Source organism: Bombus huntii, unplaced genomic scaffold (assembly GCF_024542735.1).
Source record: "Bombus huntii isolate Logan2020A unplaced genomic scaffold, iyBomHunt1.1 ctg00000057.1, whole genome shotgun sequence".
NCBI classification, from domain to species: domain Eukaryota; kingdom Metazoa; phylum Arthropoda; class Insecta; order Hymenoptera; family Apidae; genus Bombus; species Bombus huntii.
Window position 1 is genome coordinate 1,020,402 of NW_026099318.1, and position 72,089 is coordinate 1,092,490.

The window sequence follows — 72,089 nt, forward strand, 5'->3', positions numbered from 1 at the left end:
CATCTTTGGCTTAGTTTCCCTATTGCACACGCAACATCAGGACGACTTACAGTAGCTACATACATTATGTGCCCCACAGCTTGTTCATATAATTTAATAAATGTTCGAGAGGCTCATCACGTTCAATATCAAAACCAGCCTCGCATTCTCTAGCTAGCGGTGTCGACACTCCCACCACCCCAACCTCACGAGTAATGTCAAACAGATCCAGCATTTGACCTATCTGTACAGATTGATCGAATACTACAGTGGTGCTGTTTGGCTTACTCAGGTGGATGGACAGAAATTGAGTGTCTACGCCTAGCATTCTAACATCTAATTTGTCCTTAATCCTAGTTTTGAATATCTCAATCCACTCATTCGTCCCAAACACGAGGATGTCGTCCACATACACAGCTACAATAAATTTTTTAGACGCATATATATATATATATAAATATATTTCAATCAATCAATTTGGAGAGTTACATATAAGTATAAACATATATGCCGAACATGTAATAACCTAGTAAATATTAGAGACAGTGCTTCCAATACTATGCAATAAATACAATATTATCAATTTATGAAATAAAAGTATACATGAAGTCAAAAACTAATAGTTTAACGAATACATAAAACATACAATATTGTATTATTAAAGAAATGAAGGTTACATTGTCAGAAATATATATATGTCGGAGATGAAAGGAAAGCCGAAGCCTTTCCTTGGAAATTTTGGGAACATCCTCTAGTACCTTAGCCTAGATTTTATTATAGTTGTAATTGCTTAAGATTTGTAATAAGCGAGATTGGGTTCGAGGTGACAATCGGTCGCTGAACGTAGCCACGGTCACGGGATGGATGTTTTATCTAACGGAGGTCTGGAGTGGTTGTATGTGTTTTCCGAGAAATGTGGTTGTGGCGGCATGCGGCCTCGAGAGCGGGCCGAGCCACGTGTGATGTTGCCTCGGAGGTGCCGATGCAATGGGACATACATTGTATTAGTAATCAAAACTCCAGGCAGAAACTGCCTAGCAACGGCGTTTGGAACTTTCTCGATGCTTCCAACGAGTGTGCCTAGCAACGGCGTTTGGAACCTTCTCGATGCTTCCAAACGGATATAGAAAACAAAATGCAATCGTACAGGGAGAAAAATCTCCACGAGGCTGGCATTCTTGCGACTGCCTTGGAGAGTGATACATCGAGCATTTACGACGATCGCATTTGCGTCTAAGTTAGTTTCGCTTAGTAAGGAGTTATCCCGGTGACCGTGGATTCGTTTGAACTCAAACATTGCTAATAGTATTATTTAATTTAATTATTCGTAGATCGTATTATTCATTAGGCTTAGTGTTTGTTAGACTTATTATTAGTCGTACTTATTATTTGTTAAGCTTAGTGATAGACCTGTATATACGTGTAAATAAAATCTCGGCTTTGTGAAACGATGGCTAGTCCACATGAAGAGTCGTCGCGCGCCCAAAATTCGAATCGTGATCCGACATACATATATGCGTACGTATTGGTAAGTAGTATAAATGAGATTTGTTTTATTGTTATAAATATATAAGTATATATCATCAATAGGAATAAATATCACAAATGTACCTTGTCTTGGAGTATATATATATATATATTCATGTTGTTCCATCCGTCGTTCAGAAAATGGTTGATGAGTTCGCCATCAGTTCTGTACACACATATAAAAATAGTTAATGTATATATGTGGTATCGTGAGTGAGAGGCCTGGGAGTTGGCGGGTGATCCGCGTGGAATGTCGCGAGAGCCGAGGCGTTTGTTTTTGATCGCGTAGTTTTGGAAAGAGGAGACCTACGTGATCTTGGCCACGAGCGGTTGCCAAGGGACGGGAGAAAAGGAATCAACAAACAGAGTTTGCGAGTGGCGTTGCCGAGAGAGTGTTGATTGCATTTTGTGAAAGTCGAGTCGTTATCTAATTATTTAGTTGTGCTGTTTTCTGTACGTTTGGTGTGAATAGTTCAGGTTGAACAACAATCGTCTGTTTCTGTCCGATTAACATCTGTATCATCCATTCCTTGTAAATATATTATATCACGATATTACATATATATATTATTTATTTTTTTTTATATATATAATTTTCGTTTGGATCTGTTCCTTTGTACGAATACTGTATCCCTGTATATAATATAATATATATAATATGTTATAATTATGTTAGTTGTTATTTATTATATATATTTTCCTTAACTCTCTCCCCCTTTTCCTTGTTTTTTTTTTTTTTTTTTTTTTATTAGTACCTAACATTGCTATTATGATGCTGTATTGTATTGCATTGGCTGTTATTTGTATGTGCGCGCGACGAATTTTTCAACATGGTCGCTCGCGTGTCTCTTTGGTATGGCGTTGGTTTAATGTCAACAGTAACGTGTTGTTGAAATAACTAATTAATTGTTAATCACTATAATTTTATTTAGTAGTGTTTTGTAATATTGTTTTGTGTTTCATGATATTGTGTGTGTCAATACCGTGTGCTACTTTAATGTGATAGCATGGATTGTATTGTTACCGAATTTCAATAGTCATTGTTTTGATTATACGTGACTTGCATTTATGTAAGTCTCGTTTAATTTAGTTAATGTTTTGTGTATTGTGTTACCAGTTATTTCGTGTAGCATAACTTTATTCCTTCGCACCGAGGTCAGTTATGGTCTTGTCGTTAATATTTAGTTAGTCTATCTTGATTAATATATATATTTAACAAATATTTAAGAAACAATGGCGAGTGTAGTGGAATCGTTGGACGAAGAAATGGTTTTGACATTGTCGGAAAAGCTTAAAGCATGGGATGCGAACTTTCGCGATATGAGTGCAAAACTCGCCGAATTACAAAGCGGCTTATTCGAACTTAAAACAAAACAAGAACCTAAAACACCCGTATCGCCGCCGACAACGCAACAAGAGACGGTCCAGCCGAGTGGACATACCCAGCCAATTAAGCTAAAAGATGCGATCGAATCGGTGCCAGTGTTTGACGGATATCGACCATCGGTATTCCACTTTTTAAGAGCTTGTGAGCGCGCGCGAAATATGATTTCCAGATATCAAGAACCTCAATTGGTAAAATTGTTAGTAAATAAGCTCCGTGGACACGCGCTCCTCGCCATCGAAGACACAGAATTAATGAGTCTAAACGATTTCGGAAACAAATTAAAGGATCTATTCGGCCCAAAGAAATCTCTTAACGAATATAAAGGGGAATTAGGAACGATATTTCAACGACCCGGGGAAGACATATTAGATTATATGGATCGCGTTAGAAATCTTAGATTGGCAATAATGGACGGAGAAAGAGGCGACTACGGCATCATATCCCCCGATATCCAAGATACTATAGATTGGGAAACGAAAGAAGCTTTCGTTAAAGGACTTCCGAACGAGGTATATGTGCGAGTAAAAATAGCAGGGTACCATACTTTAGAAGATGCGTATCGTCAAGCCGTCAAAGCAACACACGAATTGAAACAAATAACCGATAGAACGCGACCCCAACGACCGACACCCTCGAACTATTACAGACGCGACAACGCACATCCTTCGAACACTAACAACAATATCAGGAACAACCGCCAAGATCGAAGATCGCTACCTCCATCGCAGAATTTTTTGAATTCTACAAGACAAAATATCACGTGTAACTATTGCAAAAAACCCGGGCATCTAGTGAAAGACTGTTACAAATTTAAAGCCCGAGTAGATGCCGGATTAATCGTACCCTATGCTTCGAGACCATCGGGAAACCAAACACGTCCTTCGGGAGAATGGGGCGAGCCACGAAGGAACGATACGCCGAATCGCCCAAGAGTACAGGCGGCAACCAGGCGACCGGCGCCGACGGCAACAAACAGAACAAGGACAGCCACCCCCGCGAGATCGACTCCACCACCCATAACGAGAGACAGAGCGAACGCAATGCCGACCATAAGATCGAACGAACAACCACTAAATATTGTGGGGGAGTCATCCCACAACCAAACGAGGTCACAGACAGAGAATCCAGAATCTCAAGGCAAAAGGAAAAGAGTGAAGCACAAGCAACCGGCGAAGGAAAATCATCAGGAGTTGAATTCAGATTCGGAAGGCGACCTCTCCGAATTATTTCAATAAAATTTAACGATTCCCCAACGAACCCAACTGCACGAATAGTTTCCCCAGATCTAAAGACTAAGACGAGTTTATTATTAGACTCTGGATCGGAAATCAACATTATCAAGAAACCTGCTTTACTCGATTCAGCCATCATCGACGAAAAGGAATCAATCGAAGTGCGAGGAATTACGGCAACGAGCCTGGTCTCCCTAGGGCAGACGGTAATACAGGTTGCGGGCCATCCGGTTGGTTTTCATCACAGTCGATGATTCATTGCTAATCGATCAAGACGGAATCCTAGGATCCGAATTTTTTGCAGGTTGTAAGGCTCGTTTAGATTATGAGGGAAAACATATCAGATGGGGAAATATTTATATTCCCTTCGATAGTAAAGAAAAAATAATTATACCGAAGCGAAGTTCAATAACGTGTTCAGTTAATATCGCTAATCCAGAGATAAAAGAGGGATTTATTCCAAGAATCGAGCCGAACAAGGGAATCTATTTTGGTAATGCAGTTGTGAGGAATCATAAAGGAAAAGGTTACATAAGAGTAATAAATACTACTTCGAGAGATTACGTATTTACAACACCAACGATGGTAATTAAAGAATTTGAAAATCCCCCCCGCCCCCCACCCCGCTTCCTAGGACAGCGTGCAATACAGTTCTAAGATCGGAGGAAAGTAGATACGATAAAATAAATGAGTTACTACGACTCGAACATTTGAACGAAGAAGAAAAGGAAAATGCTAAAAAATTGATTCGTAATAATCAAGATAGGTTTCATATTCCAGGAGATACATTGGAAGCAACCGAAGTTCTGGAACATAGGATAATTACAACGGATAATATACCCATCAATACTAAACAGTATCGATATCCACCAATACATCGAGAAGAAATAAATCGACAGGTCCAAGAACTACTAGATACGGACGTAGTGGAACCATCAATATCTCCATATAACTCCCCGTTATGGATTGTGCTCAAAAACCCGATTCGCAAGGAAATAAGCGCTGGAGATTAGTCATCGATTATAGAAAATTGAACGATAAAACGATTGGCGATGCCTTCCCACTACCCAACATTACAGAAATATTGGATCAATTAGGAAGTGCAAAATATTTTTCCACGTTTGACTTGGCATCGGGCTTTCACCAGATCCGTATGTCACAGGAAGATGCCCACAAAACTGCATTTTCGACACCATACGGGCATTTTCAATTCAAAAGAATGCCCTTTGGATTAAAAGATGCCCCAGCAACATTTCAACGTTTGATGAATTCAATATTATCTGGTCTGCAAGGAATAGAACTATTCGTCTATCTGGATGACATAGTGATTTATTCCACGTCTCTCCAAGAACGCGAAATTAAATTTAATAAATTAATGGAAAGACTGAGGAAAGCTAAATTACGATTACAACCTGATAAGTGCGAATTTTTACGACACGAGGTGAATTATTTAGGACATATAATTAGTGAGGATGGCGTGAAACCCGACCCAAAGAAAGTCGAAGCCGTATCAAAATTTCCACGACCAAAGAGGGCGAAAAATATCAAACGATTTCTGGGACTAGCAGGATATTACAGAAGATTTATACCCGATTTCCCCAAGGTCGCGAAACCATTGATACAACTATTAAAGAAAGATACTCCCTTTAAATGGACAGAAAATCAAGAAAACGCATTCAATAATTTAAAGACAGCGTTAGTGACGAAACCCATCCTGCAATATCCAGACTTTTCTAAACCCTTTAACCTTACTACAGACGCATCAGGATATGCAATAAGCGGTGTACTGAGTCAAGGGCCAATCGGAAAGGATTTGCCGATTGCGTATGCCTCAAGGCTATTAAATCCCGCCGAACGAAACTACTCTACCATAGAAAAGGAGTGTCTGGCAATTGTTTACAGCGCAATGCACTTCCGACCGTATCTTTACGGAAGAAAGTTTACCATCGTAACCGATCATAAACCTTTAGCGTGGATGCATTCTATCAAAGATCCTACTTCAAGAATTTGGAAATGGAAATTAAAGTTATCGGACTTCGAATTTGATATTGTATACAAAGAAGGCAGGGCGAACGCAAACGCAGACGCATTATCTAGGAACCCTCCGGAAGTTTGTTTACCAATCAGAAAGAGAGAGGAAGTCTCACCGATTCGCTATCCTGTCTCAAAAAGATTCGAAATAGATACGTCAACCGAAGATTCTCCCATATTCGAAGCTAAACCACACGTCTTGCCTCAATCCAGTGATTCTAAAAATCAAGGAAAGGGTTTTACCCGAAAACATTTTACAATAGAAGAAACCCCCATAAAATATTTAGACCAAGCATTAGCAGAAATCGATGTAAGTACAGATAGAGCAATAACCAATCGAGAAAAAGAAGGCACGGATACAACAAGCGAAAAAGAGACCTCCACTGTAATTCCAGAACTAATTCAACAACGAGAAAAGGACACGAGACCTACGATAATTGCGGAACTAAGAATTTCAGAAACCCGAGACTCAATTGCGAGAGTAAATGACCATAAAGTAGTATTTATAGATATACATGGCAATCCGATAGATAAAGGAGCCTTAGAAATGAAGGAAACGGGAAAGTTACCTCGTTATGAAGATTTAATGTTAGAAAAAGCAAGATTGAATTACGATTCTGGAAAATACATTGTATTCCTACCGATAAAGGAAAATAGAAATATTCCAATAACACCAGAAAATTTATTAAACTCGTTAAGATCTCTATTAGACGCAGTAAATGAGAAACAATACCCTGGCGATATACAATCAGAAAATTAAAGGAAATATTTATGGAAAAAACCTTAACCATCACCATTTGCACTGGGGAAGTAATTACCCCATCTGTGGAAGCGCGGAACAACATAATACGAGAAAAACATGAATCAAGCGTAGCAGGACACAAAGGAATAACAAAAACTTATCAAAGAATACGACAACATTACTATTGGGAAAATATGAAAAAGGAAATTCAAGATTACGTAAGAACATGTAAGGAATGTCAATTGAAGAAACTCACAAGAATAAAAGCAAAGCAACCAATGGTACTTACAGACACACCAGGTAAAGCGTTCGATAAGGTTAGTATGGATATTATAGGTCCATTACCAAAAACCCAAAAGGGAAACGAATATATATTAACTATCCAAGACTTATTAACAAAATACTCAATTGGGATTCCACTAGGAGGAATCTCTTCAGCCTCTCGGCCTATCTTAGCGGACGTTTTTGTAAAGCGATTTATTTGTCGTTTCGGGTCACCGAGAGCTATTCTCACTGATCAAGGAACGAACTTTACATCCTCACTAATGAAGAAAGTAGCAAAGAGATTCCGCATCAAACAATATACCACGACGGCATATCATCCACAAAGTAACGGTTCAATCGAAAGATCTCACCACGTGCTGATAGAATATCTCAAATTATACATTGAAAATTCCAAAAATTGGGACGAATGGGTAGAATTAGCTATGTTTTCCTATAATACCTCTGTACACGAAGGAACGAAATTCTCCCCGCACGAATTAGTTTTTGGACATCTAGCCAGAGAACCTATTGGTGAAGTAATAATCGAAGAGAACATGGAACCAACTTACGCAGAATATCTCGAAGATCTGTTCGATAAAATTAACACCGTACAACGAATGGCGAGAGAAAATTTGATAAAATCCAAACTAAGATCAAAAGAATATTACGACCGACGAATCAACCCCCAAGATTTTAAAATAGGAGATTCGATATATTTACTAAAAGAACCCAGTAAAGGAAAATTCTCCGATCAATATACTGGACCATACAAAGTGCTAGAAATCTTGCAGAACCAAAACGTCAAGATCGAAGTAAAAGGGATTCCGCGAACGGTGCATTTAAACAAGTTAAAACTAGCGCATAATCGAAATAAGCAATGAATAAAGCGATTTCAGTGGGCAACGTAGTGCGGTAGTATATGTTATAGTGCTGTTCGTCGAATAATACAGATATCGAACACCTAAAAGGAAAAAGGAAAATTATTATACGTGTTTCAATTATTGCTTAAATATAAAACGTGTTAACTTAATGAACAATTAACTAGTGAAAGTGAAAGTTACCTTGTGAACAAGTGATCAACATACAAGAAAGTGTACGTGCAAGTATAGGTTATGGATCGTTGTTCGTGGAACACAATGTATGACAGCTACCTAAAATAAGTGAATAAATTAGTTTCAATTGTCTCAGTGCAAAATACAAGGTTACTAAATGTTATAACTATATTATGGATAAATCAAAAGGAGGTGTAACACTGTCCGTCGAATAATACAGATAGCGAAAACCTAAAAAGAAAAAGGGAAAATTATTATGTGTACTCCAATTATTGTTTGAATATACAACGTGTCGATTCAATAAATAATTAAAAGAGGGGAAGTGAAAGTTACCTTGTAAACAAGTAATCATCAAACAAGAAGGTCTACATGCAAAATATGATATGGCTCCCTGCTTGCGGGACACCATGTACCAGCTGAAAATAAACGAACGAATTGACTTCAATTGCCTTAATGCAAAGAGCAGCATCGCTAAATGTTATAACGGTGCCTTGGAGGCGTGGCAGTGTTCGTCGAATGACACAGATAGCGGAAACTTGGAAAAAGAAAAGAAGTTTATTACGAGTGTTCCAATTACTGTTTGAATGTAAAACGTGTTAGTTCAACGAACAACGAAAACAGTGAAAGTGCAACTTACCTCGTGAACAATCAATCACCATACAAGGAAGTGTACATGCATGGATTTCGCAGATTAACAAGAAGAAATAAAATAGCTGATAAATATAGAAAGTGGTTAGAAAATAATTAAGATAGATTAATTGAGAGTTAGTAATAAATATAACCGGAGTAAAAGGATATTTTATTGTGTATTAATCTACGTAGTATTGTTATATTATTATATCTAACATGTAGAAGTGGATTTTGTACGCATATATGTATATAGTTACAATCCAAGTAGTATTCATAATATTTATTTTCACTGATAACAAGTACGTAAAACCTAAAATAAAACAAAGGTTTTAACAATAAAAAAAAAAACTAAAAAAAAGGGGGAAGAAGAAAAAAAAAGAAGAAAAAAAAAGGAAAGAAAAAAATATAATATATATAAATATAAAATTTTCTTTTTCTATAAAAGGTTATTCCTATTTCTGATAAACTCGAGAAACGAAAACATTATACCATGATACACTGACACAAAGATACACCACACAGAAGAAACTAATAGAGAACGCTTTAAGCTTGGCAAACTTACCGCCCGACGAATTTCCATACACCATAACCAAAACCCAGGACACATGGCTTTGATTGTTATTTAATAAGGTTTTGGGTTTATAAAATAACGATTCACTTAGATTCGTTTTCTCCAATATATTTCAGTCTTATAACACGTCTTACCACACAGGAATCTCCAAGTCAATAGAACAACGTGGTCGACTTCTAAGACAAAAGAGCGTCGTTAGAAGTCGTACCAACTTAGCTTGTAGTAAGCAGCGATCATACCAACTTAACATTTCTCAACACTCCCCTTTGATCGCTAGTTTCAACAAGCCCCATAGCTTTGGTAAATTGCTGGGTCTTAATCCTATTTAGGTCTTTGGTGAGAATGTCAGCCACATTCTCAGGACTAGGTACATAAGTATAATCTAGTATCCCCCTCGATACGCAGTTCTTAACGTAAAAGTAGCGCACTTGGACGTGCTTAGAACTCTCAGCAACTATTTCGTCCTTTGACCATGAAATAGCTCCGATATTATCGCAGAATATCTTGCAGGGGCGATGGCAATATGACAGTTGACCCAACTCCTTTAACAGTAAAGAAATCCACACTGTTTCCCTTGCTGCTTCCTGCATTGCCACAAATTCCGCTTCGCACGTCGATTGAGCTATAATCGGTTGTTTTTTGGATAGCCAGGATATCGCACCACCAGCGAGTATGAACACATACCCGCTCCTGGATTTCCTGTCTACCGTACAACCCGCAAAATCCGAGTCGCAAAACACCTTCAGAGGTTGCCCGGTCCTTTGGTATACTAACTTCAAGTCTTTGGTCTTTAGTAAATATCTGAATACCCGCTTCGCTGCTTTCCAATCGGATACAGTCGGATTCGCGCATCTTTGGCTTAGTTTCCCTATTGCACACGCAACATCAGGACGACTTACAGTAGCTACATACATTATGTGCCCCACAGCTTGTTCATATAATTTACTGTCGAGAGGCTCATCACGTTCAATATCAAAACCAGCCTCGCATTCTCTAGCTAGCGGTGTCGACACTCCCACCACCCCAACCTCACGAGTAATGTCAAACAGATCCAGCATTTGACCTATCTGTACAGATTGATCGAATACTACAGTGGTGCTGTTTGGCTTACTCAGGTGGATGGACAGAAATTGAGTGTCTACGCCTAGCATTCTAACATCTAATTTGTCCTTAATCCTAGTTTTGAATATCTCAATCCACTCATTCGTCCCAAACACGAGGATGTCGTCCACATACACAGCTACAATAAATTTTTTAGACGCATATATATATATATAAATATATTTCAATCAATCAATTTGGAGAGTTACATATAAGTATAAACATATATGCCGAACATGTAATAACCTAGTAAATATTAGAGACAGTGCTTCCAATACTATGCAATAAATACAATATTATCAATTTATGAAATAAAAGTATACATGAAGTCAAAAACTAATAGTTTAACGAATACATAAAACATACAATATTGTATTATTAAAGAAATGAAGGTTACATTGTCAGAAATATATATATGTCGGAGATGAAAGGAAAGCCGAAGCCTTTCCTTGGAAATTTTGGGAACATCCTCTAGTACCTTAGCCTAGATTTTATTATAGTTGTAATTGCTTAAGATTTGTAATAAGCGAGATTGGGTTCGAGGTGACAATCGGTCGCTGAACGTAGCCACGGTCACGGGATGGATGTTTTATCTAACGGAGGTCTGGAGTGGTTGTATGTGTTTTCCGAGAAATGTGGTTGTGGCGGCATGCGGCCTCGAGAGCGGGCCGAGCCACGTGTGATGTTGCCTCGGAGGTGCCGATGCAATGGGACATACATTGTATTAGTAATCAAAACTCCAGGCAGAAACTGCCTAGCAACGGCGTTTGGAACTTTCTCGATGCTTCCAACGAGTGTGCCTAGCAACGGCGTTTGGAACCTTCTCGATGCTTCCAAACGGATATAGAAAACAAAATGCAATCGTACAGGGAGAAAAATCTCCACGAGGCTGGCATTCTTGCGACTGCCTTGGAGAGTGATACATCGAGCATTTACGACGATCGCATTTGCGTCTAAGTTAGTTTCGCTTAGTAAGGAGTTATCCCGGTGACCGTGGATTCGTTTGAACTCAAACATTGCTAATAGTATTATTTAATTTAATTATTCGTAGATCGTATTATTCATTAGGCTTAGTGTTTGTTAGACTTATTATTAGTCGTACTTATTATTTGTTAAGCTTAGTGATAGACCTGTATATACGTGTAAATAAAATCTCGGCTTTGTGAAACGATGGCTAGTCCACATGAAGAGTCGTCGCGCGCCCAAAATTCGAATCGTGATCCGACATACATATATGCGTACGTATTGGTAAGTAGTATAAATGAGATTTGTTTTATTGTTATAAATATATAAGTATATATCATCAATAGGAATAAATATCACAAATGTACCTTGTCTTGGAGTATATATATATATATATTCATGTTGTTCCATCCGTCGTTCAGAAAATGGTTGATGAGTTCGCCATCAGTTCTGTACACACATATAAAAATAGTTAATGTATATATGTGGTATCGTGAGTGAGAGGCCTGGGAGTTGGCGGGTGATCCGCGTGGAATGTCGCGAGAGCCGAGGCGTTTGTTTTTGATCGCGTAGTTTTGGAAAGAGGAGACCTACGTGATCTTGGCCACGAGCGGTTGCCAAGGGACGGGAGAAAAGGAATCAACAAACAGAGTTTGCGAGTGGCGTTGCCGAGAGAGTGTTGATTGCATTTTGTGAAAGTCGAGTCGTTATCTAATTATTTAGTTGTGCTGTTTTCTGTACGTTTGGTGTGAATAGTTCAGGTTGAACAACAATCGTCTGTTTCTGTCCGATTAACATCTGTATCATCCATTCCTTGTAAATATATTATATCACGATATTACATATATATATTATTTATTTTTTTTTATATATATAATTTTCGTTTGGATCTGTTCCTTTGTACGAATACTGTATCCCTGTATATAATATAATATATATAATATGTTATAATTATGTTAGTTGTTATTTATTATATATATTTTCCTTAACTCTCTCCCCCTTTTCCTTGTTTTTCTTTTTTTTTTTTTTTTATTAGTACCTAACATTGCTATTATGATGCTGTATTGTATTGCATTGGCTGTTATTTGTATGTGCGCGCGACGAATTTTTCAACATGGTCGCTCGCGTGTCTCTTTGGTATGGCGTTGGTTTAATGTCAACAGTAACGTGTTGTTGAAATAACTAATTAATTGTTAATCACTATAATTTTATTTAGTAGTGTTTTGTAATATTGTTTTGTGTTTCATGATATTGTGTGTGTCAATACCGTGTGCTACTTTAATGTGATAGCATGGATTGTATTGTTACCGAATTTCAATAGTCATTGTTTTGATTATACGTGACTTGCATTTATGTAAGTCTCGTTTAATTTAGTTAATGTTTTGTGTATTGTGTTACCAGTTATTTCGTGTAGCATAACTTTATTCCTTCGCACCGAGGTCAGTTATGGTCTTGTCGTTAATATTTAGTTAGTCTATCTTGATTAATATATATATTTAACAAATATTTAAGAAACAATGGCGAGTGTAGTGGAATCGTTGGACGAAGAAATGGTTTTGACATTGTCGGAAAAGCTTAAAGCATGGGATGCGAACTTTCGCGATATGAGTGCAAAACTCGCCGAATTACAAAGCGGCTTATTCGAACTTAAAACAAAACAAGAACCTAAAACACCCGTATCGCCGCCGACAACGCAACAAGAGACGGTCCAGCCGAGTGGACATACCCAGCCAATTAAGCTAAAAGATGCGATCGAATCGGTGCCAGTGTTTGACGGATATCGACCATCGGTATTCCACTTTTTAAGAGCTTGTGAGCGCGCGCGAAATATGATTTCCAGATATCAAGAACCTCAATTGGTAAAATTGTTAGTAAATAAGCTCCGTGGACACGCGCTCCTCGCCATCGAAGACACAGAATTAATGAGTCTAAACGATTTCGGAAACAAATTAAAGGATCTATTCGGCCCAAAGAAATCTCTTAACGAATATAAAGGGGAATTAGGAACGATATTTCAACGACCCGGGGAAGACATATTAGATTATATGGATCGCGTTAGAAATCTTAGATTGGCAATAATGGACGGAGAAAGAGGCGACTACGGCATCATATCCCCCGATATCCAAGATACTATAGATTGGGAAACGAAAGAAGCTTTCGTTAAAGGACTTCCGAACGAGGTATATGTGCGAGTAAAAATAGCAGGGTACCATACTTTAGAAGATGCGTATCGTCAAGCCGTCAAAGCAACACACGAATTGAAACAAATAACCGATAGAACGCGACCCCAACGACCGACACCCTCGAACTATTACAGACGCGACAACGCACATCCTTCGAACACTAACAACAATATCAGGAACAACCGCCAAGATCGAAGATCGCTACCTCCATCGCAGAATTTTTTGAATTCTACAAGACAAAATATCACGTGTAACTATTGCAAAAAAACCCGGGCATCTAGTGAAAGACTGTTACAAATTTAAAGCCCGAGTAGATGCCGGATTAATCGTACCCTATGCTTCGAGACCATCGGGAAACCAAACACGTCCTTCGGGAGAATGGGGCGAGCCACGAAGGAACGATACGCCGAATCGCCCAAGAGTACAGGCGGCAACCAGGCGACCGGCGCCGACGGCAACAAACAGAACAAGGACAGCCACCCCCGCGAGATCGACTCCACCACCCATAACGAGAGACAGAGCGAACGCAATGCCGACCGTAAGATCGAACGAACAACCACTAAATATTGTGGGGGAGTCATCCCACAACCAAACGAGGTCACAGACAGAGAATCCAGAATCTCAAGGCAAAAGGAAAAGAGTGAAGCACAAGCAACCGGCGAAGGAAAATCATCAGGAGTTGAATTCAGATTCGGAAGGCGACCTCTCCGAATTATTTCAATAAAATTTAACGATTCCCCAACGAACCCAACTGCACGAATAGTTTCCCCAGATCTAAAGACTAAGACGAGTTTATTATTAGACTCTGGATCGGAAATCAACATTATCAAGAAACCTGCTTTACTCGATTCAGCCATCATCGACGAAAAGGAATCAATCGAAGTGCGAGGAATTACGGCAACGAGCCTGGTCTCCCTAGGGCAGACGGTAATACAGGTTGCGGGCCATCCGGTTGGTTTTCATCATAGTCGATGATTCATTGCTAATCGATCAAGACGGAATCCTAGGATCCGAATTTTTTGCAGGTTGTAAGGCTCGTTTAGATTATGAGGGAAAACATATCAGATGGGGAAATATTTATATTCCCTTCGATAGTAAAGAAAAAATAATTATACCGAAGCGAAGTTCAATAACGTGTTCAGTTAATATCGCTAATCCAGAGATAAAAGAGGGATTTATTCCAAGAATCGAGCCGAACAAGGGAATCTATTTTGGTAATGCAGTTGTGAGGAATCATAAAGGAAAAGGTTACATAAGAGTAATAAATACTACTTCGAGAGATTACGTATTTACAACACCAACGATGGTAATTAAAGAATTTGATAATCCCCCCAGCCCCCCACCCCGCTTCCTAGTACAGCGTGCAATACAGTTCTAAGATCGGAGGAAAGTAGATACGATAAAATAAATGAGTTACTACGACTCGAACATTTGAACGAAGAAGAAAAGGAAAATGCTAAAAAATTGATTCGTAATAATCAAGATAGGTTTCATATTCCAGGAGATACATTGGAAGCAACCGAAGTTCTGGAACATAGGATAATTACAACGGATAATATACCCATCAATACTAAACAGTATCGATATCCACCAATACATCGAGAAGAAATAAATCGACAGGTCCAAGAACTACTAGATACGGGCGTAGTGGAACCATCAATATCTCCATATAACTCCCCGTTATGGATTGTGCTCAAAAACCCGATTCGCAAGGAAATAAGCGCTGGAGATTAGTCATCGATTATAGAAAATTGAACGATATTACAGAAATATTGGATCAATTAGGAAGTGCAAAATATTTTTCCACGTTTGACTTGGCATCGGGCTTTCACCAGATCCGTATGTCACAGGAAGATGCCCACAAAACTGCATTTTCGACACCATACGGGCATTTTCAATTCAAAAGAATGCCCTTTGGATTAAAAGATGCCCCAGCAACATTTCAACGTTTGATGAATTCAATATTATCTGGTCTGCAAGGAATAGAACTATTCGTCTATCTGGATGACATAGTGATTTATTCCACGTCTCTCCAAGAACGCGAAATTAAATTTAATAAATTAATGGAAAGACTGAGGAAAGCTAAATTACGATTACAACCTGATAAGTGCGAATTTTTACGACACGAGGTGAATTATTTAGGACATATAATTAGTGAGGATGGCGTGAAACCCGACCCAAAGAAAGTCGAAGCCGTATCAAAATTTCCACGACCAAAGAGGGCGAAAAATATCAAACGATTTCTGGGACTAGCAGGATATTACAGAAGATTTATACCCGATTTCCCCAAGGTCGCGAAACCATTGACACAACTATTAAAGAAAGACACTCCCTTTAAATGGACAGAAAATCAAGAAAACGCATTCAATAATTTAAAGACAGCGTTAGTGACGAAACCCATCCTGCAATATCCAGACTTTTCTAAACCCTTTAACCTTACTACAGACGCATCAGGATATGCAATAAGCGGTGTACTGAGTCAAGGGCCAATCGGAAAGGATTTGCCGATTGCGTATGCCTCAAGGCTATTAAATCCCGCCGAACGAAACTACTCTACCATAGAAAAGGAGTGTCTGGCAATTGTTTACAGCGCAATGCACTTCCGACCGTATCTTTACGGAAGAAAGTTTACCATCGTAACCGATCATAAACCTTTAGCGTGGATGCATTCTATCAAAGATCCTACTTCAAGAATTTGGAAATGGAAATTAAAGTTATCGGACTTCGAATTTGATATTGTATACAAAGAAGGCAGGGCGAACGCAAACGCAGACGCATTATCTAGGAACCCTCCGGAAGTTTGTTTACCAATCAGAAAGAGAGAGGAAGTCTCACCGATTCGCTATCCTGTCTCAAAAAGATTCGAAATAGATACGTCAACCGAAGACTCTCCCATATTCGAAGCTAAACCACACGTCTTGCCTCAATCCAGTGATTCTAAAAATCAAGGAAAGGGTTTTACCCGAAAACATTTTACAATAGAAGAAACCCCCATAAAATATTTAGACCAAGCATTAGCAGAAATCGATGTAAGTACAGATAGAGAAATAACCAATCGAGAAAAAGAAGGCACGGATACAACAAGCGAAAAAGAGACCTCCATTGTAATTCCAGAACTAATTCAACAACGAGAAAAGGACACGAGACCTACGATAATTGCGGAACTAAGAATTTCAGAAACCCGAGACTCAATTGCGAGAGTAAATGACCATAAAGTAGTATTTATAGATATACGTGGCAATCCGATAGATAAAGGAGCCTTAGAAATGAAGGAAACGGGAAAATTACCTCGTTATGAAGATTTAATGTTAGAAAAAGCAAGATTGAATTACGATTCTGGAAAATACATTGTATTCCTACCGATAAAGGAAAATAGAAATATTCCAATAACACCAGAAAATTTATTAAACTCGCTAAGATCTCTATTAGACGCAGTAAATGAGAAACAATACCCTGGCGATATACAATCAGAAAATTAAAGGAAATATTTATGGAAAAAACCTTAACCATCACCATTTGCACTGGGGAAGTAATTACCCCATTTGTGGAAGCGCGGAACAACATAATACGAGAAAAACATGAATCAAGCGTAGCAGGACACAAAGGAATAACAAAAACTTATCAAAGAATACGACAACATTACTATTGGGAAAATATGAAAAAGGAAATTCAAGATTACGTAAGAACATGTAAGGAATGTCAATTGAAGAAACTCACAAGAATAAAAGCAAAGCAACCAATGGTACTTACAGACACACCAGGTAAAGCGTTCGATAAGGTTAGTATGGATATTATAGGTCCATTACCAAAAACCCAAAAGGGAAACGAATATATATTAACTATCCAAGACTTATTAACAAAATACTCAATTGGGATTCCACTAGGAGGAATCTCTTCAGCCTCTCGGCCTATCTTAGCGGACGTTTTTGTAAAGCGATTTATTTGTCGTTTCGGGTCACCGAGAGCTATTCTCACTGATCAAGGAACGAACTTTACATCCTCACTAATGAAGAAAGTAGCAAAGAGATTCCGCATCAAACAATATACCACGACGGCATATCATCCACAAAGTAACGGTTCAATCGAAAGATCTCACCACGTGCTGATAGAATATCTCAAATTATACATTGAAAATTCCAAAAATTGGGACGAATGGGTAGAATTAGCTATGTTTTCCTATAATACCTCTGTACACGAAGGAACGAAATTCTCCCCGCACGAATTAGTTTTTGGACATCTAGCCAGAGAACCTATTGGTGAAGTAATAATCGAAGAGAACATGGAACCAACTTACGCAGAATATCTCGAAGATCTGTTCGATAAAATTAACACCGTACAACGAATGGCGAGAGAAAATTTGATAAAATCCAAACTAAGATCAAAAGAATATTACGACCGACGAATCAACCCCCAAGATTTTAAAATAGGAGATTCGATATATTTACTAAAAGAACCCAGTAAAGGAAAATTCTCCGATCAATATACTGGACCATACAAAGTGCTAGAAATCTTGCAGAACCAAAACGTCAAGATCGAAGTAAAAGGGATTCCGCGAACGGTGCATTTAAACAAGTTAAAACTAGCGCATAATCGAAATAAGCAATGAATAAAGCGATTTCAGTGGGCAACGTAGTGCGGTAGTATATGTTATAGTGCTGTTCGTCGAATAATACAGATATCGAACACCTAAAAGGAAAAAGGAAAATTATTATACGTGTTTCAATTATTGCTTAAATATAAAACGTGTTAACTTAATGAACAATTAACTAGTGAAAGTGAAAGTTACCTTGTGAACAAGTGATCAACATACAAGAAAGTGTACGTGCAAGTATAGGTTATGGATCGTTGTTCGTGGAACACAATGTATGACAGCTACCTAAAATAAGTGAATAAATTAGTTTCAATTGTCTCAGTGCAAAATACAAGGTTACTAAATGTTATAACTATATTATGGATAAATCAAAAGGAGGTGTAACACTGTCCGTCGAATAATACAGATAGCGAAAACCTAAAAAGAAAAAGGGAAAATTATTATGTGTACTCCAATTATTGTTTGAATATACAACGTGTCGATTCAATAAATAATTAAAAGAGGGGAAGTGAAAGTTACCTTGTAAACAAGTAATCATCAAACAAGAAGGTCTACATGCAAAATATGATATGGCTCCCTGCTTGCGGGACACCATGTACCAGCTGAAAATAAACGAACGAATTGACTTCAATTGCCTTAATGCAAAGAGCAGCATCGCTAAATGTTATAACGGTGCCTTCGAGGCGTGGCAGTGTTCGTCGAATGACACAGATAGCGGAAACTTGGAAAAAGAAAAGAAGTTTATTACGAGTGTTCCAATTACTGTTTGAATGTAAAACGTGTTAGTTCAACGAACAACGAAAACAGTGAAAGTGCAACTTACCTCGTGAACAATCAATCACCATACAAGGAAGTGTACATGCATGGATTTCGCAGATTAACAAGAAGAAATAAAATAGCTGATAAATATAGAAAGTGGTTAGAAAATAATTAAGATAGATTAATTGAGAGTTAGTAATAAATATAACCGGAGTAAAAGGATATTTTATTGTGTATTAATCTACGTAGTATTGTTATATTATTATATCTAACATGTAGAAGTGGATTTTGTACGCATATATGTATATAGTTACAATCCAAGTAGTATTCATAATATTTATTTTCACTGATAACAAGTACGTAAAACCTAAAATAAAACAAAGGTTTTAACAATAAAAAAAAAAACTAAAAAAAAGGGGGAAGAAGAAAAAAAAAGAAGAAAAAAAAAGGAAAGAAAAAAATATAATATATATAAATATAAAATTTTCTTTTTCTATAAAAGGTTATTCCTATTTCTGATAAACTCGAGAAACGAAAACATTATACCATGATACACTGACACAAAGATACACCACACAGAAGAAACTAATAGAGAACGCTTTAAGCTTGGCAAACTTACCGCCCGACGAATTTCCATACACCATAACCAAAACCCAGGACACATGGCTTTGATTGTTATTTAATAAGGTTTTGGGTTTATAAAATAACGATTCACTTAGATTCGTTTTCTCCAATATATTTCAGTCTTATAACACGTCTTATCACACAGGAATCTCCAAGTCAATAGAACAACGTGGTCGACTTCTAAGACAAAAGAGCGTCGTTAGAAGTCGTACCAACTTAGCTTGTAGTAAGCAGCGATCATACCAACTTAACATTTCTCAACACTCCCCTTTGATCGCTAGTTTCTACAAGCCCCATAGCTTTGGTAAATTGCTGGGTCTTAATCCTATTTAGGCCTTTGGTGAGAATGTCAGCCACATTCTCAGGACTAGGTACATAAGTATAATCTAGTATCCCCCTCGATACGCAGTTCTTAACGTAAAAGTAGCGCACTTGGACGTGCTTAGAACTCTCAGCAACTATTTCGTCCTTTGACCATGAAATAGCTCCGATATTATCGCAGAATATCTTGCAGGGGCGATGGCAATATGACAGTTGACCCAATTCCTTTAACAGTAAAGAAATCCACACTGTTTCCCTTGCTGCTTCCTGCATTGCCACAAATTCCGCTTCGCACGTCGATTGAGCTATAATCGGTTGTTTTTTGGATAGCCAGGATATCGCACCACCAGCGAGTATGAACACATACCCGCTCCTGGATTTCCTGTCTACCGTACAACCCGCAAAATCCGAGTCGCAAAACACCTTCAGAGGTTGCCCGGTCCTTTGGTATACTAACTTCAAGTCTTTGGTCTTTAGTAAATATCTGAATACCCGCTTCGCTGCTTTCCAATCGGATACAGTCGGATTCGCGCATCTTTGGCTTAGTTTCCCTATTGCACACGCAACATCAGGACGACTTACAGTAGCTACATACATTATGTGCCCCACAGCTTGTTCATATAATTTACTGTCGAGAGGCTCATCACGTTCAATATCAAAACCAGCCTCGCATTCTCTAGCTAGCGGTGTCGACACTCCCACCACCCCAACCTCACGAGTAATGTCAAACAGATCCAGCATTTGACCTATCTGTACAGATTGATCGAATACTACAGTGGTGCTGTTTGGCTTACTCAGGTGGATGGACAGAAATTGAGTGTCTACGCCTAGCATTCTAACATCTAATTTGTCCTTAATCCCAGTTTTGAATATCTCAATCCACTCATTCGTCCCAAACACGAGGATGTCGTCCACATACACAGCTACAATAAATTTTTTAGACGCATATATATATATATATATATATATATATATAAATATATTTCAATCAATCAATTTGGACAGTTACATATAAGTATAAACATATATGCCGAACATGTAATAACCTAGTAAATATTAGAGACAGTGCTTCCAATACTATGCAATAAATACAATATTATCAATTTATGAAATAAAAGTATACATGAAGTAAAAACTAATAGTTTAACGAATACATAAAACATACAATATTGTATTATTAAAGAAATGAAGGTTACATTGTCAGAAATATATATATGTGTGCGAATTCTATCAAATCGATAATCTAAGATACATACTTAAAACTAGCCTACATTCCGGTAAAGGATAAATAAATAATTGACATTTCATTTCGTATGAATACTACACTGCCAAGAGAAATATGCATATGAATATATATATATATATATAATGTTTTGTAATTCTTCGATTGCGTTATTTATTGTTTTGAGTAGTTTATTTTATAGAGTATTCGATAATATAAAACATACGCGCGCACGCACGCACGCACGCACGCACGCACGCACACACACACACACATATATATATATATATATACGTATTCATATGCATATTTCTCCTGGCAGTGTAGTATTCATACGAAATGAAATGTCAATTACTTATTAATCCTTTACCGGAATGTAGGCTAGTTATAAGTATGTATCTTAGATTATCGATTTGAATCAATAATGTAGAATGCGCATACATTAATAGTAGTTTAGTTTAGAATATAATTTATATATTTATATATAGACATGCATGTTCCGTAATATAGTTCTTATTTTATAATTCTTTACCGGAATGTAGGCTAGTTTTAAGTATGTATCTTAGATTATCGATTTGATAGAATGCGCACACATATATATATATATTCCTGGCGTTTCAATTATTTTCCCCTTTTGTAGTTATTCTTATTTCCTGGTTTATTTAGAATTGTGTGTATATGTATTTTGTTTATTGGTTGGATCCGTTAATCGCCCTCGTTTTGTTAATCCTTCCTTTCGTTTCGTAGTGCCGTGTGTTCGTTTGTGCATTCAAATCCTTATTCGCGTGTTTTGTATAGAATGGTTTTCTTGTTCTTGTTACGGCGTGTGCGGAGCGCGGGACGTGACACCCCCGCCCTTGAAGTTCAAATTTCCAAAGGAAATTTGACTGATGGTATCTCTGAGTTCGCTCAAGGCGGACGTAGATGTCGTTGGTAGTTGAGTGACTACCGGTGTTATCGATATCCCTTGAGGTTGTGCTGTTTGATCATCGATATTTCGTCTTCTTTTGAGGTATCGTAGCGGGTGGGTGACTGAGCCGCATATTGCTCCTAATAGGGCGATTCCACATTCGTAAGTTTCACGTAACTGGTATCCGTGTGCGGCTATATCTATTATTGTTTTGATTAGTTTAAATATTGCGAGTATTCCAAATATTGCTGCACTGACAGTTCCAAATTCCATAAAACCAGTCCATAAGCTTGATACGGTATTTTTCGCTATTGTCGTTAATGTGTTTTGTCCATCATTCCCAGGATGTTTACTGTTCCAGGGACGATTGTTTTTCCTGTTGCTCCTCTGGCCAATGCGTTCAAGACTGCAGATTTTCTGCCGGGAACATGACGTGGTCCCGTAGTGCATCGAGGTCTTTTGGGTATATATTCCGCTCGTGGCCAACGACGATGGTGCTGAATATCGCCACGTTTGGCGCACGTCCGGGTGGAGTTCCTATGGTGCGATTCCTTTGCCAAACGGGTAGTTCCGAGTAGCATTTTGTTGTATGTCGTACCTTTACTTGTACCGGAATGCATTTGACTATATGGATCGCTTCTCCTGCGATCAGAGCCATGTGTCCTGGGTTTTGGTTATGGTGTATGCAAATTCGTCGGGCGGTAAGTTTGCCAAGCTTAAAGCGTTCTCTGTTAGTTTCTTCTGTGTGGTGTATCTTTGTGTCAGTGTATCATGGTATAATGTTTTCATTTCTCGAGTTTATCAGAAATAGTAATAACCTTTTATAGAAAAAGAAAATTTTATATTTATATATATTTGTTAAGGAAATTCGAGGATTTGGGAATACAAATTATTGCCTATATTTCCCACACAACAGTTATACATCTATATTACTCTCTGAAGAACGTCTTGCACGCACGCTGGTCGCCAACCGACTATCCTAGATTCTGCTAACATCTGGCAACAGTCTTTTGTCTCCACTAAGCCTTGACGCCCTCTGGCCCTTACACACACACTCTCATGTACAGTGTAAATGTATCACTTCCCTAACAATATTATATTTTTTTTCTTTCCTTTTTTTTCTTCTTTATTTTTCTTCTTCCCCTTTTTTCTTTCTTTTTTTGTTTTTTTTATTGTTAAAACCTTTGATTTATTTTAGGTTTTACGTACTTGTTATCAGTGAAAATAAATATTATGAATACTACTTGGATTGTAATTATATACATGTCGGAGATGAAAGGAAAGCCGAAGCCTTTCCTTGGAAATTTTGGGAACATCCTCTAGTACCTTAGCCTAGATTTTATTATAGTTGTAATTGCTTAAGATTTGTAATAAGCGAGATTGGGTTCGAGGTGACAATCGGTCGCTGAACGTAGCCACGGTCACGGGATGGATGTTTTATCTAACGGAGGTCTGGAGTGGTTGTATGTATTTTCCGAGAAATGTGGTTGTGGCGGCATGCGGCCTCGAGAGCGGGCCTAGCCACGTGTGATGTTGCCTCGGAGGTGCCGATGCAATGGGACATACATTGTAGTAGTAATCAAAACTCCAGGCAGAAACTGCCTAGCAACGGCGTTTGGAACTTTCTCGATGCTTCCAACGAGTGTGCCTAGCAACGGCGTTTGGAACCTTCTCGATGCTTCCAAACGGGTATAGAAAACAAAATGCAATCGTACAGGGAGAAAAATCACCACGAGGCTGGCATTCTTGCGATTGCCTTGGAGAGTGATACATCGAGCATTTTCGACGATCGCATTTGCGTCTAAGTTAGTTTCGCTTAGTAAGGAGTTATCCCGGTGACCGTGGATTCGTTTGAACTCAAACATTGCTAATAGTATTATTTAATTTAAATATTCGTAGATCGTATTATTCATTAGGCTTAGTGTTTGTTAGACTTATTATTAGTTGTACTTATTATTTGTTAAGCTTAGTGATAGACCTGTATATACGTGTAAATAAAATCTCGGCTTTGTGAAACGATGGCTAGTCCACATGAAGAGTCGTCGCGCGCCCAAAATTCGAATCGTGATCCGACATACATATATGCGTACGTATTGGTAAGTAGTATAAATGAGATTTGTTTTATTGTTATAAATACATAAGTATATATCATCAATAGGAATAAATATCACAAATGTACCTTGTCTTCGAGTATATATATATATATATATATATATATATATATATATTGCTATTCATGTTGTTCCATCCGTCGTTCAGAAAATGGTTGATGAGTTCGCCATCAGTTCTGTACACACATATAAAAATAGTTAATGTATATATGTAGTATCGTGAGTGAGAGGCCTGGGAGTTGGCGGGTGATCCGCGTGGAATGTCGCGAGAGCCGAGGCGTTTGTTTTTGATCGCGTAGTTTTGGAAAGAGGAGACCTACGTGATCTTGGCCACGAGCGGTTGCCAAGGGACGGGAGAAAAGGAATCAACAAACAGAGTTTGCGAGTGGCGTTGCCGAGAGAGTGTTGATTGCATTTTGTGAAAGTCGAGTCGTTATCTAATTATTTAGTTGTGCTGTTTTCTGTACGTTTGGTGTGAATAGTTCAGGTTGAACAACAATCGTCTTTTTCTGTCCGATTAACATCTGTATCATCCATTCCTTGCAAATATATTATATCACGATATTACATATATATATTATTTATTTTTTTTTATATACATAATTTTCGTTTGGATCTGTTCCTTTGTACGAATACTGTATCCCTGTATATAATATAATATATATAATATGTTATAATTATGTTAGTTGTTATTTATTATATATATTTTCCTTAACTCTCTCCCCCTTTTTCCTTGTTTTTTTTTTTTTTTTTTTTTTTATTAGTACCTAACATTGCTATTATGATGCTGTATTGTATTGCATTGGCTGTTATTTGTATGTGCGCGCGACGAATTTTTCAACATGGTCGCTCGCGTGTCTCTTTGGTATGGCGTTGGTTTAATGTCAACAGTAACGTGTTGTTGAAATAACTAATTAATTGTTAATCACTATAATTTTATTTAGTAGTGTTTTGTAATATTGTTTTGTGTTTCATGATATTGTGTGTGTCAATACCGTGTGCTACTTTAATGTGATAGCATGGATTGTATTGTTACCGAATTTCAATAGTCATTGTTTTGATTATACGTGACTTGCATTTATGTAAGTCTCGTTTAATTTAGTTAATGTTTTGTGTATTGTGTTACCAGTTATTTCGTGTAGCATAACTTTATTCCTTCGCACCGAGGTCAGTTATGGTCTTGTCGTTAATATTTAGTTAGTCTATCTTGATTAATATATATATTTAACAAATATTTAAGAAACAATGGCGAGTGTAGTGGAATCGTTGGACGAAGAAATGGTTTTGACATTGTCGGAAAAGCTTAAAGCATGGGATGCGAACTTTCGCGATATGAGTGCAAAACTCGCCGAATTACAAAGCGGCTTATTCGAACTTAAAACAAAACAAGAACCTAAAACACCCGTATCGCCGCCGACAACGCAACAAGAGACGGTCCAGCCGAGTGGACATACCCAGCCAATTAAGCTAAAAGATGCGATCGAATCGGTGCCAGTGTTTGACGGATATCGACCATCGGTATTCCACTTTTTAAGAGCTTGTGAGCGCGCGCGAAATATGATTTCCAGATATCAAGAACCTCAATTGGTAAAATTGTTAGTAAATAAGCTCCGTGGACACGCGCTCCTCGCCATCGAAGACACAGAATTAATGAGTCTAAACGATTTCGGAAACAAATTAAAGGATCTATTCGGCCCAAAGAAATCTCTTAACGAATATAAAGGGGAATTAGGAACGATATTTCAACGACCCGGGGAAGACATATTAGATTATATGGATCGCGTTAGAAATCTTAGATTGGCAATAATGGACGGAGAAAGAGGCGACTACGGCATCATATCCCCCGATATCCAAGATACTATAGATTGGGAAACGAAAGAAGCTTTCGTTAAAGGACTTCCGAACGAGGTATATGTGCGAGTAAAAATAGCAGGGTACCATACTTTAGAAGATGCGTATCGTCAAGCCGTCAAAGCAACACACGAATTGAAACAAATAACCGATAGAACGCGACCCCAACGACCGACACCCTCGAACTATTACAGACGCGACAACGCACATCCTTCGAACACTAACAACAATATCAGGAACAACCGCCAAGATCGAAGATCGCTACCTCCATCGCAGAATTTTTTGAATTCTACAAGACAAAATATCACGTGTAACTATTGCAAAAAACCCGGGCATCTAGTGAAAGACTGTTACAAATTTAAAGCCCGAGTAGATGCCGGATTAATCGTACCCTATGCTTCGAGACCATCGGGAAACCAAACACGTCCTTCGGGAGAATGGGGCGAGCCACGAAGGAACGATACGCCGAATCGCCCAAGAGTACAGGCGGCAACCAGGCGACCGGCGCCGACGGCAACAAACAGAACAAGGACAGCCACCCCCGCGAGATCGACTCCACCACCCATAACGAGAGACAGAGCGAACGCAATGCCGACCGTAAGATCGAACGAACAACCACTAAATATTGTGGGGGAGTCATCCCACAACCAAACGAGGTCACAGACAGAGAATCCAGAATCTCAAGGCAAAAGGAAAAGAGTGAAGCACAAGCAACCGGCGAAGGAAAATCATCAGGAGTTGAATTCAGATTCGGAAGGCGACCTCTCCGAATTATTTCAATAAAATTTAACGATTCCCCAACGAACCCAACTGCACGAATAGTTTCCCCAGATCTAAAGACTAAGACGAGTTTATTATTAGACTCTGGATCGGAAATCAACATTATCAAGAAACCTGCTTTACTCGATTCAGCCATCATCGACGAAAAGGAATCAATCGAAGTGCGAGGAATTACGGCAACGAGCCTGGTCTCCCTAGGGCAGACGGTAATACAGGTTGCGGGCCATCCGGTTGGTTTTCATCATAGTCGATGATTCATTGCTAATCGATCAAGACGGAATCCTAGGATCCGAATTTTTTGCAGGTTGTAAGGCTCGTTTAGATTATGAGGGAAAACATATCAGATGGGGAAATATTTATATTCCCTTCGATAGTAAAGAAAAAATAATTATACCGAAGCGAAGTTCAATAACGTGTTCAGTTAATATCGCTAATCCAGAGATAAAAGAGGGATTTATTCCAAGAATCGAGCCGAACAAGGGAATCTATTTTGGTAATGCAGTTGTGAGGAATCATAAAGGAAAAGGTTACATAAGAGTAATAAATACTACTTCGAGAGATTACGTATTTACAACACCAACGATGGTAATTAAAGAATTTGAAAATCCCCCCCGCCCCCCACCCCGCTTCCTAGGACAGCGTGCAATACAGTTCTAAGATCGGAGGAAAGTAGATACGATAAAATAAATGAGTTACTACGACTCGAACATTTGAACGAAGAAGAAAAGGAAAATGCTAAAAAATTGATTCGTAATAATCAAGATAGGTTTCATATTCCAGGAGATACATTGGAAGCAACCGAAGTTCTGGAACATAGGATAATTACAACGGATAATATACCCATCAATACTAAACAGTATCGATATCCACCAATACATCGAGAAGAAATAAATCGACAGGTCCAAGAACTACTAGATACGGGCGTAGTGGAACCATCAATATCTCCATATAACTCCCCGTTATGGATTGTGCTCAAAAACCCGATTCGCAAGGAAATAAGCGCTGGAGATTAGTCATCGATTATAGAAAATTGAACGATATTACAGAAATATTGGATCAATTAGGAAGTGCAAAATATTTTTCCACGTTTGACTTGGCATCGGGCTTTCACCAGATCCGTATGTCACAGGAAGATGCCCACAAAACTGCATTTTCGACACCATACGGGCATTTTCAATTCAAAAGAATGCCCTTTGGATTAAAAGATGCCCCAGCAACATTTCAACGTTTGATGAATTCAATATTATCTGGTCTGCAAGGAATAGAACTATTCGTCTATCTGGATGACATAGTGATTTATTCCACGTCTCTCCAAGAACGCGAAATTAAATTTAATAAATTAATGGAAAGACTGAGGAAAGCTAAATTACGATTACAACCTGATAAGTGCGAATTTTTACGACACGAGGTGAATTATTTAGGACATATAATTAGTGAGGATGGCGTGAAACCCGACCCAAAGAAAGTCGAAGCCGTATCAAAATTTCCACGACCAAAGAGGGCGAAAAATATCAAACGATTTCTGGGACTAGCAGGATATTACAGAAGATTTATACCCGATTTCCCCAAGGTCGCGAAACCATTGACACAACTATTAAAGAAAGACACTCCCTTTAAATGGACAGAAAATCAAGAAAACGCATTCAATAATTTAAAGACAGCGTTAGTGACGAAACCCATCCTGCAATATCCAGACTTTTCTAAACCCTTTAACCTTACTACAGACGCATCAGGATATGCAATAAGCGGTGTACTGAGTCAAGGGCCAATCGGAAAGGATTTGCCGATTGCGTATGCCTCAAGGCTATTAAATCCCGCCGAACGAAACTACTCTACCATAGAAAAGGAGTGTCTGGCAATTGTTTACAGCGCAATGCACTTCCGACCGTATCTTTACGGAAGAAAGTTTACCATCGTAACCGATCATAAACCTTTAGCGTGGATGCATTCTATCAAAGATCCTACTTCAAGAATTTGGAAATGGAAATTAAAGTTATCGGACTTCGAATTTGATATTGTATACAAAGAAGGCAGGGCGAACGCAAACGCAGACGCATTATCTAGGAACCCTCCGGAAGTTTGTTTACCAATCAGAAAGAGAGAGGAAGTCTCACCGATTCGCTATCCTGTCTCAAAAAGATTCGAAATAGATACGTCAACCGAAGACTCTCCCATATTCGAAGCTAAACCACACGTCTTGCCTCAATCCAGTGATTCTAAAAATCAAGGAAAGGGTTTTACCCGAAAACATTTTACAATAGAAGAAACCCCCATAAAATATTTAGACCAAGCATTAGCAGAAATCGATGTAAGTACAGATAGAGAAATAACCAATCGAGAAAAAGAAGGCACGGATACAACAAGCGAAAAAGAGACCTCCATTGTAATTCCAGAACTAATTCAACAACGAGAAAAGGACACGAGACCTACGATAATTGCGGAACTAAGAATTTCAGAAACCCGAGACTCAATTGCGAGAGTAAATGACCATAAAGTAGTATTTATAGATATACGTGGCAATCCGATAGATAAAGGAGCCTTAGAAATGAAGGAAACGGGAAAATTACCTCGTTATGAAGATTTAATGTTAGAAAAAGCAAGATTGAATTACGATTCTGGAAAATACATTGTATTCCTACCGATAAAGGAAAATAGAAATATTCCAATAACACCAGAAAATTTATTAAACTCGCTAAGATCTCTATTAGACGCAGTAAATGAGAAACAATACCCTGGCGATATACAATCAGAAAATTAAAGGAAATATTTATGGAAAAAACCTTAACCATCACCATTTGCACTGGGGAAGTAATTACCCCATTTGTGGAAGCGCGGAACAACATAATACGAGAAAAACATGAATCAAGCGTAGCAGGACACAAAGGAATAACAAAAACTTATCAAAGAATACGACAACATTACTATTGGGAAAATATGAAAAAGGAAATTCAAGATTACGTAAGAACATGTAAGGAATGTCAATTGAAGAAACTCACAAGAATAAAAGCAAAGCAACCAATGGTACTTACAGACACACCAGGTAAAGCGTTCGATAAGGTTAGTATGGATATTATAGGTCCATTACCAAAAACCCAAAAGGGAAACGAATATATATTAACTATCCAAGACTTATTAACAAAATACTCAATTGGGATTCCACTAGGAGGAATCTCTTCAGCCTCTCGGCCTATCTTAGCGGACGTTTTTGTAAAGCGATTTATTTGTCGTTTCGGGTCACCGAGAGCTATTCTCACTGATCAAGGAACGAACTTTACATCCTCACTAATGAAGAAAGTAGCAAAGAGATTCCGCATCAAACAATATACCACGACGGCATATCATCCACAAAGTAACGGTTCAATCGAAAGATCTCACCACGTGCTGATAGAATATCTCAAATTATACATTGAAAATTCCAAAAATTGGGACGAATGGGTAGAATTAGCTATGTTTTCCTATAATACCTCTGTACACGAAGGAACGAAATTCTCCCCGCACGAATTAGTTTTTGGACATCTAGCCAGAGAACCTATTGGTGAAGTAATAATCGAAGAGAACATGGAACCAACTTACGCAGAATATCTCGAAGATCTGTTCGATAAAATTAACACCGTACAACGAATGGCGAGAGAAAATTTGATAAAATCCAAACTAAGATCAAAAGAATATTACGACCGACGAATCAACCCCCAAGATTTTAAAATAGGAGATTCGATATATTTACTAAAAGAACCCAGTAAAGGAAAATTCTCCGATCAATATACTGGACCATACAAAGTGCTAGAAATCTTGCAGAACCAAAACGTCAAGATCGAAGTAAAAGGGATTCCGCGAACGGTGCATTTAAACAAGTTAAAACTAGCGCATAATCGAAATAAGCAATGAATAAAGCGATTTCAGTGGGCAACGTAGTGCGGTAGTATATGTTATAGTGCTGTTCGTCGAATAATACAGATATCGAACACCTAAAAGGAAAAAGGAAAATTATTATACGTGTTTCAATTATTGCTTAAATATAAAACGTGTTAACTTAATGAACAATTAACTAGTGAAAGTGAAAGTTACCTTGTGAACAAGTGATCAACATACAAGAAAGTGTACGTGCAAGTATAGGTTATGGATCGTTGTTCGTGGAACACAATGTATGACAGCTACCTAAAATAAGTGAATAAATTAGTTTCAATTGTCTCAGTGCAAAATACAAGGTTACTAAATGTTATAACTATATTATGGATAAATCAAAAGGAGGTGTAACACTGTCCGTCGAATAATACAGATAGCGAAAACCTAAAAAGAAAAAGGGAAAATTATTATGTGTACTCCAATTATTGTTTGAATATACAACGTGTCGATTCAATAAATAATTAAAAGAGGGGAAGTGAAAGTTACCTTGTAAACAAGTAATCATCAAACAAGAAGGTCTACATGCAAAATATGATATGGCTCCCTGCTTGCGGGACACCATGTACCAGCTGAAAATAAACGAACGAATTGACTTCAATTGCCTTAATGCAAAGAGCAGCATCGCTAAATGTTATAACGGTGCCTTCGAGGCGTGGCAGTGTTCGTCGAATGACACAGATAGCGGAAACTTGGAAAAAGAAAAGAAGTTTATTACGAGTGTTCCAATTACTGTTTGAATGTAAAACGTGTTAGTTCAACGAACAACGAAAACAGTGAAAGTGCAACTTACCTCGTGAACAATCAATCACCATACAAGGAAGTGTACATGCATGGATTTCGCAGATTAACAAGAAGAAATAAAATAGCTGATAAATATAGAAAGTGGTTAGAAAATAATTAAGATAGATTAATTGAGAGTTAGTAATAAATATAACCGGAGTAAAAGGATATTTTATTGTGTATTAATCTACGTAGTATTGTTATATTATTATATCTAACATGTAGAAGTGGATTTTGTACGCATATATGTATATAGTTACAATCCAAGTAGTATTCATAATATTTATTTTCACTGATAACAAGTACGTAAAACCTAAAATAAAACAAAGGTTTTAACAATAAAAAAAAAAACTAAAAAAAAGGGGGAAGAAGAAAAAAAAAGAAGAAAAAAAAAGGAAAGAAAAAAATATAATATATATAAATATAAAATTTTCTTTTTCTATAAAAGGTTATTCCTATTTCTGATAAACTCGAGAAACGAAAACATTATACCATGATACACTGACACAAAGATACACCACACAGAAGAAACTAATAGAGAACGCTTTAAGCTTGGCAAACTTACCGCCCGACGAATTTCCATACACCATAACCAAAACCCAGGACACATGGCTTTGATTGTTATTTAATAAGGTTTTGGGTTTATAAAATAACGATTCACTTAGATTCGTTTTCTCCAATATATTTCAGTCTTATAACACGTCTTATCACACAGGAATCTCCAAGTCAATAGAACAACGTGGTCGACTTCTAAGACAAAAGAGCGTCGTTAGAAGTCGTACCAACTTAGCTTGTAGTAAGCAGCGATCATACCAACTTAACATTTCTCAACACTCCCCTTTGATCGCTAGTTTCTACAAGCCCCATAGCTTTGGTAAATTGCTGGGTCTTAATCCTATTTAGGCCTTTGATGAGAATGTCAGCCACATTCTCAGGACTAGGTACATAAGTATAATCTAGTATCCCCCTCGATACGCAGTTCTTAACGTAAAAGTAGCGCACTTGGACGTGCTTAGAACTCTCAGCAACTATTTCGTCCTTTGACCATGAAATAGCTCCGATATTATCGCAGAATATCTTGCAGGGGCGATGGCAATATGACAGTTGACCCAATTCCTTTAACAGTAAAGAAATCCACACTGTTTCCCTTGCTGCTTCCTGCATTGCCACAAATTCCGCTTCGCACGTCGATTGAGCTATAATCGGTTGTTTTTTGGATAGCCAGGATATCGCACCACCAGCGAGTATGAACACATACCCGCTCCTGGATTTCCTGTCTACCGTACAACCCGCAAAATCCGAGTCGCAAAACACCTTCAGAGGTTGCCCGGTCCTTTGGTATACTAACTTCAAGTCTTTGGTCTTTAGTAAATATCTGAATACCCGCTTCGCTGCTTTCCAATCGGATACAGTCGGATTCGCGCATCTTTGGCTTAGTTTCCCTATTGCACACGCAACATCAGGACGACTTACAGTAGCTACATACATTATGTGCCCCACAGCTTGTTCATATAATTTACTGTCGAGAGGCTCATCACGTTCAATATCAAAACCAGCCTCGCATTCTCTAGCTAGCGGTGTCGACACTCCCACCACCCCAACCTCACGAGTAATGTCAAACAGATCCAGCATTTGACCTATCTGTACAGATTGATCGAATACTACAGTGGTGCTGTTTGGCTTACTCAGGTGGATGGACAGAAATTGAGTGTCTACGCCTAGCATTCTAACATCTAATTTGTCCTTAATCCTAGTTTTGAATATCTCAATCCACTCATTCGTCCCAAACACGAGGATGTCGTCCACATACACAGCTACAATAAATTTTTTAGACGCATATATATATATATATAAATATATTTCAATCAATCAATTTGGAGAGTTACATATAAGTATAAACATATATGCCGAACATGTAATAACCTAGTAAATATTAGAGACAGTGCTTCCAATACTATGCAATAAATACAATATTATCAATTTATGAAATAAAAGTATACATGAAGTCAAAAACTAATAGTTTAACGAATACATAAAACATACAATATTGTATTATTAAAGAAATGAAGGTTACATTGTCAGAAATATATATATGTCGGAGATGAAAGGAAAGCCGAAGCCTTTCCTTGGAAATTTTGGGAACATCCTCTAGTACCTTAGCCTAGATTTTATTATAGTTGTAATTGCTTAAGATTTGTAATAAGCGAGATTGGGTTCGAGGTGACAATCGGTCGCTGAACGTAGCCACGGTCACGGGATGGATGTTTTATCTAACGGAGGTCTGGAGTGGTTGTATGTGTTTTCCGAGAAATGTGGTTGTGGCGGCATGCGGCCTCGAGAGCGGGCCGAGCCACGTGTGATGTTGCCTCGGAGGTGCCGATGCAATGGGACATACATTGTATTAGTAATCAAAACTCCAGGCAGAAACTGCCTAGCAACGGCGTTTGGAACTTTCTCGATGCTTCCAACGAGTGTGCCTAGCAACGGCGTTTGGAACCTTCTCGATGCTTCCAAACGGATATAGAAAACAAAATGCAATCGTACAGGGAGAAAAATCTCCTCGAGGCTGGCATTCTTGCGACTGCCTTGGAGAGTGATACATCGAGCATTTACGACGATCGCATTTGCGTCTAAGTTAGTTTCGCTTAGTAAGGAGTTATCCCGGTGACCGTGGATTCGTTTGAACTCAAACATTGCTAATAGTATTATTTAATTTAATTATTCGTAGATCGTATTATTCATTAGGCTTAGTGTTTGTTAGACTTATTATTAGTCGTACTTATTATTTGTTAAGCTTAGTGATAGACCTGTATATACGTGTAAATAAAATCTCGGCTTTGTGAAACGATGGCTAGTCCACATGAAGAGTCGTCGCGCGCCCAAAATTCGAATCGTGATCCGACATACATATATGCGTACGTATTGGTAAGTAGTATAAATGAGATTTGTTTTATTGTTATAAATATATAAGTATATATCATCAATAGGAATAAATATCACAAATGTACCTTGTCTTGGAGTATATATATATATATATATTCATGTTGTTCCATCCGTCGTTCAGAAAATGGTTGATGAGTTCGCCATCAGTTCTGTACACACATATAAAAATAGTTAATGTATATATGTGGTATCGTGAGTGAGAGGCCTGGGAGTTGGCGGGTGATCCGCGTGGAATGTCGCGAGAGCCGAGGCGTTTGTTTTTGATCGCGTAGTTTTGGAAAGAGGAGACCTACGTGATCTTGGCCACGAGCGGTTGCCAAGGGACGGGAGAAAAGGAATCAACAAACAGAGTTTGCGAGTGGCGTTGCCGAGAGAGTGTTGATTGCATTTTGTGAAAGTCGAGTCGTTATCTAATTATTTAGTTGTGCTGTTTTCTGTACGTTTGGTGTGAATAGTTCAGGTTGAACAACAATCGTCTTTTTCTGTCCGATTAACATCTGTATCATTCATTCCTTGTAAATATATTATATCACGATATTACATATATATATTATTTATTTTTTTTTATATATATAATTTTCGTTTGGATCTGTTCCTTTGTACGAATACTGTATCCCTGTATATAATATAATATATATAATATGTTATAATTATGTTAGTTGTTATTTATTATATATATTTTCCTTAACTCTCTCCCCCTTTTTCCTTGTTTTTTTTTTTTTTTTTTTTTATTAGTACCTAACATTGCTATTATGATGCTGTATTGTATTGCATTGGCTGTTATTTGTATGTGCGCGCGACGAATTTTTCAACATGGTCGCTCGCGTGTCTCTTTGGTATGGCGTTGGTTTAATGTCAACAGTAACGTGTTGTTGAAATAACTAATTAATTGTTAATCACTATAATTTTATTTAGTAGTGTTTTGTAATATTGTTTTGTGTTTCATGATATTGTGTGTGTCAATACCGTGTGCTACTTTAATGTGATAGCATGGATTGTATTGTTACCGAATTTCAATAGTCATTGTTTTGATTATACGTGACTTGCATTTATGTAAGTCTCGTTTAATTTAGTTAATGTTTTGTGTATTGTGTTACCAGTTATTTCGTGTAGCATAACTTTATTCCTTCGCACCGAGGTCAGTTATGGTCTTGTCGTTAATATTTAGTTAGTCTATCTTGATTAATATATATATTTAACAAATATTTAAGAAACAATGGCGAGTGTAGTGGAATCGTTGGACGAAGAAATGGTTTTGACATTGTCGGAAAAGCTTAAAGCATGGGATGCGAACTTTCGCGATATGAGTGCAAAACTCGCCGAATTACAAAGCGGCTTATTCGAACTTAAAACAAAACAAGAACCTAAAACACCCGTATCGCCGCCGACAACGCAACAAGAGACGGTCCAGCCGAGTGGACATACCCAGCCAATTAAGCTAAAAGATGCGATCGAATCGGTGCCAGTGTTTGACGGATATCGACCATCGGTATTCCACTTTTTAAGAGCTTGTGAGCGCGCGCGAAATATGATTTCCAGATATCAAGAACCTCAATTGGTAAAATTGTTAGTAAATAAGCTCCGTGGACACGCGCTCCTCGCCATCGAAGACACAGAATTAATGAGTCTAAACGATTTCGGAAACAAATTAAAGGATCTATTCGGCCCAAAGAAATCTCTTAACGAATATAAAGGGGAATTAGGAACGATATTTCAACGACCCGGGGAAGACATATTAGATTATATGGATCGCGTTAGAAATCTTAGATTGGCAATAATGGACGGAGAAAGAGGCGACTACGGCATCATATCCCCCGATATCCAAGATACTATAGATTGGGAAACGAAAGAAGCTTTCGTTAAAGGACTTCCGAACGAGGTATATGTGCGAGTAAAAATAGCAGGGTACCATACTTTAGAAGATGCGTATCGTCAAGCCGTCAAAGCAACACACGAATTGAAACAAATAACCGATAGAACGCGACCCCAACGACCGACACCCTCGAACTATTACAGACGCGACAACGCACATCCTTCGAACACTAACAACAATATCAGGAACAACCGCCAAGATCGAAGATCGCTACCTCCATCGCAGAATTTTTTGAATTCTACAAGACAAAATATCACGTGTAACTATTGCAAAAAACCCGGGCATCTAGTGAAAGACTGTTACAAATTTAAAGCCCGAGTAGATGCCGGATTAATCGTACCCTATGCTTCGAGACCATCGGGAAACCAAACACGTCCTTCGGGAGAATGGGGCGAGCCACGAAGGAACGATACGCCGAATCGCCCAAGAGTACAGGCGGCAACCAGGCGACCGGCGCCGACGGCAACAAACAGAACAAGGACAGCCACCCCCGCGAGATCGACTCCACCACCCATAACGAGAGACAGAGCGAACGCAATGCCGACCGTAAGATCGAACGAACAACCACTAAATATTGTGGGGGAGTCATCCCACAACCAAACGAGGTCACAGACAGAGAATCCAGAATCTCAAGGCAAAAGGAAAAGAGTGAAGCACAAGCAACCGGCGAAGGAAAATCATCAGGAGTTGAATTCAGATTCGGAAGGCGACCTCTCCGAATTATTTCGATAAAATTTAACGATTCCCCAACGAACCCAACTGCACGAATAGTTTCCCCAGATCTAAAGACTAAGACGAGTTTATTATTAGACTCTGGATCGGAAATCAACATTATCAAGAAACCTGCTTTACTCGATTCAGCCATCATCGACGAAAAGGAATCAATCGAAGTGCGAGGAATTACGGCAACGAGCCTGGTCTCCCTAGGGCAGACGGTAATACAGGTTGCGGGCCATCCGGTTGGTTTTCATCATAGTCGATGATTCATTGCTAATCGATCAAGACGGAATCCTAGGATCCGAATTTTTTGCAGGTTGTAAGGCTCGTTTAGATTATGAGGGAAAACATATCAGATGGGGAAATATTTATATTCCCTTCGATAGTAAAGAAAAAATAATTATACCGAAGCGAAGTTCAATAACGTGTTCAGTTAATATCGCTAATCCAGAGATAAAAGAGGGATTTATTCCAAGAATCGAGCCGAACAAGGGAATCTATTTTGGTAATGCAGTTGTGAGGAATCATAAAGGAAAAGGTTACATAAGAGTAATAAATACTACTTCGAGAGATTACGTATTTACAACACCAACGATGGTAATTAAAGAATTTGATAATCCCCCCCGCCCCCCACCCCGCTTCCTAGTACAGCGTGCAATACAGTTCTAAGATCGGAGGAAAGTAGATACGATAAAATAAATGAGTTACTACGACTCGAACATTTGAACGAAGAAGAAAAGGAAAATGCTAAAAAATTGATTCGTAATAATCAAGATAGGTTTCATATTCCAGGAGATACATTGGAAGCAACCGAAGTTCTGGAACATAGGATAATTACAACGGATAATATACCCATCAATACTAAACAGTATCGATATCCACCAATACATCGAGAAGAAATAAATCGACAGGTCCAAGAACTACTAGATACGGACGTAGTGGAACCATCAATATCTCCATATAACTCCCCGTTATGGATTGTGCTCAAAAACCCGATTCGCAAGGAAATAAGCGCTGGAGATTAGTCATCGATTATAGAAAATTGAACGATATTACAGAAATATTGGATCAATTAGGAAGTGCAAAATATTTTTCCACGTTTGACTTGGCATCGGGCTTTCACCAGATCCGTATGTCACAGGAAGATGCCCACAAAACTGCATTTTCGACACCATACGGGCATTTTCAATTCAAAAGAATGCCCTTTGGATTAAAAGATGCCCCAGCAACATTTCAACGTTTGATGAATTCAATATTATCTGGTCTGCAAGGAATAGAACTATTCGTTTATCTGGATGACATAGTGATTTATTCCACGTCTCTCCAAGAACGCGAAATTAAATTTAATAAATTAATGGAAAGACTGAGGAAAGCTAAATTACGATTACAACCTGATAAGTGCGAATTTTTACGACACGAGGTGAATTATTTAGGACATATAATTAGTGAGGATGGCGTGAAACCCGACCCAAAGAAAGTCGAAGCCGTATCAAAATTTCCACGACCAAAGAGGGCGAAAAATATCAAACGATTTCTGGGACTAGCAGGATATTACAGAAGATTTATACCCGATTTCCCCAAGGTCGCGAAACCATTGACACAACTATTAAAGAAAGACACTCCCTTTAAATGGACAGAAAATCAAGAAAACGCATTCAATAATTTAAAGACAGCGTTAGTGACGAAACCCATCCTGCAATATCCAGACTTTTCTAAACCCTTTAACCTTACTACAGACGCATCAGGATATGCAATAAGCGGTGTACTGAGTCAAGGGCCAATCGGAAAGGATTTGCCGATTGCGTATGCCTCAAGGCTATTAAATCCCGCCGAACGAAACTACTCTACCATAGAAAAGGAGTGTCTGGCAATTGTTTACAGCGCAATGCACTTCCGACCGTATCTTTACGGAAGAAAGTTTACCATCGTAACCGATCATAAACCTTTAGCGTGGATGCATTCTATCAAAGATCCTACTTCAAGAATTTGGAAATGGAAATTAAAGTTATCGGACTTCGAATTTGATATTGTATACAAAGAAGGCAGGGCGAACGCAAACGCAGACGCATTATCTAGGAACCCTCCGGAAGTTTGTTTACCAATCAGAAAGAGAGAGGAAGTCTCACCGATTCGCTATCCTGTCTCAAAAAGATTCGAAATAGATACGTCAACCGAAGACTCTCCCATATTCGAAGCTAAACCACACGTCTTGCCTCAATCCAGTGATTCTAAAAATCAAGGAAAGGGTTTTACCCGAAAACATTTTACAATAGAAGAAACCCCCATAAAATATTTAGACCAAGCATTAGCAGAAATCGATGTAAGTACAGATAGAGAAATAACCAATCGAGAAAAAGAAGGCACGGATACAACAAGCGAAAAAGAGACCTCCATTGTAATTCCAGAACTAATTCAACAACGAGAAAAGGACACGAGACCTACGATAATTGCGGAACTAAGAATTTCAGAAACCCGAGACTCAATTGCGAGAGTAAATGACCATAAAGTAGTATTTATAGATATACGTGGCAATCCGATAGATAAAGGAGCCTTAGAAATGAAGGAAACGGGAAAATTACCTCGTTATGAAGATTTAATGTTAGAAAAAGCAAGATTGAATTACGATTCTGGAAAATACATTGTATTCCTACCGATAAAGGAAAATAGAAATATTCCAATAACACCAGAAAATTTATTAAACTCGCTAAGATCTCTATTAGACGCAGTAAATGAGAAACAATACCCTGGCGATATACAATCAGAAAATTAAAGGAAATATTTATGGAAAAAACCTTAACCATCACCATTTGCACTGGGGAAGTAATTACCCCATTTGTGGAAGCGCGGAACAACATAATACGAGAAAAACATGAATCAAGCGTAGCAGGACACAAAGGAATAACAAAAACTTATCAAAGAATACGACAACATTACTATTGGGAAAATATGAAAAAGGAAATTCAAGATTACGTAAGAACATGTAAGGAATGTCAATTGAAGAAACTCACAAGAATAAAAGCAAAGCAACCAATGGTACTTACAGACACACCAGGTAAAGCGTTCGATAAGGTTAGTATGGATATTATAGGTCCATTACCAAAAACCCAAAAGGGAAACGAATATATATTAACTATCCAAGACTTATTAACAAAATACTCAATTGGGATTCCACTAGGAGGAATCTCTTCAGCCTCTCGGCCTATCTTAGCGGACGTTTTTGTAAAGCGATTTATTTGTCGTTTCGGGTCACCGAGAGCTATTCTCACTGATCAAGGAACGAACTTTACATCCTCACTAATGAAGAAAGTAGCAAAGAGATTCCGCATCAAACAATATACCACGACGGCATATCATCCACAAAGTAACGGTTCAATCGAAAGATCTCACCACGTGCTGATAGAATATCTCAAATTATACATTGAAAATTCCAAAAATTGGGACGAATGGGTAGAATTAGCTATGTTTTCCTATAATACCTCTGTACACGAAGGAACGAAATTCTCCCCGCACGAATTAGTTTTTGGACATCTAGCCAGAGAACCTATTGGTGAAGTAATAATCGAAGAGAACATGGAACCAACTTACGCAGAATATCTCGAAGATCTGTTCGATAAAATTAACACCGTACAACGAATGGCGAGAGAAAATTTGATAAAATCCAAACTAAGATCAAAAGAATATTACGACCGACGAATCAACCCCCAAGATTTTAAAATAGGAGATTCGATATATTTACTAAAAGAACCCAGTAAAGGAAAATTCTCCGATCAATATACTGGACCATACAAAGTGCTAGAAATCTTGCAGAACCAAAACGTCAAGATCGAAGTAAAAGGGATTCCGCGAACGGTGCATTTAAACAAGTTAAAACTAGCGCATAATCGAAATAAGCAATGAATAAAGCGATTTCAGTGGGCAACGTAGTGCGGTAGTATATGTTATAGTGCTGTTCGTCGAATAATACAGATATCGAACACCTAAAAGGAAAAAGGAAAATTATTATACGTGTTTCAATTATTGCTTAAATATAAAACGTGTTAACTTAATGAACAATTAACTAGTGAAAGTGAAAGTTACCTTGTGAACAAGTGATCAACATACAAGAAAGTGTACGTGCAAGTATAGGTTATGGATCGTTGTTCGTGGAACACAATGTATGACAGCTACCTAAAATAAGTGAATAAATTAGTTTCAATTGTCTCAGTGCAAAATACAAGGTTACTAAATGTTATAACTATATTATGGATAAATCAAAAGGAGGTGTAACACTGTCCGTCGAATAATACAGATAGCGAAAACCTAAAAAGAAAAAGGGAAAATTATTATGTGTACTCCAATTATTGTTTGAATATACAACGTGTCGATTCAATAAATAATTAAAAGAGGGGAAGTGAAAGTTACCTTGTAAACAAGTAATCATCAAACAAGAAGGTCTACATGCAAAATATGATATGGCTTCCTGCTTGCGGGACACCATGTACCAGCTGAAAATAAACGAACGAATTGACTTCAATTGCCTTAATGCAAAGAGCAGCATCGCTAAATGTTATAACGGTGCCGTGGAGGCGTGGCAGTGTTCGTCGAATGACACAGATAGCGGAAACTTGGAAAAAGAAAAGAAGTTTATTACGAGTGTTCCAATTACTGTTTGAATGTAAAACGTGTTAGTTCAACGAACAACGAAAACAGTGAAAGTGCAACTTACCTCGTGAACAATCAATCACCATACAAGGAAGTGTACATGCATGGATTTCGCAGATTAACAAGAAGAAATAAAATAGCTGATAAATATAGAAAGTGGTTAGAAAATAATTAAGATAGATTAATTGAGAGTTAGTAATAAATATAACCGGAGTAAAAGGATATTTTATTGTGTATTAATCTACGTAGTATTGTTATATTATTATATCTAACATGTAGAAGTGGATTTTGTACGCATATATGTATATAGTTACAATCCAAGTAGTATTCATAATATTTATTTTCACTGATAACAAGTACGTAAAACCTAAAATAAAACAAAGGTTTTAACAATAAAAAAAAAAACTAAAAAAAAGGGGGAAGAAGAAAAAAAAAGAAGAAAAAAAAAGGAAAGAAAAAAATATAATATATATAAATATAAAATTTTCTTTTTCTATAAAAGGTTATTCCTATTTCTGATAAACTCGAGAAACGAAAACATTATACCATGATACACTGACACAAAGATACACCACACAGAAGAAACTAATAGAGAACGCTTTAAGCTTGGCAAACTTACCGCCCGACGAATTTCCATACACCATAACCAAAACCCAGGACACATGGCTTTGATTGTTATTTAATAAGGTTTTGGGTTTATAAAATAACGATTCACTTAGATTCGTTTTCTCCAATATATTTCAGTCTTATAACACGTCTTATCACACAGGAATCTCCAAGTCAATAGAACAACGTGGTCGACTTCTAAGACAAAAGAGCGTCGTTAGAAGTCGTACCAACTTAGCTTGTAGTAAGCAGCGATCATACCAACTTAACATTTCTCAACACTCCCCTTTGATCGCTAGTTTCTACAAGCCCCATAGCTTTGGTAAATTGCTGGGTCTTAATCCTATTTAGGCCTTTGGTGAGAATGTCAGCCACATTCTCAGGACTAGGTACATAAGTATAATCTAGTATCCCCCTCGATACGCAGTTCTTAACGTAAAAGTAGCGCACTTGGACGTGCTTAGAACTCTCAGCAACTATTTCGTCCTTTGACCATGAAATAGCTCCGATATTATCGCAGAATATCTTGCAGGGGCGATGGCAATATGACAGTTGACCCAATTCCTTTAACAGTAAAGAAATCCACACTGTTTCCCTTGCTGCTTCCTGCATTGCCACAAATTCCGCTTCGCACGTCGATTGAGCTATAATCGGTTGTTTTTTGGATAGCCAGGATATCGCACCACCAGCGAGTATGAACACATACCCGATCCTGGATTTCCTGTCTACCGTACAACCCGCAAAATCCGAGTCGCAAAACACCTTCAGAGGTTGCCCGGTCCTTTGGTATACTAACTTCAAGTCTTTGGTCTTTAGTAAATATCTGAATACCCGCTTCGCTGCTTTCCAATCGGATACAGTCGGATTCGCGCATCTTTGGCTTAGTTTCCCTATTGCACACGCAACATCAGGACGACTTACAGTAGCTACATACATTATGTGCCCCACAGCTTGTTCATATAATTTACTGTCGAGAGGCTCATCACGTTCAATATCAAAACCAGCCTCGCATTCTCTAGCTAGCGGTGTCGACACTCCCACCACCCCAACCTCACGAGTAATGTCAAACAGATCCAGCATTTGACCTATCTGTACAGATTGATCGAATACTACAGTGGTGCTGTTTGGCTTACTCAGGTGGATGGACAGAAATTGAGTGTCTACGCCTAGCATTCTAACATCTAATTTGTCCTTAATCCCAGTTTTGAATATCTCAATCCACTCATTCGTCCCAAACACGAGGATGTCGTCCACATACACAGCTACAATAAATTTTTTAGACGCATATATATATATATATATATATATATATATATATATATATATTTCAATCAATCAATTTGGACAGTTACATATAAGTATAAACATATATGCCGAACATGTAATAACCTAGTAAATATTAGAGACAGTGCTTCCAATACTATGCAATAAATACAATATTATCAATTTATGAAATAAAAGTATACATGAAGTAAAAACTAATAGTTTAACGAATACATAAAACATACAATATTGTATTATTAAAGAAATGAAGGTTACATTGTCAGAAATATATATATGTGTGCGAATTCTATCAAATCGATAATCTAAGATACATACTTAAAACTAGCCTACATTCCGGTAAAGGATAAATAAATAATTGACATTTCATTTCGTATGAATACTACACTGCCAAGAGAAATATGCATATGAATATATATATATATATATATATATATATATATATATATATATATATATATATATATATATATATATATATATATATATATATATATATATATATATATATATATATATATAATGTTTTGTAATTCTTCGATTGCGTTATTTATTGTTTTGAGTAGTTTATTTTATAGAGTATTCGATAATATAAAACATACGCGCGCGCGCGCGCACGCACACACACACACACACACACATATACGTATTCATATGCATATTTCTCCTGGCAGTGTAGTATTCATACGAAATGAAATGTCAATTACTTATTAATCCTTTACCGGAATGTAGGCTAGTTATAAGTATGTATCTTAGATTATCGATTTGAATCAATAATGTAGAATGCGCATACATTAATAGTAGTTTAGTTTAGAATATAATTTATATATTTATATATAGACATGCATGTTCCGTAATATAGTTCTTATTTTATAATTCTTTACCGGAATGTAGGCTAGTTTTAAGTATGTATCTTAGATTATCGATTTGATAGAATGCGCACACATATATATATATATTCCTGGCGTTTCAATTATTTTCCCCTTTTGTAGTTATTCTTATTTCCTGGTTTATTTAGAATTGTGTGTATATGTATTTTGTTTATTGGTTGGATCCGTTAATCGCCCTCGTTTTGTTAATCCTTCCTTTCGTTTCGTAGTGCCGTGTGTTCGTTTGTGCATTCAAATCCTTATTCGCGTGTTTTGTATAGAATGGTTTTCTTGTTCTTGTTACGGCGTGTGCGGAGCGCGGGACGTGACACCCCCGCCCTTGAAGTTCAAATTTCCAAAGGAAATTTGACTGATGGTATCTCTGAGTTCGCTCAAGGCGGACGTAGATGTCGTTGGTAGTTGAGTGACTACCGGTGTTATCGATATCCCTTGAGGTTGTGCTGTTTGATCATCGATATTTCGTCTTCTTTTGAGGTATCGTAGCGGGTGGGTGACTGAGCCGCATATTGCTCCTAATAGGGCGATTCCACATTCGTAAGTTTCACGTAACTGGTATCCGTGTGCGGCTATATCTATTATTGTTTTGATTAGTTTAAATATTGCGAGTATTCCAAATATTGCTGCACTGACAGTTCCAAATTCCATAAAACCAGTCCACAAGCTTGATACGGTATTTTTCGCTATTGTCGTTAATGTGTTTTGTCCATCATTCCCAGGATGTTTACTGTTCCAGGGACGATTGTTTTTCCTGTTGCTCCTCTGGCCAATGCGTTCAAGACTGCAGATTTTCTGCCGGGAACATGACGTGGTCCCGTAGTGCATCGAGGTCTTTTGGGTATATATTCCGCTCGTGGCCAACGACGATGGTGCTGAATATCGCCACGTTTGGCGCACGTCCGGGCGGAGTTCCTGTGGTGCGATTCCTTTGCCAAACGGGTAGTTCCGAGTAGCATTTTGTTGTATGTCGTACCTTTACTTGTACCGGAATGCATTTGACTACATGGATCGCTTCTCCTGCGATCAGAGCCATGTGTCCTGGGTTTTGGTTATGGTGTATGCAAATTCGTCGGGCGGTAAGTTTGCCAAGCTTAAAGCGTTCTCTGTTAGTTTCTTCTGTGTGGTGTATCTTTGTGTCAGTGTATCATGGTATAATGTTTTCATTTCTCGAGTTTATCAGAAATAGTAATAACCTTTTATAGAAAAAGAAAATTTTATATTTATATATATTTGTTAAGGAAATTCGAGGATTTGGGAATACAAATTATTGCCTATATTTCCCACACAACAGTTATACATCTATATTACTCTCTGAAGAACGTCTTGCACGCACGCTGGTCGCCAACCGACTATCCTAGATTCTGCTAAAATCTGGCAACAGTCTTTTGTCTCCACTAAGCCTTGACGCCCTCTGGCCCTTACACACACACTCTCATGTACAGTGTAAATGTATCACTTCCCTAACAATATTATATTTTTTTTCTTTCCTTTTTTTTCTTCTTTATTTTTCTTCTTCCCCTTTTTTCTTTCTTTTTTTGTTTTTTTTATTGTTAAAACCTTTGATTTATTTTAGGTTTTACGTACTTGTTATCAGTGAAAATAAATATTATGAATACTACTTGGATTGTAATTATATACATGTCGGAGATGAAAGGAAAGCCGAAGCCTTTCCTTGGAAATTTTGGGAACATCCTCTAGTACCTTAGCCTAGATTTTATTATAGTTGTAATTGCTTAAGATTTGTAATAAGCGAGATTGGGTTCGAGGTGACAATCGGTCGCTGAACGTAGCCACGGTCACGGGATGGATGTTTTATCTAACGGAGGTCTGGAGTGGTTGTATGTGTTTTCCGAGAAATGTGGTTGTGGCGGCATGCGGCCTCGAGAGCGGGCCTAGCCACGTGTGATGTTGCCTCGGAGGTGCCGATGCAATGGGACATACATTGTAGTAGTAATCAAAACTCCAGGCAGAAACTGCCTAGCAACGGCGTTTGGAACTTTCTCGATGCTTCCAACGAGTGTGCCTAGCAACGGCGTTTGGAACCTTCTCGATGCTTCCAAACGGGTATAGAAAACAAAATGCAATCGTACAGGGAGAAAAATCACCACGAGGCTGGCATTCTTGCGATTGCCTTGGAGAGTGATACATCGAGCATTTTCGACGATCGCATTTGCGTCTAAGTTAGTTTCGCTTAGTAAGGAGTTATCCCGGTGACCGTGGATTCGTTTGAACTCAAACATTGCTAATAGTATTATTTAATTTAAATATTCGTAGATCGTATTATTCATTAGGCTTAGTGTTTGTTAGACTTATTATTAGTTGTACTTATTATTTGTTAAGCTTAGTGATAGACCTGTATATACGTGTAAATAAAATCTCGGCTTTGTGAAACGATGGCTAGTCCACATGAAGAGTCGTCGCGCGCCCAAAATTCGAATCGTGACCCGACATATATTATTTATTTTTTTTTATATATATAATTTTCGTTTGGATCTGTTCCTTTGTACGAATACTGTATCCCTGTATATAATATAATATATATAATATGTTAGAATTATGTTAGTTGTTATTTATTATATATATTTTCCTTAACTCTCTCCCCCTTTTTCCTTGTTTTTTTTTTTTTTTTTTTATTAGTACCTAACATTGCTATTATGATGCTGTATTGTATTGCATTGGCTGTTATTTGTATGTGCGCGCGACGAATTTTTCAACATGGTCGCTCGCGTGTCTCTTTGGTATGGCGTTGGTTTAATGTCAACAGTAACGTGTTGTTGAAATAACTAATTAATTGTTAATCACTATAATTTTATTTAGTAGTGTTTTGTAATATTGTTTTGTGTTTCATGATATTGTGTGTGTCAATACCGTGTGCTACTTTAATGTGATAGCATGGATTGTATTGTTACCGAATTTCAATAGTCATTGTTTTGATTATACGTGACTTGCATTTATGTAAGTCTCGTTTAATTTAGTTAATGTTTTGTGTATTGTGTTACCAGTTATTTCGTGTAGCATAACTTTATTCCTTCGCACCGAGGTCAGTTATGGTCTTGTCGTTAATATTTAGTTAGTCTATCTTGATTAATATATATATTTAACAAATATTTAAGAAACAATGGCGAGTGTAGTGGAATCGTTGGACGAAGAAATGGTTTTGACATTGTCGGAAAAGCTTAAAGCATGGGATGCGAACTTTCGCGATATGAGTGCAAAACTCGCCGAATTACAAAGCGGCTTATTCGAACTTAAAACAAAACAAGAACCTAAAACACCCGTATCGCCGCCGACAACGCAACAAGAGACGGTCCAGCCGAGTGGACATACCCAGCCAATTAAGCTAAAAGATGCGATCGAATCGGTGCCAGTGTTTGACGGATATCGACCATCGGTATTCCACTTTTTAAGAGCTTGTGAGCGCGCGCGAAATATGATTTCCAGATATCAAGAACCTCAATTGGTAAAATTGTTAGTAAATAAGCTCCGTGGACACGCGCTCCTCGCCATCGAAGACACAGAATTAATGAGTCTAAACGATTTCGGAAACAAATTAAAGGATCTATTCGGCCCAAAGAAATCTCTTAACGAATATAAAGGGGAATTAGGAACGATATTTCAACGACCCGGGGAAGACATATTAGATTATATGGATCGCGTTAGAAATCTTAGATTGGCAATAATGGACGGAGAAAGAGGCGACTACGGCATCATATCCCCCGATATCCAAGATACTATAGATTGGGAAACGAAAGAAGCTTTCGTTAAAGGACTTCCGAACGAGGTATATGTGCGAGTAAAAATAGCAGGGTACCATACTTTAGAAGATGCGTATCGTCAAGCCGTCAAAGCAACACACGAATTGAAACAAATAACCGATAGAACGCGACCCCAACGACCGACACCCTCGAACTATTACAGACGCGACAACGCACATCCTTCGAACACTAACAACAATATCAGGAACAACCGCCAAGATCGAAGATCGCTACCTCCATCGCAGAATTTTTTGAATTCTACAAGACAAAATATCACGTGTAACTATTGCAAAAAACCCGGGCATCTAGTGAAAGACTGTTACAAATTTAAAGCCCGAGTAGATGCCGGATTAATCGTACCCTATGCTTCGAGACCATCGGGAAACCAAACACGTCCTTCGGGAGAATGGGGCGAGCCACGAAGGAACGATACGCCGAATCGCCCAAGAGTACAGGCGGCAACCAGGCGACCGGCGCCGACGGCAACAAACAGAACAAGGACAGCCACCCCCGCGAGATCGACTCCACCACCCATAACGAGAGACAGAGCGAACGCAATGCCGACCGTAAGATCGAACGAACAACCACTAAATATTGTGGGGGAGTCATCCCACAACCAAACGAGGTCACAGACAGAGAATCCAGAATCTCAAGGCAAAAGGAAAAGAGTGAAGCACAAGCAACCGGCGAAGGAAAATCATCAGGAGTTGAATTCAGATTCGGAAGGCGACCTCTCCGAATTATTTCAATAAAATTTAACGATTCCCCCACGAACCCAACTGCACGAATAGTTTCCCCAGATCTAAAGACTAAGACGAGTTTATTATTAGACTCTGGATCGGAAATCAACATTATCAAGAAACCTGCTTTACTCGATTCAGCCATCATCGACGAAAAGGAATCAATCGAAGTGCGAGGAATTACGGCAACGAGCCTGGTCTCCCTAGGGCAGACGGTAATACAGGTTGCGGGCCATCCGGTTGGTTTTCATCATAGTCGATGATTCATTGCTAATCGATCAAGACGGAATCCTAGGATCCGAATTTTTTGCAGGTTGTAAGGCTCGTTTAGATTATGAGGGAAAACATATCAGATGGGGAAATATTTATATTCCCTTCGATAGTAAAGAAAAAATAATTATACCGAAGCGAAGTTCAATAACGTGTTCAGTTAATATCGCTAATCCAGAGATAAAAGAGGGATTTATTCCAAGAATCGAGCCGAACAAGGGAATCTATTTTGGTAATGCAGTTGTGAGGAATCATAAAGGAAAAGGTTACATAAGAGTAATAAATACTACTTCGAGAGATTACGTATTTACAACACCAACGATGGTAATTAAAGAATTTGATAATCCCCCCCGCCCCCCACCCCGCTTCCTAGGACAGCGTGCAATACAGTTCTAAGATCGGAGGAAAGTAGATACGATAAAATAAATGAGTTACTACGACTCGAACATTTGAACGAAGAAGAAAAGGAAAATGCTAAAAAATTGATTCGTAATAATCAAGATAGGTTTCATATTCCAGGAGATACATTGGAAGCAACCGAAGTTCTGGAACATAGGATAATTACAACGGATAATATACCCATCAATACTAAACAGTATCGATATCCACCAATACATCGAGAAGAAATAAATCGACAGGTCCAAGAACTACTAGATACGGGCGTAGTGGAACCATCAATATCTCCATATAACTCCCCGTTATGGATTGTGCTCAAAAACCCGATTCGCAAGGAAATAAGCGCTGGAGATTAGTCATCGATTATAGAAAATTGAACGATATTACAGAAATATTGGATCAATTAGGAAGTGCAAAATATTTTTCCACGTTTGACTTGGCATCGGGCTTTCACCAGATCCGTATGTCACAGGAAGATGCCCACAAAACTGCATTTTCGACACCATACGGGCATTTTCAATTCAAAAGAATGCCCTTTGGATTAAAAGATGCCCCAGCAACATTTCAACGTTTGATGAATTCAATATTATCTGGTCTGCAAGGAATAGAACTATTCGTCTATCTGGATGACATAGTGATTTATTCCACGTCTCTCCAAGAACGCGAAATTAAATTTAATAAATTAATGGAAAGACTGAGGAAAGCTAAATTACGATTACAACCTGATAAGTGCGAATTTTTACGACACGAGGTGAATTATTTAGGACATATAATTAGTGAGGATGGCGTGAAACCCGACCCAAAGAAAGTCGAAGCCGTATCAAAATTTCCACGACCAAAGAGGGCGAAAAATATCAAACGATTTCTGGGACTAGCAGGATATTACAGAAGATTTATACCCGATTTCCCCAAGGTCGCGAAACCATTGACACAACTATTAAAGAAAGACACTCCCTTTAAATGGACAGAAAATCAAGAAAACGCATTCAATAATTTAAAGACAGCGTTAGTGACGAAACCCATCCTGCAATATCCAGACTTTTCTAAACCCTTTAACCTTACTACAGACGCATCAGGATATGCAATAAGCGGTGTACTGAGTCAAGGGCCAATCGGAAAGGATTTGCCGATTGCGTATGCCTCAAGGCTATTAAATCCCGCCGAACGAAACTACTCTACCATAGAAAAGGAGTGTCTGGCAATTGTTTACAGCGCAATGCACTTCCGACCGTATCTTTACGGAAGAAAGTTTACCATCGTAACCGATCATAAACCTTTAGCGTGGATGCATTCTATCAAAGATCCTACTTCAAGAATTTGGAAATGGAAATTAAAGTTATCGGACTTCGAATTTGATATTGTATACAAAGAAGGCAGGGCGAACGCAAACGCAGACGCATTATCTAGGAACCCTCCGGAAGTTTGTTTACCAATCAGAAAGAGAGAGGAAGTCTCACCGATTCGCTATCCTGTCTCAAAAAGATTCGAAATAGATACGTCAACCGAAGACTCTCCCATATTCGAAGCTAAACCACACGTCTTGCCTCAATCCAGTGATTCTAAAAATCAAGGAAAGGGTTTTACCCGAAAACATTTTACAATAGAAGAAACCCCCATAAAATATTTAGACCAAGCATTAGCAGAAATCGATGTAAGTACAGATAGAGAAATAACCAATCGAGAAAAAGAAGGCACGGATACAACAAGCGAAAAAGAGACCTCCATTGTAATTCCAGAACTAATTCAACAACGAGAAAAGGACACGAGACCTACGATAATTGCGGAACTAAGAATTTCAGAAACCCGAGACTCAATTGCGAGAGTAAATGACCATAAAGTAGTATTTATAGATATACGTGGCAATCCGATAGATAAAGGAGCCTTAGAAATGAAGGAAACGGGAAAATTACCTCGTTATGAAGATTTAATGTTAGAAAAAGCAAGATTGAATTACGATTCTGGAAAATACATTGTATTCCTACCGATAAAGGAAAATAGAAATATTCCAATAACACCAGAAAATTTATTAAACTCGCTAAGATCTCTATTAGACGCAGTAAATGAGAAACAATACCCTGGCGATATACAATCAGAAAATTAAAGGAAATATTTATGGAAAAAACCTTAACCATCACCATTTGCACTGGGGAAGTAATTACCCCATTTGTGGAAGCGCGGAACAACATAATACGAGAAAAACATGAATCAAGCGTAGCAGGACACAAAGGAATAACAAAAACTTATCAAAGAATACGACAACATTACTATTGGGAAAATATGAAAAAGGAAATTCAAGATTACGTAAGAACATGTAAGGAATGTCAATTGAAGAAACTCACAAGAATAAAAGCAAAGCAACCAATGGTACTTACAGACACACCAGGTAAAGCGTTCGATAAGGTTAGTATGGATATTATAGGTCCATTACCAAAAACCCAAAAGGGAAACGAATATATATTAACTATCCAAGACTTATTAACAAAATACTCAATTGGGATTCCACTAGGAGGAATCTCTTCAGCCTCTCGGCCTATCTTAGCGGACGTTTTTGTAAAGCGATTTATTTGTCGTTTCGGGTCACCGAGAGCTATTCTCACTGATCAAGGAACGAACTTTACATCCTCACTAATGAAGAAAGTAGCAAAGAGATTCCGCATCAAACAATATACCACGACGGCATATCATCCACAAAGTAACGGTTCAATCGAAAGATCTCACCACGTGCTGATAGAATATCTCAAATTATACATTGAAAATTCCAAAAATTGGGACGAATGGGTAGAATTAGCTATGTTTTCCTATAATACCTCTGTACACGAAGGAACGAAATTCTCCCCGCACGAATTAGTTTTTGGACATCTAGCCAGAGAACCTATTGGTGAAGTAATAATCGAAGAGAACATGGAACCAACTTACGCAGAATATCTCGAAGATCTGTTCGATAAAATTAACACCGTACAACGAATGGCGAGAGAAAATTTGATAAAATCCAAACTAAGATCAAAAGAATATTACGACCGACGAATCAACCCCCAAGATTTTAAAATAGGAGATTCGATATATTTACTAAAAGAACCCAGTAAAGGAAAATTCTCCGATCAATATACTGGACCATACAAAGTGCTAGAAATCTTGCAGAACCAAAACGTCAAGATCGAAGTAAAAGGGATTCCGCGAACGGTGCATTTAAACAAGTTAAAACTAGCGCATAATCGAAATAAGCAATGAATAAAGCGATTTCAGTGGGCAACGTAGTGCGGTAGTATATGTTATAGTGCTGTTCGTCGAATAATACAGATATCGAACACCTAAAAGGAAAAAGGAAAATTATTATACGTGTTTCAATTATTGCTTAAATATAAAACGTGTTAACTTAATGAACAATTAACTAGTGAAAGTGAAAGTTACCTTGTGAACAAGTGATCAACATACAAGAAAGTGTACGTGCAAGTATAGGTTATGGATCGTTGTTCGTGGAACACAATGTATGACAGCTACCTAAAATAAGTGAATAAATTAGTTTCAATTGTCTCAGTGCAAAATACAAGGTTACTAAATGTTATAACTATATTATGGATAAATCAAAAGGAGGTGTAACACTGTCCGTCGAATAATACAGATAGCGAAAACCTAAAAAGAAAAAGGGAAAATTATTATGTGTACTCCAATTATTGTTTGAATATACAACGTGTCGATTCAATAAATAATTAAAAGAGGGGAAGTGAAAGTTACCTTGTAAACAAGTAATCATCAAACAAGAAGGTCTACATGCAAAATATGATATGGCTCCCTGCTTGCGGAACACCATGTACCAGCTGAAAATAAACGAACGAATTGACTTCAATTGCCTTAATGCAAAGAGCAGCATCGCTAAATGTTATAACGGTGCCGTGGAGGCGTGGCAGTGTTCGTCGAATGACACAGATAGCGGAAACTTGGAAAAAGAAAAGAAGTTTATTACGAGTGTTCCAATTACTGTTTGAATGTAAAACGTGTTAGTTCAACGAACAACGAAAACAGTGAAAGTGCAACTTACCTCGTGAACAATCAATCACCATACAAGGAAGTGTACATGCATGGATTTCGCAGATTAACAAGAAGAAATAAAATAGCTGATAAATATAGAAAGTGGTTAGAAAATAATTAAGATAGATTAATTGAGAGTTAGTAATAAATATAACCGGAGTAAAAGGATATTTTATTGTGTATTAATCTACGTAGTATTGTTATATTATTATATCTAACATGTAGAAGTGGATTTTGTACGCATATATGTATATAGTTACAATCCAAGTAGTATTCATAATATTTATTTTCACTGATAACAAGTACGTAAAACCTAAAATAAAACAAAGGTTTTAACAATAAAAAAAAAAACTAAAAAAAAGGGGGAAGAAGAAAAAAAAAGAAGAAAAAAAAAGGAAAGAAAAAAATATAATATATATAAATATAAAATTTTCTTTTTCTATAAAAGGTTATTCCTATTTCTGATAAACTCGAGAAACGAAAACATTATACCATGATACACTGACACAAAGATACACCACACAGGAGAAACTAATAGAGAACGCTTTAAGCTTGGCAAACTTACCGCCCGACGAATTTCCATACACCATAACCAAAACCCAGGACACATGGCTTTGATTGTTATTTAATAAGGTTTTGGGTTTATAAAATAACGATTCACTTAGATTCGTTTTCTCCAATATATTTCAGTCTTATAACACGTCTTATCACACAGGAATCTCCAAGTCAATAGAACAACGTGGTCGACTTCTAAGACAAAAGAGCGTCGTTAGAAGTCGTACCAACTTAGCTTGTAGTAAGCAGCGATCATACCAACTTAACATTTCTCAACACTCCCCTTTGATCGCTAGTTTCTACAAGCCCCATAGCTTTGGTAAATTGCTGGGTCTTAATCCTATTTAGGCCTTTGGTGAGAATGTCAGCCACATTCTCAGGACTAGGTACATAAGTATAATCTAGTATCCCCCTCGATACGCAGTTCTTAACGTAAAAGTAGCGCACTTGGACGTGCTTAGAACTCTCAGCAACTATTTCGTCCTTTGACCATGAAATAGCTCCGATATTATCGCAGAATATCTTGCAGGGGCGATGGCAATATGACAGTTGACCCAATTCCTTTAACAGTAAAGAAATCCACACTGTTTCCCTTGCTGCTTCCTGCATTGCCACAAATTCCGCTTCGCACGTCGATTGAGCTATAATCGGTTGTTTTTTGGATAGCCAGGATATCGCACCACCAGCGAGTATGAACACATACCCGCTCCTGGATTTCCTGTCTACCGTACAACCCGCAAAATCCGAGTCGCAAAACACCTTCAGAGGTTGCCCGGTCCTTTGGTATACTAACTTCAAGTCTTTGGTCTTTAGTAAATATCTGAATACCCGCTTCGCTGCTTTCCAATCGGATACAGTCGGATTCGCGCATCTTTGGCTTAGTTTCCCTATTGCACACGCAACATCAGGACGACTTACAGTAGCTACATACATTATGTGCCCCACAGCTTGTTCATATAATTTACTGTCGAGAGGCTCATCACGTTCAATATCAAAACCAGCCTCGCATTCTCTAGCTAGCGGTGTCGACACTCCCACCACCCCAACCTCACGAGTAATGTCAAACAGATCCAGCATTTGACCTATCTGTACAGATTGATCGAATACTACAGTGGTGCTGTTTGGCTTACTCAGGTGGATGGACAGAAATTGAGTGTCTACGCCTAGCATTCTAACATCTAATTTGTCCTTAATCCTAGTTTTGAATATCTCAATCCACTCATTCGTCCCAAACACGAGGATGTCGTCCACATACACAGCTACAATAAATTTTTTAGACGCATATATATATATATATAAATATATTTCAATCAATCAATTTGGAGAGTTACATATAAGTATAAACATATATGCCGAACATGTAATAACCTAGTAAATATTAGAGACAGTGCTTCCAATACTATGCAATAAATACAATATTATCAATTTATGAAATAAAAGTATACATGAAGTCAAAAACTAATAGTTTAACGAATACATAAAACATACAATATTGTATTATTAAAGAAATGAAGGTTACATTGTCAGAAATATATATATGTCGGAGATGAAAGGAAAGCCGAAGCCTTTCCTTGGAAATTTTGGGAACATCCTCTAGTACCTTAGCCTAGATTTTATTATAGTTGTAATTGCTTAAGATTTGTAATAAGCGAGATTGGGTTCGAGGTGACAATCGGTCGCTGAACGTAGCCACGGTCACGGGATGGATGTTTTATCTAACGGAGGTCTGGAGTGGTTGTATGTGTTTTCCGAGAAATGTGGTTGTGGCGGCATGCGGCCTCGAGAGCGGGCCGAGCCACGTGTGATGTTGCCTCGGAGGTGCCGATGCAATGGGACATACATTGTATTAGTAATCAAAACTCCAGGCAGAAACTGCCTAGCAACGGCGTTTGGAACTTTCTCGATGCTTCCAACGAGTGTGCCTAGCAACGGCGTTTGGAACCTTCTCGATGCTTCCAAACGGATATAGAAAACAAAATGCAATCGTACAGGGAGAAAAATCTCCTCGAGGCTGGCATTCTTGCGACTGCCTTGGAGAGTGATACATCGAGCATTTACGACGATCGCATTTGCGTCTAAGTTAGTTTCGCTTAGTAAGGAGTTATCCCGGTGACCGTGGATTCGTTTGAACTCAAACATTGCTAATAGTATTATTTAATTTAATTATTCGTAGATCGTATTATTCATTAGGCTTAGTGTTTGTTAGACTTATTATTAGTCGTACTTATTATTTGTTAAGCTTAGTGATAGACCTGTATATACGTGTAAATAAAATCTCGGCTTTGTGAAACGATGGCTAGTCCACATGAAGAGTCGTCGCGCGCCCAAAATTCGAATCGTGATCCGACATACATATATGCGTACGTATTGGTAAGTAGTATAAATGAGATTTGTTTTATTGTTATAAATATATAAGTATATATCATCAATAGGAATAAATATCACAAATGTACCTTGTCTTGGAGTATATATATATATATATATTCATGTTGTTCCATCCGTCGTTCAGAAAATGGTTGATGAGTTCGCCATCAGTTCTGTACACACATATAAAAATAGTTAATGTATATATGTGGTATCGTGAGTGAGAGGCCTGGGAGTTGGCGGGTGATCCGCGTGGAATGTCGCGAGAGCCGAGGCGTTTGTTTTTGATCGCGTAGTTTTGGAAAGAGGAGACCTACGTGATCTTGGCCACGAGCGGTTGCCAAGGGACGGGAGAAAAGGAATCAACAAACAGAGTTTGCGAGTGGCGTTGCCGAGAGAGTGTTGATTGCATTTTGTGAAAGTCGAGTCGTTATCTAATTATTTAGTTGTGCTGTTTTCTGTACGTTTGGTGTGAATAGTTCAGGTTGAACAACAATCGTCTTTTTCTGTCCGATTAACATCTGTATCATTCATTCCTTGTAAATATATTATATCACGATATTACATATATATATTATTTATTTTTTTTTATATATATAATTTTCGTTTGGATCTGTTCCTTTGTACGAATACTGTATCCCTGTATATAATATAATATATATAATATGTTATAATTATGTTAGTTGTTATTTATTATATATATTTTCCTTAACTCTCTCCCCCTTTTTCCTTGTTTTTTTTTTTTTTTTTTTTTATTAGTACCTAACATTGCTATTATGATGCTGTATTGTATTGCATTGGCTGTTATTTGTATGTGCGCGCGACGAATTTTTCAACATGGTCGCTCGCGTGTCTCTTTGGTATGGCGTTGGTTTAATGTCAACAGTAACGTGTTGTTGAAATAACTAATTAATTGTTAATCACTATAATTTTATTTAGTAGTGTTTTGTAATATTGTTTTGTGTTTCATGATATTGTGTGTGTCAATACCGTGTGCTACTTTAATGTGATAGCATGGATTGTATTGTTACCGAATTTCAATAGTCATTGTTTTGATTATACGTGACTTGCATTTATGTAAGTCTCGTTTAATTTAGTTAATGTTTTGTGTATTGTGTTACCAGTTATTTCGTGTAGCATAACTTTATTCCTTCGCACCGAGGTCAGTTATGGTCTTGTCGTTAATATTTAGTTAGTCTATCTTGATTAATATATATATTTAACAAATATTTAAGAAACAATGGCGAGTGTAGTGGAATCGTTGGACGAAGAAATGGTTTTGACATTGTCGGAAAAGCTTAAAGCATGGGATGCGAACTTTCGCGATATGAGTGCAAAACTCGCCGAATTACAAAGCGGCTTATTCGAACTTAAAACAAAACAAGAACCTAAAACACCCGTATCGCCGCCGACAACGCAACAAGAGACGGTCCAGCCGAGTGGACATACCCAGCCAATTAAGCTAAAAGATGCGATCGAATCGGTGCCAGTGTTTGACGGATATCGACCATCGGTATTCCACTTTTTAAGAGCTTGTGAGCGCGCGCGAAATATGATTTCCAGATATCAAGAACCTCAATTGGTAAAATTGTTAGTAAATAAGCTCCGTGGACACGCGCTCCTCGCCATCGAAGACACAGAATTAATGAGTCTAAACGATTTCGGAAACAAATTAAAGGATCTATTCGGCCCAAAGAAATCTCTTAACGAATATAAAGGGGAATTAGGAACGATATTTCAACGACCCGGGGAAGACATATTAGATTATATGGATCGCGTTAGAAATCTTAGATTGGCAATAATGGACGGAGAAAGAGGCGACTACGGCATCATATCCCCCGATATCCAAGATACTATAGATTGGGAAACGAAAGAAGCTTTCGTTAAAGGACTTCCGAACGAGGTATATGTGCGAGTAAAAATAGCAGGGTACCATACTTTAGAAGATGCGTATCGTCAAGCCGTCAAAGCAACACACGAATTGAAACAAATAACCGATAGAACGCGACCCCAACGACCGACACCCTCGAACTATTACAGACGCGACAACGCACATCCTTCGAACACTAACAACAATATCAGGAACAACCGCCAAGATCGAAGATCGCTACCTCCATCGCAGAATTTTTTGAATTCTACAAGACAAAATATCACGTGTAACTATTGCAAAAAACCCGGGCATCTAGTGAAAGACTGTTACAAATTTAAAGCCCGAGTAGATGCCGGATTAATCGTACCCTATGCTTCGAGACCATCGGGAAACCAAACACGTCCTTCGGGAGAATGGGGCGAGCCACGAAGGAACGATACGCCGAATCGCCCAAGAGTACAGGCGGCAACCAGGCGACCGGCGCCGACGGCAACAAACAGAACAAGGACAGCCACCCCCGCGAGATCGACTCCACCACCCATAACGAGAGACAGAGCGAACGCAATGCCGACCGTAAGATCGAACGAACAACCACTAAATATTGTGGGGGAGTCATCCCACAACCAAACGAGGTCACAGACAGAGAATCCAGAATCTCAAGGCAAAAGGAAAAGAGTGAAACACAAGCAACCGGCGAAGGAAAATCATCAGGAGTTGAATTCAGATTCGGAAGGCGACCTCTCCGAATTATTTCGATAAAATTTAACGATTCCCCAACGAACCCAACTGCACGAATAGTTTCCCCAGATCTAAAGACTAAGACGAGTTTATTATTAGACTCTGGATCGGAAATCAACATTATCAAGAAACCTGCTTTACTCGATTCAGCCATCATCGACGAAAAGGAATCAATCGAAGTGCGAGGAATTACGGCAACGAGCCTGGTCTCCCTAGGGCAGACGGTAATACAGGTTGCGGGCCATCCGGTTGGTTTTCATCATAGTCGATGATTCATTGCTAATCGATCAAGACGGAATCCTAGGATCCGAATTTTTTGCAGGTTGTAAGGCTCGTTTAGATTATGAGGGAAAACATATCAGATGGGGAAATATTTATATTCCCTTCGATAGTAAAGAAAAAATAATTATACCGAAGCGAAGTTCAATAACGTGTTCAGTTAATATCGCTAATCCAGAGATAAAAGAGGGATTTATTCCAAGAATCGAGCCGAACAAGGGAATCTATTTTGGTAATGCAGTTGTGAGGAATCATAAAGGAAAAGGTTACATAAGAGTAATAAATACTACTTCGAGAGATTACGTATTTACAACACCAACGATGGTAATTAAAGAATTTGATAATCCCCCCCGCCCCCCACCCCGCTTCCTAGTACAGCGTGCAATACAGTTCTAAGATCGGAGGAAAGTAGATACGATAAAATAAATGAGTTACTACGACTCGAACATTTGAACGAAGAAGAAAAGGAAAATGCTAAAAAATTGATTCGTAATAATCAAGATAGGTTTCATATTCCAGGAGATACATTGGAAGCAACCGAAGTTCTGGAACATAGGATAATTACAACGGATAATATACCCATCAATACTAAACAGTATCGATATCCACCAATACATCGAGAAGAAATAAATCGACAGGTCCAAGAACTACTAGATACGGACGTAGTGGAACCATCAATATCTCCATATAACTCCCCGTTATGGATTGTGCTCAAAAACCCGATTCGCAAGGAAATAAGCGCTGGAGATTAGTCATCGATTATAGAAAATTGAACGATATTACAGAAATATTGGATCAATTAGGAAGTGCAAAATATTTTTCCACGTTTGACTTGGCATCGGGCTTTCACCAGATCCGTATGTCACAGGAAGATGCCCACAAAACTGCATTTTCGACACCATACGGGCATTTTCAATTCAAAAGAATGCCCTTTGGATTAAAAGATGCCCCAGCAACATTTCAACGTTTGATGAATTCAATATTATCTGGTCTGCAAGGAATAGAACTATTCGTCTATCTGGATGACATAGTGATTTATTCCACGTCTCTCCAAGAACGCGAAATTAAATTTAATAAATTAATGGAAAGACTGAGGAAAGCTAAATTACGATTACAACCTGATAAGTGCGAATTTTTACGACACGAGGTGAATTATTTAGGACATATAATTAGTGAGGATGGCGTGAAACCCGACCCAAAGAAAGTCGAAGCCGTATCAAAATTTCCACGACCAAAGAGGGCGAAAAATATCAAACGATTTCTGGGACTAGCAGGATATTACAGAAGATTTATACCCGATTTCCCCAAGGTCGCGAAACCATTGACACAACTATTAAAGAAAGACACTCCCTTTAAATGGACAGAAAATCAAGAAAACGCATTCAATAATTTAAAGACAGCGTTAGTGACGAAACCCATCCTGCAATATCCAGACTTTTCTAAACCCTTTAACCTTACTACAGACGCATCAGGATATGCAATAAGCGGTGTACTGAGTCAAGGGCCAATCGGAAAGGATTTGCCGATTGCGTATGCCTCAAGGCTATTAAATCCCGCCGAACGAAACTACTCTACCATAGAAAAGGAGTGTCTGGCAATTGTTTACAGCGCAATGCACTTCCGACCGTATCTTTACGGAAGAAAGTTTACCATCGTAACCGATCATAAACCTTTAGCGTGGATGCATTCTATCAAAGATCCTACTTCAAGAATTTGGAAATGGAAATTAAAGTTATCGGACTTCGAATTTGATATTGTATACAAAGAAGGCAGGGCGAACGCAAACGCAGACGCATTATCTAGGAACCCTCCGGAAGTTTGTTTACCAATCAGAAAGAGAGAGGAAGTCTCACCGATTCGCTATCCTGTCTCAAAAAGATTCGAAATAGATACGTCAACCGAAGACTCTCCCATATTCGAAGCTAAACCACACGTCTTGCCTCAATCCAGTGATTCTAAAAATCAAGGAAAGGGTTTTACCCGAAAACATTTTACAATAGAAGAAACCCCCATAAAATATTTAGACCAAGCATTAGCAGAAATCGATGTAAGTACAGATAGAGAAATAACCAATCGAGAAAAAGAAGGCACGGATACAACAAGCGAAAAAGAGACCTCCATTGTAATTCCAGAACTAATTCAACAACGAGAAAAGGACACGAGACCTACGATAATTGCGGAACTAAGAATTTCAGAAACCCGAGACTCAATTGCGAGAGTAAATGACCATAAAGTAGTATTTATAGATATACGTGGCAATCCGATAGATAAAGGAGCCTTAGAAATGAAGGAAACGGGAAAATTACCTCGTTATGAAGATTTAATGTTAGAAAAAGCAAGATTGAATTACGATTCTGGAAAATACATTGTATTCCTACCGATAAAGGAAAATAGAAATATTCCAATAACACCAGAAAATTTATTAAACTCGCTAAGATCTCTATTAGACGCAGTAAATGAGAAACAATACCCTGGCGATATACAATCAGAAAATTAAAGGAAATATTTATGGAAAAAACCTTAACCATCACCATTTGCACTGGGGAAGTAATTACCCCATTTGTGGAAGCGCGGAACAACATAATACGAGAAAAACATGAATCAAGCGTAGCAGGACACAAAGGAATAACAAAAACTTATCAAAGAATACGACAACATTACTATTGGGAAAATATGAAAAAGGAAATTCAAGATTACGTAAGAACATGTAAGGAATGTCAATTGAAGAAACTCACAAGAATAAAAGCAAAGCAACCAATGGTACTTACAGACACACCAGGTAAAGCGTTCGATAAGGTTAGTATGGATATTATAGGTCCATTACCAAAAACCCAAAAGGGAAACGAATATATATTAACTATCCAAGACTTATTAACAAAATACTCAATTGGGATTCCACTAGGAGGAATCTCTTCAGCCTCTCGGCCTATCTTAGCGGACGTTTTTGTAAAGCGATTTATTTGTCGTTTCGGGTCACCGAGAGCTATTCTCACTGATCAAGGAACGAACTTTACATCCTCACTAATGAAGAAAGTAGCAAAGAGATTCCGCATCAAACAATATACCACGACGGCATATCATCCACAAAGTAACGGTTCAATCGAAAGATCTCACCACGTGCTGATAGAATATCTCAAATTATACATTGAAAATTCCAAAAATTGGGACGAATGGGTAGAATTAGCTATGTTTTCCTATAATACCTCTGTACACGAAGGAACGAAATTCTCCCCGCACGAATTAGTTTTTGGACATCTAGCCAGAGAACCTATTGGTGAAGTAATAATCGAAGAGAACATGGAACCAACTTACGCAGAATATCTCGAAGATCTGTTCGATAAAATTAACACCGTACAACGAATGGCGAGAGAAAATTTGATAAAATCCAAACTAAGATCAAAAGAATATTACGACCGACGAATCAACCCCCAAGATTTTAAAATAGGAGATTCGATATATTTACTAAAAGAACCCAGTAAAGGAAAATTCTCCGATCAATATACTGGACCATACAAAGTGCTAGAAATCTTGCAGAACCAAAACGTCAAGATCGAAGTAAAAGGGATTCCGCGAACGGTGCATTTAAACAAGTTAAAACTAGCGCATAATCGAAATAAGCAATGAATAAAGCGATTTCAGTGGGCAACGTAGTGCGGTAGTATATGTTATAGTGCTGTTCGTCGAATAATACAGATATCGAACACCTAAAAGGAAAAAGGAAAATTATTATACGTGTTTCAATTATTGCTTAAATATAAAACGTGTTAACTTAATGAACAATTAACTAGTGAAAGTGAAAGTTACCTTGTGAACAAGTGATCAACATACAAGAAAGTGTACGTGCAAGTATAGGTTATGGATCGTTGTTCGTGGAACACAATGTATGACAGCTACCTAAAATAAGTGAATAAATTAGTTTCAATTGTCTCAGTGCAAAATACAAGGTTACTAAATGTTATAACTATATTATGGATAAATCAAAAGGAGGTGTAACACTGTCCGTCGAATAATACAGATAGCGAAAACCTAAAAAGAAAAAGGGAAAATTATTATGTGTACTCCAATTATTGTTTGAATATACAACGTGTCGATTCAATAAATAATTAAAAGAGGGGAAGTGAAAGTTACCTTGTAAACAAGTAATCATCAAACAAGAAGGTCTACATGCAAAATATGATATGGCTCCCTGCTTGCGGAACACCATGTACCAGCTGAAAATAAACGAACGAATTGACTTCAATTGCCTTAATGCAAAGAGCAGCATCGCTAAATGTTATAACGGTGCCGTGGAGGCGTGGCAGTGTTCGTCGAATGACACAGATAGCGGAAACTTGGAAAAAGAAAAGAAGTTTATTACGAGTGTTCCAATTACTGTTTGAATGTAAAACGTGTTAGTTCAACGAACAACGAAAACAGTGAAAGTGCAACTTACCTCGTGAACAATCAATCACCATACAAGGAAGTGTACATGCATGGATTTCGCAGATTAACAAGAAGAAATAAAATAGCTGATAAATATAGAAAGTGGTTAGAAAATAATTAAGATAGATTAATTGAGAGTTAGTAATAAATATAACCGGAGTAAAAGGATATTTTATTGTGTATTAATCTACGTAGTATTGTTATATTATTATATCTAACATGTAGAAGTGGATTTTGTACGCATATATGTATATAGTTACAATCCAAGTAGTATTCATAATATTTATTTTCACTGATAACAAGTACGTAAAACCTAAAATAAAACAAAGGTTTTAACAATAAAAAAAAAAACTAAAAAAAAGGGGGAAGAAGAAAAAAAAAGAAGAAAAAAAAAGGAAAGAAAAAAATATAATATATATAAATATAAAATTTTCTTTTTCTATAAAAGGTTATTCCTATTTCTGATAAACTCGAGAAACGAAAACATTATACCATGATACACTGACACAAAGATACACCACACAGGAGAAACTAATAGAGAACGCTTTAAGCTTGGCAAACTTACCGCCCGACGAATTTCCATACACCATAACCAAAACCCAGGACACATGGCTTTGATTGTTATTTAATAAGGTTTTGGGTTTATAAAATAACGATTCACTTAGATTCGTTTTCTCCAATATATTTCAGTCTTATAACACGTCTTATCACACAGGAATCTCCAAGTCAATAGAACAACGTGGTCGACTTCTAAGACAAAAGAGCGTCGTTAGAAGTCGTACCAACTTAGCTTGTAGTAAGCAGCGATCATACCAACTTAACATTTCTCAACACTCCCCTTTGATCGCTAGTTTCTACAAGCCCCATAGCTTTGGTAAATTGCTGGGTCTTAATCCTATTTAGGCCTTTGATGAGAATGTCAGCCACATTCTCAGGACTAGGTACATAAGTATAATCTAGTATCCCCCTCGATACGCAGTTCTTAACGTAAAAGTAGCGCACTTGGACGTGCTTAGAACTCTCAGCAACTATTTCGTCCTTTGACCATGAAATAGCTCCGATATTATCGCAGAATATCTTGCAGGGGCGATGGCAATATGACAGTTGACCCAATTCCTTTAACAGTAAAGAAATCCACACTGTTTCCCTTGCTGCTTCCTGCATTGCCACAAATTCCGCTTCGCACGTCGATTGAGCTATAATCGGTTGTTTTTTGGATAGCCAGGATATCGCACCACCAGCGAGTATGAACACATACCCGCTCCTGGATTTCCTGTCTACCGTACAACCCGCAAAATCCGAGTCGCAAAACACCTTCAGAGGTTGCCCGGTCCTTTGGTATACTAACTTCAAGTCTTTGGTCTTTAGTAAATATCTGAATACCCGCTTCGCTGCTTTCCAATCGGATACAGTCGGATTCGCGCATCTTTGGCTTAGTTTCCCTATTGCACACGCAACATCAGGACGACTTACAGTAGCTACATACATTATGTGCCCCACAGCTTGTTCATATAATTTACTGTCGAGAGGCTCATCACGTTCAATATCAAAACCAGCCTCGCATTCTCTAGCTAGCGGTGTCGACACTCCCACCACCCCAACCTCACGAGTAATGTCAAACAGATCCAGCATTTGACCTATCTGTACAGATTGATCGAATACTACAGTGGTGCTGTTTGGCTTACTCAGGTGGATGGACAGAAATTGAGTGTCTACGCCTAGCATTCTAACATCTAATTTGTCCTTAATCCCAGTTTTGAATATCTCAATCCACTCATTCGTCCCAAACACGAGGATGTCGTCCACATACACAGCTACAATAAATTTTTTAGACGCATATATATATATATATATATATATATATATATATATATATATATATATATATATATTTCAATCAATCAATTTGGACAGTTACATATAAGTATAAACATATATGCCGAACATGTAATAACCTAGTAAATATTAGAGACAGTGCTTCCAATACTATGCAATAAATACAATATTATCAATTTATGAAATAAAAGTATACATGAAGTAAAAACTAATAGTTTAACGAATACATAAAACATACAATATTGTATTATTAAAGAAATGAAGGTTACATTGTCAGAAATATATATATGTGTGCGAATTCTATCAAATCGATAATCTAAGATACATACTTAAAACTAGCCTACATTCCGGTAAAGGATAAATAAATAATTGACATTTCATTTCGTATGAATACTACACTGCCAAGAGAAATATGCATATGAATATATATATATATATATATATATATATATATATATATATAATGTTTTGTAATTCTTCGATTGCGTTATTTATTGTTTTGAGTAGTTTATTTTATAGAGTATTCGATAATATAAAACATACGCGCGCGCGCGCGCACGCACACACACACACACACACACATATACGTATTCATATGCATATTTCTCCTGGCAGTGTAGTATTCATACGAAATGAAATGTCAATTACTTATTAATCCTTTACCGGAATGTAGGCTAGTTATAAGTATGTATCTTAGATTATCGATTTGAATCAATAATGTAGAATGCGCATACATTAATAGTAGTTTAGTTTAGAATATAATTTATATATTTATATATAGACATGCATGTTCCGTAATATAGTTCTTATTTTATAATTCTTTACCGGAATGTAGGCTAGTTTTAAGTATGTATCTTAGATTATCGATTTGATAGAATGCGCACACATATATATATATATATTCCTGGCGTTTCAATTATTTTCCCCTTTTGTAGTTATTCTTATTTCCTGGTTTATTTAGAATTGTGTGTATATGTATTTTGTTTATTGGTTGGATCCGTTAATCGCCCTCGTTTTGTTAATCCTTCCTTTCGTTTCGTAGTGCCGTGTGTTCGTTTGTGCATTCAAATCCTTATTCGCGTGTTTTGTATAGAATGGTTTTCTTGTTCTTGTTACGGCGTGTGCGGAGCGCGGGACGTGACACCCCCGCCCTTGAAGTTCAAATTTCCAAAGGAAATTTGACTGATGGTATCTCTGAGTTCGCTCAAGGCGGACGTAGATGTCGTTGGTAGTTGAGTGACTACCGGTGTTATCGATATCCCTTGAGGTTGTGCTGTTTGATCATCGATATTTCGTCTTCTTTTGAGGTATCGTAGCGGGGGGGTGACTGAGCCGCATATTGCTCCTAATAGGGCGATTCCACATTCGTAAGTTTCACGTAACTGGTATCCGTGTGCGGCTATATCTATTATTGTTTTGATTAGTTTAAATATTGCGAGTATTCCAAATATTGCTGCACTGACAGTTCCAAATTCCATAAAACCAGTCCACAAGCTTGATACGGTATTTTTCGCTATTGTCGTTAATGTGTTTTGTCCATCATTCCCAGGATGTTTACTGTTCCAGGGACGATTGTTTTTCCTGTTGCTCCTCTGGCCAATGCGTTCAAGACTGCAGATTTTCTGCCGGGAACATGACGTGGTCCCGTAGTGCATCGAGGTCTTTTGGGTATATATTCCGCTCGTGGCCAACGACGATGGTGCTGAATATCGCCACGTTTGGCGCACGTCCGGGCGGAGTTCCTGTGGTGCGATTCCTTTGCCAAACGGGTAGTTCCGAGTAGCATTTTGTTGTATGTCGTACCTTTACTTGTACCGGAATGCATTTGACTACATGGATCGCTTCTCCTGCGATCAGAGCCATGTGTCCTGGGTTTTGGTTATGGTGTATGCAAATTCGTCGGGCGGTAAGTTTGCCAAGCTTAAAGCGTTCTCTGTTAGTTTCTTCTGTGTGGTGTATCTTTGTGTCAGTGTATCATGGTATAATGTTTTCATTTCTCGAGTTTATCAGAAATAGTAATAACCTTTTATAGAAAAAGAAAATTTTATATTTATATATATTTGTTAAGGAAATTCGAGGATTTGGGAATACAAATTATTGCCTATATTTCCCACACAACAGTTATACATCTATATTACTCTCTGAAGAACGTCTTGCACGCACGCTGGTCGCCAACCGACTATCCTAGATTCTGCTAAAATCTGGCAACAGTCTTTTGTCTCCACTAAGCCTTGACGCCCTCTGGCCCTTACACACACACTCTCATGTACAGTGTAAATGTATCACTTCCCTAACAATATTATATTTTTTTTCTTTCCTTTTTTTTCTTCTTTATTTTTCTTCTTCCCCTTTTTTCTTTCTTTTTTTGTTTTTTTTATTGTTAAAACCTTTGATTTATTTTAGGTTTTACGTACTTGTTATCAGTGAAAATAAATATTATGAATACTACTTGGATTGTAATTATATACATGTCGGAGATGAAAGGAAAGCCGAAGCCTTTCCTTGGAAATTTTGGGAACATCCTCTAGTACCTTAGCCTAGATTTTATTATAGTTGTAATTGCTTAAGATTTGTAATAAGCGAGATTGGGTTCGAGGTGACAATCGGTCGCTGAACGTAGCCACGGTCACGGGATGGATGTTTTATCTAACGGAGGTCTGGAGTGGTTGTATGTGTTTTCCGAGAAATGTGGTTGTGGCGGCATGCGGCCTCGAGAGCGGGCCGAGCCACGTGTGATGTTGCCTCGGAGGTGCCGATGCAATGGGACATACATTGTATTAGTAATCAAAACTCCAGGCAGAAACTGCCTAGCAACGGCGTTTGGAACTTTCTCGATGCTTCCAACGAGTGTGCCTAGCAACGGCGTTTGGAACCTTCTCGATGCTTCCAAACGGGTATAGAAAACAAAATGCAATCGTACAGGGAGAAAAATCACCACGAGGCTGGCATTCTTGCGATTGCCTTGGAGAGTGATACATCGAGCATTTTCGACGATCGCATTTGCGTCTAAGTTAGTTTCGCTTAGTAAGGAGTTATCCCGGTGACCGTGGATTCGTTTGAACTCAAACATTGCTAATAGTATTATTTAATTTAAATATTCGTAGATCGTATTATTCATTAGGCTTAGTGTTTGTTAGACTTATTATTAGTTGTACTTATTATTTGTTAAGCTTAGTGATAGACCTGTATATACGTGTAAATAAAATCTCGGCTTTGTGAAACGATGGCTAGTCCACATGAAGAGTCGTCGCGCGCCCAAAATTCGAATCGTGACCCGACATATATTATTTATTTTTTTTTATATATATAATTTTCGTTTGGATCTGTTCCTTTGTACGAATACTGTATCCCTGTATATAATATAATATATATAATATGTTAGAATTATGTTAGTTGTTATTTATTATATATATTTTCCTTAACTCTCTCCCCCTTTTTCCTTGTTTTTTTTTTTTTTTTTTTTATTAGTACCTAACATTGCTATTATGATGCTGTATTGTATTGCATTGGCTGTTATTTGTATGTGCGCGCGACGAATTTTTCAACATGGTCGCTCGCGTGTCTCTTTGGTATGGCGTTGGTTTAATGTCAACAGTAACGTGTTGTTGAAATAACTAATTAATTGTTAATCACTATAATTTTATTTAGTAGTGTTTTGTAATATTGTTTTGTGTTTCATGATATTGTGTGTGTCAATACCGTGTGCTACTTTAATGTGATAGCATGGATTGTATTGTTACCGAATTTCAATAGTCATTGTTTTGATTATACGTGACTTGCATTTATGTAAGTCTCGTTTAATTTAGTTAATGTTTTGTGTATTGTGTTACCAGTTATTTCGTGTAGCATAACTTTATTCCTTCGCACCGAGGTCAGTTATGGTCTTGTCGTTAATATTTAGTTAGTCTATCTTGATTAATATATATATTTAACAAATATTTAAGAAACAATGGCGAGTGTAGTGGAATCGTTGGACGAAGAAATGGTTTTGACATTGTCGGAAAAGCTTAAAGCATGGGATGCGAACTTTCGCGATATGAGTGCAAAACTCGCCGAATTACAAAGCGGCTTATTCGAACTTAAAACAAAACAAGAACCTAAAACACCCGTATCGCCGCCGACAACGCAACAAGAGACGGTCCAGCCGAGTGGACATACCCAGCCAATTAAGCTAAAAGATGCGATCGAATCGGTGCCAGTGTTTGACGGATATCGACCATCGGTATTCCACTTTTTAAGAGCTTGTGAGCGCGCGCGAAATATGATTTCCAGATATCAAGAACCTCAATTGGTAAAATTGTTAGTAAATAAGCTCCGTGGACACGCGCTCCTCGCCATCGAAGACACAGAATTAATGAGTCTAAACGATTTCGGAAACAAATTAAAGGATCTATTCGGCCCAAAGAAATCTCTTAACGAATATAAAGGGGAATTAGGAACGATATTTCAACGACCCGGGGAAGACATATTAGATTATATGGATCGCGTTAGAAATCTTAGATTGGCAATAATGGACGGAGAAAGAGGCGACTACGGCATCATATCCCCCGATATCCAAGATACTATAGATTGGGAAACGAAAGAAGCTTTCGTTAAAGGACTTCCGAACGAGGTATATGTGCGAGTAAAAATAGCAGGGTACCATACTTTAGAAGATGCGTATCGTCAAGCCGTCAAAGCAACACACGAATTGAAACAAATAACCGATAGAACGCGACCCCAACGACCGACACCCTCGAACTATTACAGACGCGACAACGCACATCCTTCGAACACTAACAACAATATCAGGAACAACCGCCAAGATCGAAGATCGCTACCTCCATCGCAGAATTTTTTGAATTCTACAAGACAAAATATCACGTGTAACTATTGCAAAAAACCCGGGCATCTAGTGAAAGACTGTTACAAATTTAAAGCCCGAGTAGATGCCGGATTAATCGTACCCTATGCTTCGAGACCATCGGGAAACCAAACACGTCCTTCGGGAGAATGGGGCGAGCCACGAAGGAACGATACGCCGAATCGCCCAAGAGTACAGGCGGCAACCAGGCGACCGGCGCCGACGGCAACAAACAGAACAAGGACAGCCACCCCCGCGAGATCGACTCCACCACCCATAACGAGAGACAGAGCGAACGCAATGCCGACCGTAAGATCGAACGAACAACCACTAAATATTGTGGGGGAGTCATCCCACAACCAAACGAGGTCACAGACAGAGAATCCAGAATCTCAAGGCAAAAGGAAAAGAGTGAAGCACAAGCAACCGGCGAAGGAAAATCATCAGGAGTTGAATTCAGATTCGGAAGGCGACCTCTCCGAATTATTTCAATAAAATTTAACGATTCCCCAACGAACCCAACTGCACGAATAGTTTCCCCAGATCTAAAGACTAAGACGAGTTTATTATTAGACTCTGGATCGGAAATCAACATTATCAAGAAACCTGCTTTACTCGATTCAGCCATCATCGACGAAAAGGAATCAATCGAAGTGCGAGGAATTACGGCAACGAGCCTGGTCTCCCTAGGGCAGACGGTAATACAGGTTGCGGGCCATCCGGTTGGTTTTCATCATAGTCGATGATTCATTGCTAATCGATCAAGACGGAATCCTAGGATCCGAATTTTTTGCAGGTTGTAAGGCTCGTTTAGATTATGAGGGAAAACATATCAGATGGGGAAATATTTATATTCCCTTCGATAGTAAAGAAAAAATAATTATACCGAAGCGAAGTTCAATAACGTGTTCAGTTAATATCGCTAATCCAGAGATAAAAGAGGGATTTATTCCAAGAATCGAGCCGAACAAGGGAATCTATTTTGGTAATGCAGTTGTGAGGAATCATAAAGGAAAAGGTTACATAAGAGTAATAAATACTACTTCGAGAGATTACGTATTTACAACACCAACGATGGTAATTAAAGAATTTGATAATCCCCCCCGCCCCCCACCCCGCTTCCTAGGACAGCGTGCAATACAGTTCTAAGATCGGAGGAAAGTAGATACGATAAAATAAATGAGTTACTACGACTCGAACATTTGAACGAAGAAGAAAAGGAAAATGCTAAAAAATTGATTCGTAATAATCAAGATAGGTTTCATATTCCAGGAGATACATTGGAAGCAACCGAAGTTCTGGAACATAGGATAATTACAACGGATAATATACCCATCAATACTAAACAGTATCGATATCCACCAATACATCGAGAAGAAATAAATCGACAGGTCCAAGAACTACTAGATACGGGCGTAGTGGAACCATCAATATCTCCATATAACTCCCCGTTATGGATTGTGCTCAAAAACCCGATTCGCAAGGAAATAAGCGCTGGAGATTAGTCATCGATTATAGAAAATTGAACGATAT

At 38.0% G+C, this 72,089-nt stretch overlaps 1 protein-coding gene across 1 annotated transcript; it reads left to right on the forward strand.

Moving 5' to 3' along the window:
- The first annotated feature begins 2,721 nt into the window (after positions 1–2,721).
- LOC126875766 (uncharacterized) lies at positions 2,722–59,430 on the forward strand. Its single transcript, XM_050638639.1, has 2 exons — positions 2,722–4,001; positions 59,071–59,430. Exons 1-2 carry the CDS (start codon positions 2,740–2,742, stop codon positions 59,195–59,197), a joined length of 1,389 nt encoding a protein of 462 aa, XP_050494596.1. The 5' UTR covers positions 2,722–2,739; the 3' UTR covers positions 59,198–59,430.
- Positions 59,431–72,089: the final 12,659 nt, after the last annotated feature.

What these genes read in the sequence shown, in the direction of transcription:
- LOC126875766 (XM_050638639.1), top strand. Translation starts at nt 2,740, where the DNA reads ATGGCGAGTGTAGTGGAATCGTTGGACGAAGAAATGGTTTTGACATTG. An exon ending in TCATCCCACAACCAAACGAG is followed by an intron (nt 4,002 to 59,070) that starts GTCACAGACAGA and finishes CAACCAAACGAG; the next exon opens with GTCACAGACAGAGAATCCAG.